The 72089-nt window shown below is 41.6% G+C and overlaps 2 protein-coding genes across 5 annotated transcripts; both read right to left on the bottom strand.

Moving 5' to 3' along the window:
* Positions 1 to 27738: 27738 nt before the first annotated feature.
* LOC148022144 (SPFH/Band 7/PHB domain-containing membrane-associated protein family) lies at positions 27739 to 66892 on the bottom strand. Of its 4 annotated transcripts, none has more exons than XM_087697776.1 (9): positions 66607 to 66892; positions 53085 to 53202; positions 52908 to 52978; positions 52756 to 52815; positions 52478 to 52636; positions 28970 to 29116; positions 28685 to 28899; positions 28465 to 28573; positions 27739 to 28076 (listed from the first exon to the last, which is right to left on the bottom strand). In XM_087697776.1, exons 1-9 carry the CDS (start codon positions 66703 to 66705, stop codon positions 28008 to 28010), a joined length of 1047 nt encoding a protein of 348 aa, XP_087553902.1. In that variant the 5' UTR covers positions 66706 to 66892; the 3' UTR covers positions 27739 to 28007. The 4 variants fall into 4 exon arrangements, with proteins under 4 accessions (XP_087553902.1, XP_087553903.1, XP_087553904.1 ...); XM_087697777.1 differs by having other exon boundaries at positions 52911 to 52978; positions 66607 to 66890; XM_087697778.1 differs by lacking the exon at positions 52478 to 52636.
* Positions 29127 to 33747, bottom strand: LOC148022145 (uncharacterized). Its single transcript, XM_087697780.1, has 2 exons — positions 32748 to 33747; positions 29127 to 32659 (listed from the first exon to the last, which is right to left on the bottom strand). The coding sequence occupies exons 1-2, from the start codon at positions 32790 to 32792 to the stop codon at positions 32309 to 32311; spliced, it is 396 nt and encodes a 131-aa protein (XP_087553906.1). The 5' UTR covers positions 32793 to 33747; the 3' UTR covers positions 29127 to 32308.
* Positions 66893 to 72089: the final 5197 nt, after the last annotated feature.

Raw genomic sequence — 72089 nt, 5'->3', positions numbered from 1 at the left:
GTGCTACAACAACCTAACAAACAATAATAAAGCAATAACCTAAAGATTTTTTTGATCTAGAGTGGCAAGAAAGCTTAGACCTTCATCAAGGGAATGATTAACCTAAAAATAGACATAAAGATCAACAAATAATGATACAATTACATTAAAGTTGTATAAGAATATGATGAAGATGTAGATGCAATTCTATATTGTTCTTTTGCAAGTTTTCTTCAATTATCTTGTATATGTATTTGGTGATACAATGTCTTATTTGAGATCAACTTTGTGTGGTGGTACATTGCCATATATTTCTTATGATGTCGATACTAGAATATTATCGCTATATTTCTTAATTGTTGATGTGGTTGCTCTTTGCCATTAGAGTAGTGGTTTACTTACCCAATCATGGTTCCATATATTTATTCTCTATGATTTTTAATGGATGTCATTGTACATGATGGGTTCCTAGCCATGGCATGTTGCCTTAAAAATGGTTACATTGTATTTCACTTTTGATTAATGGATATGTGGATTCAAGTCATGGCTACCATCATGCACTTCAAGTCATGGCTACCATCATGCGCCCATCCACCTACATGTGCAAAGTGTTAGTGCTTGAAATACACTATTAGGATTTACCATATATTTGGCATAGGCATGTACTCTTAGAGGGTTTTATCTTCGATTTAGCCTAAGTTTTGAAGGGGCACATTATTGCATGCATATTGAGGGAAGTTAAGTTGTGGAGTTCTCTTGGGAAAGGAAGTTCATGAACGTTATTTTGGGGGTTCATGAACTAGATGAGTACTAAACAAGATGTACAAAGGCTTCAAATTTTTCGTAAACTTAAGGAAAAATTAAAGATTGATGTCTCTTAGGATCTATGTACATTTCCCAGAACACTTCTATGTTTTAGAATTTCCCACTCCGAATCTAGAGAATGAATTAGTAAAACCATCACATTGTTTTCTCTAACTTGCATTTTTTGCAAATTTCAGATTCGTTTAATTTGGGAATAGTATGTATCCTTTTTCAACCTTTGAAAAAATCAATTGACCTATTCAATGACACATGTGAAAAATTGGTCAAAGGATGTGTTTAGTTGCAAATTGCATAAAGAGTATTCATACAAATACTACCCTCTTTGTATATTCATTCCTGATTTCTCCCATATACAACAAAGTTGGCTTACTATTACTCAAGAATAACAATGATCTCATAACCTTGATGGAGCAAAGGTTATATTACCTTGCTTTAAAAATTGATTTGGGTTAATTTTTAAATTTCTTTATATTTTGGATTTTGTTTAATTTCTCAATGGCTAAATGAAGTAAGTCAATTGAACGTATTGATACAAGGAGTTGAGGTTAATATGTTTAGGTTTAGACATCACACTATTTACATACTCAATTTTATTATGATTATGATAAATAGTAAATACTTGAATAAATAATAAGTACGTGACTATCATGTGTTTGCTATATGGATTGAGCACATTTCTGAGCTCTTCTTTTACAATGTTCTTTTGTTTTCTTTCTCTTCCATCTTGTGTTCAATAGTTTATTTGAGCAATTGTTTATGCTTCCATTACTACACCACTTCTAACATGGTATTAGATTGCAAGATCTAGGTTTTTATTGCTAGTTTTTCTACTGATTTTAGGCCTTAATCTTCTTTGTTGATCCGGACACTACATGTTTGTTGCATGTCCTTCTGCATTTGCTCCATTTACTACAGTGTTAGCTAATTTTAGCCCTCCCAAGATCTGTGTTTTTAGACTACAACCCTCAAGCAATATCTAGCGGCTTCTATATTGATATCACCTCCTATGTTTAGCCCAAATTTTCTGTGTTTTCAGACTCTAATACTTCTCCACTACTTGATGACATCTTCCAACTGTTTTCTTGCATATTTTAGTATTGATAGCATTGTGTTTTTGTGATCAACCTATGAATATTGTGTGTGAACTCTCTTATTGTGTAATCTTGCTACTTTTTTGGTCACCTTCTCTCTCTATCTACCTTCTATCTTCTCTTTTTATCCTCTCCATATGGCATGGTGCACTTCTATTGATGATAAGTCACATGAACTTGACTATCTTACACTGAGTGCTATCACAAAATCATGGTTTGTGTAGAAGTGGTTATGGTACATTGTTTATGGAGCTATTCTCTATCCTCAATGTCCTTTTTCACTTCCTAAATATTTTGATGAGGATAACCTTCTTCGATGCATTTCTAAAGAAGTTATATTAGCAGTTACCTCTTGCAACAAGAAATCTACCGAAGTATGGTTAAAGCTTAGATGTTGTAGGAGAGGCACCTTCCACCATGCATGCAGTGACCCTTTATGGACACCTTCAGTAGATGAAGTTTGAGTCTAAGGACACCATTCAGTCATTTTTGCTTTGTGTTACATAGGTACATGACTAGCTTTGACACATACATCCTGCCCTTCTTGAGGCACATCTCATAGGGATAGTACTCTACAAGCTCCCTCCAAAGTCTGATGGATTGGTGAATGCTTTGAGGGTGCAGATATCAACTACACCTATGAGCTTCACACATATGTTCTCAATGCTACTTGAGCGTGAGGCATCTTTGCATTTACAAGGGAGGCTTCCATCTCATTATGGAGGTTCTAATGAGGCCTTTGCAACTTTAGAGAGGGGTAATAGGAAGAAGAAGTCAAAGGCCCAATGTTAACACTGTCGTAAGAGGTGCCACTTATGGAATGATTGCAAGGATTTAGCAGCCTCATGAAGGAAGGAGTTGAAGAAGTAGGATGTGAACTCCTTCAACGAGTCACCCTCTTTCTTAGACTTTGAATCCAATCCTCCAACCAAGGAGAAGTCCAATGCACGGATGAGATCCACTTCTTTAGATCGATGGAAGGGCTTGGTGGCCCCTTCCTCTACTACATTCTATTCCAAGTGATGTGATCATGCCTCATGACTCTCCAGTGCCAAAGAGGGAGTGTGAGAGGGTGGTGAGATGGGGTAGCCAAACCTCATCTATATAGGTATATAGGTGCACAAGTTCCAAAGAGAAACATCCCTAATGTATCAACCAACATCTGCCAGGTTCCCCTTGGAGCTAAGATTGTGTAATAAAGCAAAACTCTTACCTTTAGTTTAGAGAACTGGCTTACTTTATGCTGGAGTATAAAAGGCAGGAGGGTGCCAATGTAACATATCTTTTACTCATTTGTTAATTTTCTCAATTTTCTTAGAGCTTGAGGGTTTCTAACTTCCCCACCAAAATGGAGGGTGAATACTCAATGCCCACCATTGCAAGAGGTGGATTTCTTACAGCAACCTCACCATGATTCTTGTTGTTCCTTTGATTCAATCTAGCTATGGCCATAGGTGTATGGTGCAAGCCCATGGTCATGTTTGGCAAAAAATGGCATAAACAAGGTAATTATAGGTTTATACAAGTTGTTTTCATAGTTTGGACAGTCACAAAGAATTAATTGTAAAATTAAATATCTTAGTTTTGACACAAGTTACTTGTACTCCATTCAAAGAGGATCAAGTTTCCTTTGATTCTAGACAAAAATTTTGGCAAACAGAGTTGTGGAGCAAAATATATGGCCATTTTATGGATAGGTGGTCAATGTACACAACTCTTTGACAATTAGGCAAGGTTTACTATTTTGATCTCAAAATATCCCTTACTTAGCTCCAACTTGGTATTTCAATAAACCTTCCTTACCCTCGCATACTAAGCTTCATTTGAAGCCTATAATCACAAGGATTGGGGGAGTACAACTCAAGATATCACCCACTTACTAACAAGCAATCCTTTTCTACTACAACTATTCTAATGGGTAAAAACAAGAGGAAAGAGCAAGTGCTTGAGAATATGATTTAAGACTTAGCTGAACATCAAGCAGAGATTAACTCATCCATGAGGGCAACTAATCAAGGGCTAAATATTGTTGGCAATAGCAACACAGATGATGAGTCACATTGGACAAAGAAATCATCAAGATGTGGAACCTTTGGCTTAAGTAAATATATCTCATGATTCAAATGAATACCAAATAACTCTCATAAAGGATTGACAGCATGAATGAATGTATCATTCAATTGGATCATACAATAGATGACGAGTTTGGTCAAATGATCATCCATTTTGAGAAGTTTGGACCTAGCAACCTTGACACAACTTCAATAGTGAAGAACAGCCCATAGGAGAAGGAGAAATAGGGCTGAGGTGAAGGTTACACTCAAGACTACAATACCACCACATTACCCAAGGGAAAGCAAGTCATGGATGCAGCTGTGGAAACATCTACTCCTAAGACAAAAAAAAAGGGAGTGCTAAGATTGGGGAGTATCTCGAACCGAGGCACCAATTAGAACTAGTAAATAAGGTCAAGGAGTGGGTGAGAGAAGGCCAAGAGCACCTAAAGGATGTTGAACCCATCATTGAAGACGAGATTGATGAGCTCTCTAGTATGAGCACACCAGTCTCACCTACACAGGTAAGATTGAGAGACGCATCCGCGCCCCATGTAGCACCATATAGACAAAGCCTAGTTGCCACAGGCGGGTAGATCACCTGAAATCACTAGCAAAAGAGCGTAGAGCCTAATGAAAAGCAAGCAGTTGGAAATCTGCTCATGACATTGACATCAGCCCATGTGACTCTACCTCTAGGAGATCTACGTATGCAAAATCCAACACTATGGCAAGTGTTGAAGCAATGGGTAGAAGGACCTAATGAGCTTGGACCGATCAACTTGCCTAACCATGACGCAGCAATGCAATTATCGAGCTTCACCCTAAACTCAGTGTCTAAGTTCTTGCATGTAAAAACTTTTTGGGAAGGCACAGAAATGCACGCAGTCTTACCTATCATAGCATTAGGAGACGCCGTGAGAAAGGGAATTGTAGATACAACAACAAGAGTCAGTGTGCTCAGTCATACAGTCCTGCAGGCGTGGAGTAGCCCACCTGTGGAGGTTGCAAAGTTTAATGTCATGTTAGCTAACAGAATGAAGGTTAGACCATTTGCAGTACTAAAAGATTGGCCCTTGAAGATAGCAAGAGTTCAGTTCACAGTGAACTTCACAGTCATGAAGGAAGTGGACTATGGCATCCTACTAGGCCAACCTTAGATATGAAACGCATGAGTGATAGAGGATTGGGGTAATGGTCTAATATCCTTAGGCAACTAATCGAAAGCTGTAAGAGTCAAGATGGACACCCGAAAGACCACGCCCGTTGACCTAGATGCCATCTCCACCATCTTGAAGAAGACTCACAAGTCATAAATTCCTACGGGCCACTAACAAAGTATATCCCTTGCCCCATGATGAGCGGGATTGGATGCATGTGCTAGCCAACATTGATCTACCGTTCTCAGATGACAAGGAGGATTACAAGTAAAAGGTGAGGACAACCAATGAGTCCCACAAAGCCACACCATCTCAACTACCAATGAGTAGGACCACACCACCAAGATGACGAGGAGGGTTATAAGTAGAAGGTGAGGACAGCCAACAAGTCCCACAAAGCCACATCATCTCAACTGCCAAAGAGCAGGACCACACTACCAATGCCACTCTACATGATGGTCAGGAGCTCTAGCAATCGACCAACACTTGTCCCTTTTCACCTGTTGAGATATCGAGCTCCACTCGTGATACGCCAGGGTGACCGTTGTGTATTTATGTCACCGACTTGTCAGTTGCAGACGCGGTTGGTACACCGCCCATGAATAATAGCTACATGATAGCTATCCTTATCTACTCTAGTTCGTGGCTCAGTTAGTATGCCACCTTAGTTAGTTGAGTTTGGTTTGAGACCCATATATAGGGTTCTTCTATTTCTTTGTATGAGAGTTCTTTTGGCTTACAAACTAAGAAGAGGAAAACTATTTTCAGCCTCCACCCTTGTGTGTATTCCCCCATTGTGCAAGCAAGAAAGCTACAAGTGAGACTCCTTCCTTCTCTCCCACAATCTTGACATGGTATCAGAGCCTTGTTCGTGGTAAGGAGCTCAAGAAAGCAAGCCAAGCTCGCGGTGTTCTGGTAAGAGGAGCAGTGTTGCTTTCATTTTCTGTTTTTAGGAGCAGATCTCTGCAGGTAGCACAGCCGGAAATTGCAGGAGTGCATTGCCTCAGGTTGAGACGCCCTTCGCGCTGAAGCAAGAGGGCAGTATATGCTGCGGGATAGGGCTTTAGCCCTTGGCGACCTTGTTTTTTTGATTTGAGGCCATTTCGGGGCCTGTTTTGAAGGCGGAAGTTTTCTGCACGCACTCAAGAAAAGACCCTATTTTATGCTGTGCGACCACTGTTCTACAGGTCGGTGAAAAGTTACTGTAGAAATTGCATCGTATGCTTGTGCGCAGAGACATTGGGAGTTTCAGAATCATCATTGGTTCCTGTTTATGCAAAATCGTCACTAGAAAGTGACTGTGTGGTCAAATACCACTTTCGCCAATTTTGCAGATTTGCCCTTGTGAGGGTGAAGCTGTGTTTTTTGCAGTGACAGAATTTTTTGCAGTATTCTGTAATGGCATCTGATTCTCTTTCACAGATTGTCACTGAAAAGCTTGACAAGAACAACTTCCAGGCATGGAAGTTTAGAATGATGAATTTCCTTATGGGAAAAGGATATTGGGAATTTGTTGCAGGAAATGAAGAAGAACCAGTTCTTCCTGATGTTCCCAATCAACAGCAAATGCAGGCATTCAAAGCATGGCATGAGAGAGCCAGGAAAGTTATGTACTGGCTGTCTATCAGCATTTCAGACTCTATGATTGTGCATATTCAGGATGCAAGTACGCCAAAGGAGGCATGGGATACTCTGTCAAAGATGTATAGCACAAATACGCAAGCCAGGAAAATGCAGCTCAAGCAAGAGTTGCATAATGTGCAAAGAGAAAGTATGAGCATCAATGACTACCACATGAAGGTGAAGAAGATTGCAGATGCACTTGCTTCCATTGGGTCGCCAGTGGAAGATGATGATTTAGTTTCTGTGACCTTGAATGGTCTAGGAAAGGATTATGCACAGTTTCGGACATCCATTTCAGTTCGTGAAAGATTTCTGATTTTGAGGAGTTGATTGCTCTTCTAATTTCTGAGGAACAGAGAAATGGTGGTGCATCTTCTTCAGGAGGAACTTCAAAAGAAGCTGTCTTCTACTCAAATGCTGGAAGAGGTAGAGGCAGAGGTAGAGGAGGCCGTTTTGGAGGCCGTGGTAGAAATCAGAATATGCAGCAAACTCAAGAAAACCAGTCCTATGGAGGAGGACGTGGTAACTCTAGAGGCAGGGGGAGCCAAAGAGGTCGTGGTGGATGGCAAAGAGGTCAAAATGCAAACAGTAATGTTGAATGCTACTACTGTGGTAAAATGGGTCATATGGCTAAAGACTGCTATAAAAAGCAGAATGACATCATGAATGGAAAACTGCAACAAGGGAATTATGCATCTTCTAGCAGACAGGGTGATGACAGAAATGAGCATTTGTTCATGGTGCAGCACATGAACAATTCTGTGACAAGTGCAGAAGAAAGCAATGATGTATGGTATGTTGACTCAGGTGCATCAAACCACATGACAGGTCATGCAGAATGGATGGAGGATGCAAGGAAACTGGAAAAACCAGGATTTGTGGAGACTGGTGATGATACTGCACATCCTATTGTGCAGATTGGAAAAATTCCCTTGTCTATGCAGGATGGGAAAAAGAAATACCTGTCCGATGTATTTCATGTCCCGAATATCACCAAGAATCTGGTTTCTGTCGGTCAAATGGTTGAGCAGGGCTTGCAGGTCAGATTTAATCCTCATGGATGCTTTGTTGAGGATATGAAAAATAAAGGTCGCTTGATAGCAAAAGGAAAGAAGAAGGGCAGAATGTTTACGTTGGATGCAGACATGTCTGAATTGAGTGCAGCAATGTTTGCACATGGGACCGGTGTAGTTGCAGATATTGATATCTGGCATAAACGCATTGGTCATGTTAATGTACAGCGGCTTAAATCAATGCAGGCCCAAAATATTGTTGCAGGATTGCCAAAATTCAAGGTTGCAGAAATGCATAAGGTATGTGAAGCCTGTCAGTTTGGAAAACAGGCAAGGAAACCATTTCCTAGACATGTTCAAGAGAGTGAGAAGCCATTGGAATTAATCCACTCTGATGTGTGGACTACTAAAGCTGCATCTCTTGGAGGCTGTCATTATTTTGTCACTTTTATTGATGACTATAGCAGAAAAATTTGGGTGTATTTTATGAAAAAGAAAAGTGAAGTTTTTGGGTATTTCAAAACCCTTAAAGCTATGGCTGAAAAAGAAACAGGTCTGCAAATAAAATGCCTGAGGTCAGATGGAGGGGGAGAGTACCTCTCAAATGAGTTTGCAAAGTTCTTGCAGGAGCATGGCATAAAGCAGCAATATTCATGCAGTTATACCCCACAACAAAATGGAATTGCAGAAAGGAAAAACAGGCATATTGGAGAGGTATCTCGTGCCATGCTCAATGAAAAAAACTTGCCAGATTTTTATTGGGCTGAAGCAGTTGCTACAGCAGTCTACATAATGAACAGGACTCCCACTGCAGCAATACATGGAATGACTCCAGAGGAGAGGTATACTGGTAGGAAACCAGATATTTCTCATTTGAAAATTTTTGGTTGCATTGCCTATGTACATGTGCCAGATGAGCTGAGATCCAAGTTGGATCCAAAAGCTGAGAAGTGCATCTTTATTGGTTACTCTCTGCAGCAAAAAGGGTATAGATGCTATAACCCTTCTACTCGTAAGTTTACAGTGAGCAGAGATGTTGTTTTTGATGAGATGAGTAGCTGGTATAAACCAGTAAATGTGATTGATGATGTAGATGCACAAAATGGTAATGCTGCACAGAATTCACAGCAGCAGTTACAAAATATTAGTGGACCTGGAGCGTCCTCTAGCAGTGGTTCACATTCTTCGCCATGGACAGGCAGATTGAGATCAGGAGAATCTTCTCAAAGTAATACAGATAGTGGTATGCAGGTATCACGAAAAGGAAAAGAGAAGGTTGATCAGCCCATGTTTGATGTGAATGCAGGCCACTCTTATGTGGATGGTGAATCCAGTGGCTCAGAACAGAGCATTGATGATGAGTTGGGTATTCCTTCTATTGTTACACCTGGAGTAAGGAAGACCAGGGATGTTTTGAGAGCACCTGGGAGTGAACCCACTTTGCGCAGGTCTACCAGAGTTAGGTATCCTGTGGATAGGCTGAAATATGATGGATTTACAGCCATTCACTATGCATATATGATCAAGGTGATACAGGAACCAGAACCCACTTCTTTTGAGCAAGCCATGGGAAAAGAAAAATGGGAGAAAGCCATGGATGAAGAAATGGATGCCTTGGAAGCAAACGCTACATGGGAATTGGTACCTTTGCCTAAAGGTAAGAATGCAATTGGCTGTAAGTGGGTTTATAAGGTGAAGCACAATGCTGATGGTTCTGTGAACAGATACAAGGCAAGATTAGTAGTCAAGGGGTATGCACAAACATATGGCATTGACTATGAAGAAACATTCAGTCCGGTTGCAAGGATGGCAACCGTAAGAGCAGTCATTGCTATGGCTGCATCAAAGGGATGGTCTTTACATCAGATGGATGTAAAGAATGCCTTCTTGCATGGTGATTTGCAAGAAGAGGTCTATATGGAGCAGCCACCAGGTTATGTGCATGCTGTTCATCCTGAGTTTGTTTGCAGGTTGAAGAAAGCCTTGTATGGCTTGAAGCAAGCACCTAGAGCATGGTCTGACAAGATAGGACAGTATCTTGTCACTATTGGCTTTCAGATTTCCAAGGCAGATTTCTCACTTTATGTGAGAAAAACAGAGAAAGGTATTATGCTACTTGTCATTTATGTTGATGATTTGATTATGACAGGTGACAGTGATGAAGATATCCTTCATGTGAAAATTCTATTGAAGCAGAAGTTTGAGATGAAGGATTTGGGAGAGCTGCGTTATTTCTTGGGCATTGAGGTGATTAGATCACCAAGTGGGATACAGCTCTTGCAGAGGCAGTATGGATTGGACATGCTGTCCAAATATGGGATGACAGGCTGTAAGCCTATTTCAGTTCCTTTGGAGCAGAATGTGAAGCTGAGCGGAGATGCAGGTGAGCTTCTGGAAGACCCTACTATGTACAGACGCATAGTAGGAAGCTTGATTTATATGACTATTACCAGGCCAGATTTGAGCTATGCTGTTGGATTGGTAAGTCAGTTTATGCAGGCTCCAAGGAAACCACATTTGGATGCGGCTAGACACATACTCAGGTATGTGAAGTCCACATTGCAGTATGGACTATTTTATGAGACTGGGGTTCAGATACAGTTGCATGGATACACTGATGCTGATTGGGCTGGTAGTATTTCTGATAGACGATCTACCAGTGGATATGTGTTCTCTTTTGGGAGTGCTGCAGTCACTTGGAGCAGCAAGAAACGGCCTACAGTTGCCTTGTCGAGCACAGAGGCTGAGTACAGGGGTGCAGCAATGGCTGCATGTGAGGTAGCTTGGTTGCATAAGCTACTTTATGATATGCATCAGTCTACAGATGGGCCAGTTGTCATTTATTGTGACAACATGAGTAGTATACACTTGGCAAATAACCCAGTCTATCATGCTAGAACAAAGCACATTGAGGTGCATTATCACTATGTGCGAGAGAGGGTTTTACTAGGTCTTATTGATCTAGTTTATGTCAGCACAGAGGATCAGGTAGCTGACATATTCATGAAGGCATTGGGCGCAGAGAAGCTGCGCAAGTTCAGAGACCTACTTGGTGTGCAGGAATTGGGATTGAGCTCGAGGGGGAGTGTTGAGATATCGAGCTCCACTCGTGATACGCCAGGGTGACCGTTGTGTATTTATGTCACCGACTTGTCAGTTGCAGACGCGGTTGGTACACCGCCCATGAATAATAGCTACATGATAGCTATCCTTATCTACTCTAGTTCGTGGCTCAGTTAGTATGCCACCTTAGTTAGTTGAGTTTGGTTTGAGACCCATATATAGGGTTCTTCTATTTCTTTGTATGAGAGTTCTTTTGGCTTACACAACTAAGAAGAGGAAAACTATTTTCAGCCTCCACCCTTGTGTGTATTCCCCCATTGTGCAAGCAAGAAAGCTACAAGTGAGACTCCTTCCTTCTCTCCCACAATCTTGACATCACCTTCCATCCAACAAGTCCAAAACACTTGATTAGAGAGCTAACTGGTAACCCAACTACCAATCTGAAACCCCTCAAGGACCTCATAGAGGATCCGAAGTGGCAATGGACCGAAGTGCATGACTTGAACCTATTGTACAATTGGGCACTAATCACGAATGAAAAGAAGACTAAGAGTGGAAGCCTAGGAAATGATGAGCAGTCAAAATATGATGATTCGGAGAGCGAGTACGAAGACTATTACTCTACAAATGAGGAAAGTAAGGAAGAGGACAAGACAATAGAATACGATAACAAATGGTTGAGTGATTGAACAGATATGAGTAGACTCCAAGCCACAAAAAGCCAGCGTCTTTAAGATTGAAAGAGGAGTCATCAGGATGGAATGTGACCATACTTGGTTGGACCACCTAGATGTAATAGACTATGGGCAAGCTGGATTAGTTCAACCGAGTACTACATCACTCTTTGGAACTAAATTGGCCTCAAAGTTACGACCACCAAGGGAAACTCCTTCTTCTAAAAAAGGTTGTGAGTTTAACTCTGAGTTGAAAGTGATCTTCAAAAGCGATCCGGACCAAAAGGGGACATGTCAGTCCCCACCTAAGGTACAAGTGGTTGAAGGAGGAAAAGAGGAGGTAGCCAAAGGGGTCAGAAAAGCTGAAGAGAAAAGGAAGCACTAGGATCTACCAAGGCGCTTCATGAAGTTCAAAAAGGGTGACAGGATGTTGATCTTGGTGGGAGCTAAGAGGCAAGGACAAGCAAGTGAACCAATAGAAAGGCCTATTAAGGTCAAGGAAGTTAACTTAGCACGGAAAGGGGAAAAGCCTCGACCTGTATTCATAGCAAATGACCTGATTGAGAAAGAGGAGGCTGATCTCATCGCTCTCCTACCAAAGTACATGGATGTGTTTGCTTGCTCCTTAGATGAACTAAAAGGAGTAGATCCGAGGGTCATGACTCATAACATCCCTATGACTCCCAATGCAACACCACAGTTAAGCAGTGACCATACCCACTGAATCCAAAGCACGCAATGCCCTTAAAGAGGAGATAGATAAGCTATTGAAGGTCAAATTCATCTAAGAAATCGAGCACATAGATTGGGTGTCATCTATAGTAATTATGTTGAAGAAGAACAGAAAGTTTCGAGTGTGTGTGAATTATAAAAAGGTCAATGCTGTGACTAAGAGAGATAACTATCCACTACCCTATACAGAGCACATGCTTGAAAGAGTAGCGGGAAAAGAATCCTATAGTTTCCTAGATGGCTTCTCAAGCTACAACCAAGTGTAGGTGCACCCTGTTGATAGACATAAGATAGCATTTGCAAGTGAATGGGTTGTATTTGCCTACATAGTCATTCCATTTGGGCTGATGAATGCACCAACTACCTTTTAGCACCTCATGTGTGTCATCTTCAAAGACATGCTTAGGCAAGAATTGGAATTGTTTATTGATGATCTATGTGTCCATTCCAATTGGAGGAGGAAACACCTAGATAAACTCCATGCAGTCTTTGAGTGGTGTAGACTATATAATCTCTCCTTGAACACCCTGAAGTGGTAGTTTGAAGTAAAATATGGATGTATCCTAGTGCACGTGGTGTCTAAGAATGGCATTGCTACAAGCTTCTCCAAAGTCAAAGGCATTGTCAATTTACCACCACCCACAAACTATAAGGGAGTTTAATGCTTTCTGGGACACACATGGTACTATTGGTGATTCGTTCTAAACTATGCATTAATCACTAGACCCCTTCACAAATTCTTGATTGTGTTTAGGACCAAGGAATGCCAATGCGCCTATGAGGAACTAAAGAAGGCTCTTACGATTGCACCGATCCTATGAGCCCCAAATTGGAACATAACATTCCACATGCACATTGATGCATCAAAGTTCACTATTGGAACTATTTTGTGCTAACTTGGTGAACATAATCTCAATTATCCTGTGAGCTTTGCTAGCAAACAACTCATGGATGCGAAGATGAATTACTCCACAATAGAAAGGGAAGGCCTAGCTATGGTGTTCATTATAAAGAAGTTTTATCATTATCTTTTAGCTATGTCCTTTACCTTTTTCATTGACCATCAAACTTTGCTTTATTTGGTGAAAAAACCTTGCACTACAAGATGCATACCTAGATGGTTACTTTTGCTTCAAGGATTTAACTTCTCCATGGTTGTACGCAAGGGTAAGCAGCATTATGTGGGAAACCATATGTCCCACATACCCATAGGAGAAGATGCTAAACAAGGCATCGTAGACGACTTACCTGATGCACACCTTTTCAGCATGTCCAGTGAACGAGACATGTCTAGGGCCGAGATCTACCATCGTGTTGTGGGCAAATGACATAGTCCAAATCCTAGAGCATGGATTGCTTGAAAGACCTATAAAGAATGCTAGACTAAAGCGCCTTATCCTTAAGATTCATCCATATCAATTAATAGCCGGCCAGTTCTATAGGCTAGGATAGAATAGTTTATTGCAAAGATGTGTGTGTGAGCATGAGATGCATGATGTACTTACTGGAGTGCATGGTGGAATTGTTGGAGGACACTTCAGCAAAGACACTATAGCATGCAAGAAGGTGCTATAATCTCAACTGTGGTGGCCCACTCTCTTCCGCAATGCAGCTAAGTTCGTGAAGCATTGCAACAAGTGTCAAAGAACCAAAATCCCCATCCGTAGGACAAGATGGAGTTGACCCCAATAATAGCATGACAACCCTTTGAAAAATGGAGAATCAACTTCATTGGGTTGATCAGTCCCATAGTGCAGTACTCACAAAATGGGCAGAAGCACGGGCCATTAGGAAGAATGATGCTAGGGCCACAACTAAGTTTCTTTGGAAGCAGGTGATCACACCATTCAGCTACCCCATCAAACTAGTTAGTGATCAAGGTACGCACTTCAGTAATGAAGTGATTGCCCACTTACTATCCACCTTCTTGATCATCCATAGGAAATATTGACCATACTACCCTCAAGCTAATGATTAGGTGGAATCGACGAATAAGATCCTAGTAAATGTCTTGACTAAGGTAGCATCCACCTCGTGCACTGACTCAAGCAATAAGCTCATAGCAGCACTATGGGCCTATAGGACAGTTTATAAGACAGGCAAACACCATTCAAATTGACCTATGGCATTGAAACAATCCTGCCAATGGAGTTCTTCGTTCCAATCTTGAGAGTGGCAGTCCAAGAGAGATGGGATGGAGAGAAAGCATGGATGGAATCCCTGGTAGATTTAGAACGTCCGACTCCTACCAACCCATGCACTAATCTACAAGAAGGCAAGATGCAAAAGCTAGTTTGACAAACATGTCAAACAACGCGACTTCAAGCAAGGCGACCTAGTGCTCTTGTACTTTGTAAAAGGCCATAAGTAGAAGATGAAGTTCAAATGATTGGGACCTTTCAAGGTCTGCAACATTAGTTGAATGAGCAATGTAGAGCTTCAGACTCTAGAGGGAGAGGGCATAGGCTTATTTAATGGCAGTCGCCTCAAGAAGAACTATCCTCCAATGCATCTGTTGCATGAGCCTCCAATGTTGGAACCACCAGTGAACATAAGAGTTGCCATCATGCACTGAGATAGAGGATGAGGATGAGGAAGCAGTAGCACATGCCTACCTGCGCATATCAGTCACTACCCAGAAGACACATGCCTTTGATGCACTCATTGACAAGGGAGCTGACTTTAATATTCTTACACATTACCATTGCACCCTCATTGGTTAGCCTTGGTTGCAGCCTATTAACACTAAACTTAGCTTGTTTGGGGGGCAATTTTACTCGCTCTTGGGAAAGTGAAAAGCAGTGGTCTCTATCAAGACTAAAAGCCTACCAATGATCTTCTACATGTTGCCTAACACTAAAGTTGCTAGTAAGGAAATGCTCCTAGGACGTGCATTCAAGAAACAAGCACACTACAATGTCGATTACAACTCATAGCATATTCATCTTGCCATTGGCAATGTTCGAATAATGACCACTTTCAACAAGGGAAGTGCGGCTCCATCTAAGCCCGCCCTAAATGACAATCGCCACTAGCTAGGAGCCAATCCACACAAACTCTTACTCCCAGAATCTAATGCCCTAGGCCTAGGAGACAAAGTTGATGCTACAAAAGCAGACAAACTGTCAAGTCATGATGGGTTCCCAAAGCCTTATTGTGTGCCCAAGGCTACTACAAAGGCAAAAAATGGATTTGGTTGCCCAAGGCCACAAGTGGCACGTGTGTCCCTCAAACACCGCCTTCCAGCTCATCTCCATAAGACAATAAGCTAACTAGGAATGAGTAACACCTAACACTTCTAGTGTCCCAACTATTCCACAAGCAGAAAACAATGCACCAACTAAGCCGCAAGACCAACCCATCGCACAAGTGGCCAACAGACACCCTACTCACTAGTCCACAAAGCAGGCATCAGTTTTGCGAAGTTATCCAATCCAATCAAAACCCAACCTTTTGCAAGCCTTAGACCCTCCTGTGAGTGGAGGTCTATCCTTACTTTGGCCTCAGATCTAGCCACGAATACATGGGATGACCTGGTCATCTACATCAAATACTTGGATGCCACCTTCACAGTGTTTGCTAAAAGCTATGAACAATTGGATTTAGGCCTCCTAGATGAGCCATTAGCAATGGATATATGCTCCTTTCCATGCACCTAGGAAGAATATGTCAAGATCCACATGGTAGCTGAGGAATTGATTGCCAACAAGATTTCTCAAGAGCAAGCTCTCAGACAGCGGCGGCTGATCACCTCCTTTAGCAAGAGCAAAGTCTCTCAACAAACTAGGAGCTAGAAGAGCTAAAAAAGCTAGTCGACTCTTACTCTTCATGTGAAAACAGTATACTCTCCATCTCCAATGGGAACAAGAGGGCCACTAAAGTATGACCAATGCTAACCAGAGATGCACAATCAAAACCTCTGAGTACGACCCAACCTATGTGGCCCCTACCTTGTTCAGGGTCTTGGCCATCACTTGCAATGGACCATTTAGAAGATCATGTTATGGCCCACCCTTAGAGTTGAATCCTTATTGAGGAAGAACTACACATCACTAGAGCAGAATGAACTCTAGTGACTTCCTAACTAATGTCATGACCTACATTACATGCGTAGGCATTAGGCCATATGACATGGACCAACACACCCACTTAGAGTATAACCTATAGTTTTGCAATTGGCTTATGAAGAACAAAGCCCAGCCAACCGGCGCTTAGTGCCCTTAACCCTTCATCCTCCAACCTATGAAGAATATTCATCATTCCCAAAGGGGGAGGAGGTATGGTGGACAAGAAAACATGACTTGAACCTCAAACTAGATTTCAAAAGCAATAAATGATGGTTAAAGTATACTTGTACTTGAGGAAAATTTTCATGAAATTCTTATTGGAATGTGTGGACTATTTGAAGCAATTTTTTTCATTCTATAGGTAAACATTTCATGGTTCCATAATATACATTTGTAATCATCTTATCTTTTTGCAAAAAATCATTTCAAGTGAACTAATAGTGAGTTGTTGTGTCATGACAAGAACCCAAGATGGCAGGGCACCACGACAAAGGCAGCAAGCTTCCATTCTCAGAAGAGGAGCAGTCCAATAGACTATTGAAATGAGAGCCTTTAACCAGCTCAAATACATAAGCATTCAAAACCTAGAAGATAGGGTGATAGAGGAGGAGACTGTGAAGCTGATCATTGACCAGTGCAACCTCAACAAGTATCTAGAGAAGGTCAACCAAGCCATCGATTATGGCAAGTTCACAGAGTTCTTGTGATCCTTCGACGCACCAATAGGAACTGTGGCACAATGACGGTGAGGCAGGGAGAGGAGACTCGAAGAGTACAAGTCAAGCTGAGTCATAAACTAGTGGAAAGGGCTCTAGGGCTTGTCAACAAGCGTGAGAAGCAACAAAAGAGAGACATATATGGCATATTGGGAATAGAGAGGGTCAAGGTGTACACAAATGATGGGATCAGTTTAGCTGACATTCCCAGCCCCGATATTAGAATGCAAGAAAAAATGATCCACGCATTGTTCTCTAGCCAGAGGTACAATGCTTTGATGAGTAGGATTAGAGTACCATTGCTCGAGAGCCTTACAGCTAGATCCTTGGATGAAATCAACTGGAACAGCTATGTGTGTAAAATCATTGAGTCTTCAGGAAAAGGGCTAGCCATGGGTCCTAGAGCAATAGGTAAAGAGTATCTAGCTTCCACAACATAGATAGCAAGAAAGGAACCAACGACCAAATCAACCAACATAGGGTTTGGAAGTGTGCTAAATACCATAATCCAGGAAGCTGTGGGAGATGTAGAGAGAAAAGAAGTGGCAAAAGAAACACATGAGTACTCACCACCACGTGGGTCTCCAGTGCATTCACCCATTCATTCACCCATGAAGGAAGAAGCATATAGCGAGCTGTAAAGAAGAAGGAAGCTCATCTCCAAGCCCAGTGACAACACGAGGGTTCGAGGAGAACAAATTGTTAGTGAGTGAGGTGAGGAGGGCTCTATCCCATCGAAACAGGGAGAAAAGGGAAAGATTATGCCAATGCCAATAAATTATGATGAATATATAAAAGAGCTGCTAGCCCAATTGGAAAAGGTGAAGGAAGAGAGGAAGGAAGTGTTGGTAGAGCTAGAGGCAGAAAGAGATGCATTCTTAGCTTATCAACTTGAAAAGACGTGGCAAATAGCTACCTAGCAATAGAGACAAATAAATGGTATGAAGAAGGAGTTGGAAAAGCAAAGAAGGAAGTGGAGGCAAAGAAGGAAGAAGAGAACGCAAAAGAGCCCCATGATACAAAGGTAGGGGAGGAGATAGGGCTGAAGATGGATTTCTCAGTCCTCTTATTATAAAATAAGAACATGGAAGAGCACCTCAAACAAATGAAGAAAATCAGAGGTGAGCTCACCGAGGAGCTGGAAAGAGTGAAGAATCAGGCCTATGCATATCTCTTAAGGAGAAACAGGAAAAGGAACGGTTGCTCAAAGAATTGCACAATGCCAAGGCATAAAAAGATAAGATGTCTGCTAAAAGGCTGGTAGAGGTGGAAAACTGACTCCATGTGACTCTTCAAGAGCAATTGAACCACCACATACAGTATAAGGAGAAGATGCTCAAGATCTGGAAGGAGCAGGAATAGATGGTAATGATGTTTTCTCAATGCCAGTGAGTGTGCCTAGAGAATTTTACGTTCCAAGGCTTCTATTGCCTGTGTGCTTGTGGGTGTTGCTTTGCCTTGAGTTCCTGCTGGGCTCAAAAGAGCAGGCATGAATTCTACTTGACTTTCTGCTGCATTAGTGGACATATCGCCTTGTGCCTGGTTGTCAACGACTTTGGCTAGGGAGTCAGTAGCCAAGTCGGATGTTGCAAGAAGAGAGACAGCCCGTCGGTCCATGTCGGGCAAAGATAGCCCCATCTGCATTTGCGTATGGCTGTCCTTTGTTGTCAACAGTTGTGCTTGCATTGGCTTTAGGTGAGGCTAGGCTGTGAAAGCCATCAAACAGGTGGAGAATAGTCTCAGGTGAGAGATCAAGGGCAGAGGGCTGTGCAGTAGTAGATGGAGGGAGTGGTGGGCATGGTCTGTCGGGGACCGTCCCCGTGCGATGATACCATGTGGTGAAACTAGGAGGTCTTAGAAGGTTGAGAAGGGAAGCCATGACAGATGCACAACAAACTGAAAGAGATAGAGAATTGGGAGCAAGAAACAAGAAGAAGATGGTTATATTAACGAGAGTGTACAATTGTTTCTTGTATTGGATGTTGGCTTTAAATAGCCCATAGGTGGTTACATCTATTGATGGGAATGTGCCTTTGATGATAAGACTTATTTATACCAATAGTTTTATGCTGTTCTTTGGGCCTTCAAGCTTCCAAATAGTGGGGAAAGGCCTCTATCTCATATGCAACCAAACCATTTCAGAGTTTCATCACCATGTCCCATAACCAATGATCCTATTAGATTCACCTAGTAGTAGTTCCTTCCAGGAGAATGATTGAGAATGAAAAGGGAACATGATTCATGTCAGCTATACATAGTAGCCCCGTCTCCTCATTCCCACACACTTCTTCGTGCAGGTTTCAACGCTCCAATCTCTGTCTCCTCTTCGACATTGGTATTGTCATTCATCTCAACCTGATTTGGTGCCCTCACTTATGCTTTGGGATGCCCAACACACAATTCCTTTGGAGGCAAAGCCTCTTCCCAAAAACCCCGCTTTACCCAACCCCAAAAAACCCTACATATCGCGCCATGACATGGCACACCATCCTCCCTCCTTCCCAAAAAACCTCGTTCCACCTAACCACAAGAAACCCCACTCCCCCACCACAACATGGTTCATCATCCCCTCTCCCCCCTTCAAAAACCCGCTTGGCCCAATCCCAAAAAAAACCCACTGCCCAAAGATATAGCACATGCACCTTCTCTCTCAAAAACCATGGCACAACACCTACACCCAGCCTCCACTCTGCCACAACATGGCATATACACACATCCCTCTCTCCTCCCAACTCTCTTTTCTCAAAAACCCCGCTCCACCCAACCCCAAAAAAACCCACTCTCTCACGACATGGCACAACTTCCCTAAGAACCCTGCTCCACCCTGTTAGAAATAGGCTTTTCAACTAGGCTCATGTGAATGCCCCTCTGTTTGGTGGAGAAAGGGAGATGTATTTACACCCATGAGAGAATGTTATGTGAACCTACTTTATGTGTTGTGAGGTCATCAATGAGGTTAGCAAAAGATTCTTGTATCAGCCTATATAAGAGGCTCATTCTCTTTATAACAAGACACACTAGATCAATATGATCTCCACCCAACCCCAAAGAACCCCACACCACACCAAAATATGGCACACCCACCCCCCCTCCTTCACAATAACCCTACTCCATCCAATCACAAAAAACCCCACTTCCCCACCATAACGGCTTTTTGAAGACGGGTGTTTGTTGGCTATAGCTCCCAATCCCAAGTTTATCACTTTTTTGATCCCGTGAAGCAGAATGTCTACACGAGTCGATATGTATGGTTTGTGGAAGTTTTGGCCCTAGAGGGGGGTGAGGAGAACCTTGTACTTGGAGATTCGAGAGAGAGTTGGGCCCTAGAGATAGTTGCTTTGAAGCTAGAGCCTCTTGGAAGAGATTCTTCTTCATATACAGAGTCTTCCCTTCCACCAGCCACCACAGTGGAGCCACCACCAATGGATGTTCCAAATTCTTTAGTTAGATGGAGAGTGACGACCCCGGCCTCCTCCTTGTTGGGCCCTTGATGAATCATAAGGGAATCAGAGGGTGGCAGGAAGAGTACCAATGTCGATGAAGTCTGTCAATGAAGAATGCCAACCAAGGAGCAAGACCCCCTCTCCAAATAAAAACCCAATCCAACGAAAGGCCACCAGAGGCCAAGGAAAATGGAGAGGCATAAAACAGATCACTCCTAAAAACTTCTTTGATTCCCTTATGATTCATGAAGAGACAGTTTTTGGTGCCTTCAATAGTTCCTCGCTATCTAGAGCACACGAAGAGAGAGATTCTTTGTTGGAAGGGATATGGTTGTTATTCTATGCAGCTTTTGTTGGTCGTTATTCTATCCCACTGGGCCTGTAATCGGGCTGATCTGTGTGGACCTGAAGAGAGATTCTTTGTTGAAAGGGATATGGTCATTATTCTATGCAGCTTTTGTTGGAAGGGATATGGTCATTATTATATGCATCTTTTGGTGCCTTCGATAGTTCCTCACTATTCTATGTAGCTTTTGATGCCTTCAATAGTTCCTCGCTATCGTCTCCCAGGTGAGTCAAAGGCTTGGCTCACCCATCCTCGATTGGAGTTTTCAGGAGTGATCTGTTTGACACCTCTCCATTTCCCTTGGCCTCTGGTGGCCTTCCATTGCATCAGGTTTGCATTTGGAGAGGGGGTCTTGGTCCTTGGCTGGCATTCTTCATCGATGGACTTTGTGGACATTTGCACTCTTCCTACCACCCTCGGATCCGCATCTTCTTTGGCCTTCAACCAGATCCATGATCTAGAGGGGGTGTTAGTAGTCATGTGTCTCTTGTGTGATCATCTTGTTAGATAGACATTTCCTGGACAGTTGGTAGACAGCAAGTTCCACGTTAGCAGGTTGGTGGACAACAGGCTCCACGTTAGCAGTACAGCAGTCCACGTCAGCATTACGATAGGGCACTGGTATAGTCGACCAGATTTACTAGTACAGTCGGCTAGATTTACTGCAGCAGCAGACTTAAGCCATATAAAAGATGGAGGAGAAGGCTAAGGCTTGGAAAGAAAAGAGTGATGGAAGGCTCAAAGACCTTGTCAAATGCCTTGCCTTGGCAGAAAGTGAACGAATCACGGCACTAGCAAGGGGACGGAGCAGTGGTGGCAAGTATAGAAGTCTAGTAGCAAGACTTTCTTAATATCATGATGCATGTGACCCAAGCTAAAGGCAAGGACACAATAGAAGGGTTAAAAAGGAAGCTGGAAATTACAATAAGATCCATAAGGTACGGCCTCCAAGAGCGCACCCCCGAAGCCAGCACTAGCCTAAGCACAAAGCAACAACGACAGTACTTGAGGTAGGCTGGACTAGTCAGGGTTCGAAGAATAGGAACAATAGATGCAATGCCCTACTAAAAAGACAAAAGAGCTAGTGCAGGAAGAGGTGCTAGACTTTGAGCAAGGCCAAGATGAGAAAGAGCAACTACGTGATCCTAGCCCACCACGGCAAGAGATGCCATCGGAAGATCCCAAGGGAAGCGCACTTCCAAAAAGGGTGATGGAAGCAAAAAGAAAGAGAAGAGAGATGGTGGAGCAAGCACAATGGAGGCTAAGAAGCCAACCATAGCAAGTTCCTAAAGTCCAGATCCCACAAAGAGAATAATGCTATCCTATGAACTGGGCATAGGAACTAGTTGTCTGGGAGTAGTGGAAGAACAAACGCCAACCTTTTGAGTTCTCCTTTCACTACCCTCACTCCTTAGATAGGGTCATGTCTCTAAGAGTGGTGGAGTAGGTGATCATGCTTGAACAACAACTAGGAAACCAATGGACAGAGGAAAAAGAAAAATACCCTACAAGATGACAAAGAGAGCTTACGAACTACTAGCAAGGCAAGGTTTGGGAGATCCCAAAGACCATCAATGGATACGAAGCCCAATCAAAATGGTGGCAATATGTATGGGACTCCAATATTAATGCTTGGATGGCCTTCTGTAGTACCATAATGGACGAGCGCAACGATCCCATCCACATGCCATACCCACGGAGAATAGGGGTATACTATAATCCAAATGTGCACTTCATTTTCTTTTTCAGGTACATTCGATAACCCATGACCAATCACTGATCTCGGAGGCCTCCATCACCCACTCAATCTCTTCTCAGCCCTCCACAACCTCACATCCATTTTGTTATGCTTCTTCTCCATGGCCAATCCCCCCAAAGCCCAATCATCAATCCACATGGAAAACCTTCAACCACTCAAGCCCTCACCAATAAGTGCCATGGGACTAGCACTCTACTAGGAGGGGGATAATGTTAACCCTGGTGAAAGCAAAAGAAAAACAAAAGATGTAGGGCAAAGTGAAAAAGACAGCCCAACAAAAAAATAGAAGGAAAATGGCCAAAAATATAGAAGCAACTTTAAAAGTCCATGGCGAGTGCAAAAAGGGAGAGGCACATTCTAAATACAAAAGCACGCCCTAAATTTTTGTAAAAGAGTGTCAACCTCCCTTCTACGCAATTTGTGAATCTATACGGGCATGGGTGAATGAACAATGTAAATAGGAAGGGAATAGGGAAAGAGGACCTAGGCTAAAATGGCGAGTCATGTAAAAAAGGGATGGGCGCCCAAGGAAGAGGTAGGGCATGTATAAAAGGAAAAAAGTGAATGAAGAAGCCCATTCTTGTGTGTGGCTAACACTAGCTCTTCTTCCTCTTCTTCCTCTTCTTCTTCTTCTTCTTCTTCTTGCTTTTGCTTGTGCTTTTGCTTCAGAGAAGGAGTGTGAGGGAGTAAGGGAGTGAGTGTGTGAAGGTGAGGGACCATGGTGGAGAAGCTCTCTATCTTCTTCTCTCTTCTTCTTCTTCTCTTCTCTTCTCTTATCTTGTCCGCGGCGATGGATCTTGGAGCTTGGAGCTTGAGGATTAAGCTTGCACCTTGGATCATGGAGCCATCAAAGAGCTCATGGGAGGAGGCAACTCGATTGGGCATGAAGGTAAGCTCACTCCACTTATAGGTGTGAGAGTGTGCATGGCTATGTGAGAGGTAGTCATTGCACTTAGCTTGAAACGCTTGAAACAATAAGCAATCCGTGGGTATTGGCAGTCGAGCGTGAGCTCCCACACAAGGTTGTTAATCACTTCTTGCATGAGTCTATATGGATCTTGCTAATTTAAGTGAGCCTCATCTACATACAGCATCCCATACTATGAAAGGGGCTCTTAGTAACACATAATCACTTCTTGCATGAGTCTATGTGTATCCTACTAATTTAAGTTAGCTTTATCTACATGTGGCATTCCATAGTATGGGAGGGGAAGGTAAGGTTGCTCTTCTTCAATGTAGGGGACATTCGCTTTGAACCCTGTAAATAGGCACAAGATGAAACCAATCGATTTTTAATCCTTGTCAATAAATCGTATTTTATTAAATTATGTGTGGTGTATTGAACTTAGCATTTTTATAGTGCTTATTTGATCATGAATAGAGTAAAATCAATAGTAACAACAAGACAATTTAATGTAGTGTGGCATGTTCAAACACTTGAGTTAGAACATTATTGTTGATAAAGCACTTGTGTTAACCTTAGATAAATATGCAAACACAATTATATTATTTGAATAGACTTAAATCACTTTCAAAGTCTACTAATAGAACACTACACAAAAAGAGTCTGAAGGCCACACACCTATCTGACATGTAAGACTAGCGCACATACACCTATAGATAGTTATTTCTTATGAGACCTAGATGCCACCACCTAGCCCACATGCATAGCTAGAAAGCAGGCACCAAGATACAACTACTTCTTGTGAGACTTAGAGTTTGCAACAGTTATCCCACATGCATAGCTAGGAAACAAGCTCCACTTCCTAACACTGTGAGACTATGCATCTAGTTCATGTGGTGGCTAGGGTGTGGGCTTCAAGATAGTAGGTAAGACTACACACCTAGCCCAACATATGCAGCCAAGGTGTGAATGCCAAGTTAATCTAAAAGTATTTTTAATTTACTAGGTACTTAGTTTTTATTTTTCTTTAGGGTCTCATTTTGAAGCCCACATGCATGGCTAGGATGAGATGACAAACAATTGTTCAAGTTCTCTCTCTCTCTCTCTCTCTCTCTCTCTCTCTCTCTCTCTCTCTCTCTCTCTCTCTCTCTCTCTCTCTCTCTCTCAAAATGTTTATCGTTAATTTAAAGTCTAACACATTAATGCATTTCTCATAGACCAAAATCTCATGGGAATGTGACTTGGAGTTTCATGTGATTACAACTCACAAGGTGATGAACATTATCATCATTTGCAATTGGATTTTCATCAACACTTCTGATCCTTTATAACATTGGACATGTGAGTGAATGTGCCAAGGGGAAAGGCCACCTTCTTCTCATTTGACCCCTTAATTATGAAAACTTGAATATGTAACCACAACGTGCAAGGGCCTCTCTCTAAAGGGTATTGTAAGGAATTGAACGAGCAACCATAGTGAATTAAAAGCAAGGAGTGTTTTCAATACAACCTTTTCCAAATTATTTGCGAACACTTACCAAATGGTTCACTAAGACACGTGTGGTGAAGTTGGATTAACAAACTAGTCAACTCGTATGCTTGATTTGATTAGTTAGACTAAATCTCATGTTTTTCAAAGAAGTCTTGTAGTGCCTTAAGGAATGAGGACAAACCTTATCAAATGGGAGAACAAGGGAACCCATTGGTCTCCAATTCACATGTTGTGAATTTGTAAGAGAGGGGTCTTTTCTTGTATTGATAAAACCATCCGTTGTAGTGTCCATGAAAACTAAGGCATAGCCTTATTATCAATAAAATCAAAAAATTTGGCCAAAACTCTCTCAAAATCTATGGTGAGGAAGTTTTAAAATCACAAAGCTATGATCATTTGAATTATTTACGATGACATATCATTGTAATGTTAAAGGTTCCTCTATCAATTCTCAAAAGATGAACAGTGACCCTTCTAGCTAACTTCTTCCATATTGATGCCTTCGATTACTAGCTTGTGAACCTGCCTAGGCAACTTCTAGCAACACGGTCACTAACTTCATGCACCATTTAATGACACTTGCCGAATGCCTATGATAAGACAACGCAATACTACATCAATGTATAAAGTCACAAGTCCATGGATACTGAGGAAGAATGGCATGATCAAGCAACAAAAGCTAGGGAAAGCCATTGCCTATCATCATCTTGTGAAGCCATTTGTGATAATGAAGTCATCGTTCAACGAGACCCGCAGGATACCTTTGATAGACAATGGCCTTACTAAATTACTATATAAAGTCACAAGTTTGCGAATATTCAAGGAAGAATGGCCGAATAGAGCAACAAAAGGAAGGGATGGGTGTTACCTATCATGACCCTGCAAAGCCATTTGCGAAAATCTGGAAAACATCGTAGTAATAGGAGAAAAGGGAAAGTCTATTACCTACAAATCAAGTAGGTTCCATATTTGTGAAAATAAAACAAAAATGCTTGCATTGCGGTTCTTGAGATGACTTACCCTTGTTGCTATCCTACAGTCTCATATTAGCGATATACCTTACTGTATTGCTCTGCTCGACAGCTATGCTATGATCTCACATAATGTGAAAAGGGACGGTTACATTAACCCGTTACCTAGAGAGTCGGTAGGGCTGTGTATCAGGTGACCGGACCATCTTTTCGAGAAAAGGAGAACAAGAAGAAGATTAACCGATCCTTATGCGCCTGCACGGGATTGTTACATGTTTCGTGAAAAAATTCAGTGTGTCCTGTGCACTAATTAGTGCAGAAGTCCTGATCGTTATTGGTTGTATGATATGCAAAGGTCTAATAGAATATGCATCATGCATCAGAGTACCCGTAGGGAACATGGAAGGGAAGAGAGTTGCTATTAATTTATATGGAGGGCATGATGCCTCAGATGGATCATCGGCATGCATGCGCAGGAGTAGCAACGTGTGTATCAACAGAATGTATGTGTATGTGTGTGTGAAGTAATCACAGAAGAAGCCATAGAAGAGTTGTCGAAATAGGAGAGAATTAAGGTCTTCCTAATTCAGCGGGGCTACTTCCAGTAAGATGAGCATCCTCTTGAGATGTGTGGATAAATCTTTGAGCAATCCTATGCTTGCAAGCCTTTTCCTGTCCTCCCTGAACAATCTGTTGACGAATGTGAAATATCAAGACAGGAAGGCGGAACATGCTGGCACTTGTACCTTTGATACAACTCTCTCATTTGTATTCCCATGAACAATTTTGAAGCGTTTATTTGCTAGCAAAGAACACTCAAATAGGAAGAAAAAGAGCATGGGTTTGGGTTGTCTTCGCTACGCACAGGATTGCTCAAAGAATTGTTTATATTATTGCTGAGCATTAGTATCGAAAACAAGGGATTTGAGAACCATCAAGTCGTCACTGAATCTTTGGGCAATTGTGAGAACAAGAATCTGCTGAATCACGGAAAACTTTCAATGAGGTGGCACCATGCTCATTGCTGGTGATGCAAAAGACCCAATTTTCAAAAATATTATGTTTCATCAACATTTCTCGTCAGAGGCAGGCCTTATATGGCGAGTTGCAACTTCAAGAATCTGATAGTATGCTGCTTACTCATCCAAGAAAAGACTCCAGAGAGAGCACTTTTGCTCGTGTGATCCTCCGGATGTGTCTGCAACCACCTCAGTTTTGTATGAACGTTACATTCCTTATGATGTATTAAATTGTGTGAGCTTTCAGAGTGCACTTCAGTATTAAAGGCACCATGATTTAACTACTTACAATCTCGTATCTTATGTGCATGAATTTGACAAGGACCTTAAAATTCTAATAAAAGATCTTGCAATGAGGCCTATGCAAAATAGTGCCAAGTTGCGCCTTTGATGGTCCAATCCGACTTATAGCTATGTCCATAAACAGTGTAAATTGAATATTCCACTCTAAACCTACGTGAAGTGTAGTTGATTTACAGCTTTAGTAATCCAATCTACCTTACAACGATGTCCATAAGAATGGAATGGGTCGTCTACGTATATATGGTTATCAAATATTTGTCATAAGCCATCATGAAAATGTATGGATTGAAACTAGCGATGATGATACCAAGGATGAACTTCTTGACCCACAGGACCAAAATATTGCAAAATATGGATGCAATAAACCACTTTCACAACTATAGCAGCTTTGGTTATTATCATTGTTTGATGTATGAGCTTAAAACCAAAAACTAAGGCAAAAGAAGTGCCTTCCACACCACACTAAAGTACAAACAACGTTGATTTGTAGCCTCCCCCAGGTAATAGCTTGTTTTAAACATAGATGATTACTGCTTTCAAAAATGTTGTAGAATGAATGGAAAGACTACAATGCAGTTTGTAGTCTCCTCTAGGCAATAGCTTGTTTTTTACTAATGTCCACGTTGAGAAAAGAGGAAGAGGAATGGAAAGACTGTGCAGTGAGTTCTCGAGTGAGTGACACAGACATACTGTGTGTGTGTGTGTGTGTGTGTGTGATCTACAATTGAGCACATGTACTTGGGATCCTTTCTACATAGAAAGAAAGTGACATATCAGATGGTATCCTGATCTCTTCTCAAGTAGTCCCCCAAAATCCTTTGGTCCATGACCATGCTCGGTATCTGCTAAATCAAGCAAGCGCACTTAGACACTATAACGTTGTTTCTATTGCTTTCCTTCACACAGTTTTTGGCATTTTCCCATGCAAAAAGAAGGGCTCTTTTCCCTTATTTTTCCCTATGGTATTCAACATCATGAGCTTTTCTTGGGAGGCACCACATACCTTGCTAGGTACAGTTGGAGGCAAGGGGCCACTGGCACCCACCCTAGGCCAGCAACCCCCTACCTCAATCACATCTAGCTAGGTATGTGATCCCTCCATAGCAAAAGCTCATGATGATGTCATAATTCAGAATATGGGAATGATATTGAGAATTTGTCTGAAACGTCTTGTGCTATACACAGCCACTTTCACTAGAACCTTCAATGTAAGCAATGCAGCAAACAGACCTTTTCCCCAAAGAAAATCTTGGAGTTGTTGGCTATGGCTTCAATGAACTTCAGCTCTAAGAATTGGGGAGTAAGTTTCAGCTGATTAGCTTCTGCCTCTTTTACAACCCTGAAAACCAAACTAAAGTTCGAATCACAATGCCCATACACCATCTGAATCACTAATCAAGAATTCAAATATGCATAATAATTCAAGCAATAAGAAAGGGCAAAACCGCACCTATAAAAATTTGCATCTGCAAAACTCTTCTCTCTTGCCAAGAAGATCTCATTTTCTATCTCCTGCTGTCGTTTAATGCTCTCTTTCTCCATCACACGTTGGCTCATTAAAATCATACTGACCTGCGCCTCTTTCTCAGCCTCTGTCACTGCCTTCTTTTTCTGGGTCTCTGCTTCTTTTTCTACTACTTTTTGCATCTCAGAGGCAATCAACACCTTTTGGGGCAACACGAGTTAGATAAAAGTTTTTCAATGAGGAATGCGATGTAAAATGACTGAAACCCACCTTTGTCCGCTCTTCCTCCATCTGTTCGTAGTTCCGAGCAATTGTTCTTGGGATTGCAGGTTTAGTAACCCGTACACTTATTATCTCGATACCAGGAGCATACCGTGTACAATCACGTTGAATTGCCTCTTTCATTATCTCATCAATCTGAGAGTAAGAAACACCAGCATCATATGATTGTTTTCTAATTTTCAGACAGCTCCAGCTAGACTGTTGAGCACATGTACTTCTTTCTAAAATTCTTCTGAGAAATATGATTAACCACACCTTTTTCTCAGGACAAAAAACACTAGAGTTGAATCCTACACCCCTCCCTTCTCAGAGCAATTTCTTAAAACATGCGTACACAGTCAATAAGAAAGCCAAAACCATCATTGCACAACCAACAAGCTTCCCCAATATTGAAAAATACTCTCTCACACACACTATCGCTCTCCTGAACAAGGCAGCAAGCATATTCTGAAGATACAGAGTGGGCACGAGATTGCACATGAAGGATAAGTGCTGCCTTTGGATGGATCCTCTAAACTCTTTTGTTATGTGCTTTTGGGGAGCAATGTCTTACAGTCTGAGAGCCAAAATGTTGTCCAAGCAAAGAAACAAAGAGCTGAAAGATCAGCAGGCAAAGGTGAAATTGTGAGAGTGTGAAATGGAAGAGAACCATGAACACAAAGAGAAGGAAAGAGAAAGACAACAAGCAAAAGAAGAAAGAAACCTGCACTGACTGAAGACAAATGCTGAATACAATAGAATGGACTGATCAATCCCCACGCACAGCCCAAGGCATCAGTGAGGGCACCAAATCAAGCTGAGAATGATGATGACAGCACTAGAGATGGAGGAGTATGCCCGAGACAGAGTGTGCACCACAACCTACAGAAGAGAATGGATCTGCCCCAGCCCCCAGCCAGCTATAAATAGCTGAGGACAGCTAAATCTAGTCGACCTGCCAAACTTGGCCGACTGCAGCCTTGCAGTCGGCAACAATAAATGCTGCAAAAACAGGCTGCTGATGTGGCAAAAACGCCAGGGTATCTGGACAATGTCTAGCAGATGGAGACAAGCTGGGAAATGCAGAACATACACTAGAAAAGCACACTAATTGTGCACAAACAAAAGAAATGCATGGAAATGCACACTACACTGATAAGACTGCAATGTCTCCGTCAAACTTTGATTGGAGCTCACAACCAGGAGATGAAAGACTGACAAACCCTAAAATAGGTAGGCTAACACCCCCTCTCAGATTCTAGGAGTGTTTGAAGACCCAACAATCTCATGTGATGGAGCATGGAAGACTTAGGCAAAGGCTTTGTGAAGATGTCTGCTGCATTGTCCTCTATGGGAAGTAGGCCACCAATAACTCAAAATTCACGATCCATTCTCGAACATTATGGTACTGAATCTTGATGTGCTTCATGCGAGTATGAAACACGGGGTTCTTAGCTAGTCAAGGCACTTTGGTTGTCTACGTCAAGGTTGCCATATCAGATGGCGTCCAATTAGTACAGTCTGGTGCTAGTATGGTACTAATCAGACTACTAAATCTTGGACCTATGTCTAATGAAAGAAAAAATGCATATAATTTTAAGTCTATGCTTAATGTTTGGACTTAAAAGTTAAAGCATAAACTTCGAGATACAAGTAAAAAGTGTAAAAGAGAGTTGAAACAAGACTCAAGAGTCGAGACTCAAGAGTGTAGCATAAATAATGAAACCCACAACTTTATTATGAGCCAGATATGCAATCTCACACAAAAAGTGTACAAAAATGGATTGAGATAAAAGCCATCATCCATGGTTCAATCCGAATCAAGATACATGATTACTCTAGGTGCTCATATCACTCTCGGCATCGAAGGTGGAAGCATCCTCGTTGTCACTTGAGGAGCCACACCCTCCTCAACAAAATCACCCTCACTAATGACATTGCCCTCATCATCATACTCGGGCTCTCTAAGCTCTACGTGAGAGACAATGATACGTATGTCCTCTTGGGCCGAACTAGGAGTACTTCTCGAGCCACTCCCATGCCTCGTGTAGCATCTAAGGGCCCCATGTGCATCACAGTCAACCGATGCGTCGGTCTATCTCCTCGAGCTCCAAGTAAAGATCCCTAAAGATTTGCTCCTCCTCCAAGTCTCTTTCACGTGTCACACTTTTAAGTGTGCCAGCAGAGAGCTTGGGTGAATCCATATTTATCTATGCATTTAAAAGATAAAAAACTTAGATTAAACAAATGAAACTTCTCTAAATATATTTCAAAATCTATTAATAGAGTTATAAACTAAAAAGTATAAAAAATGAATATACGATACTTGTCTTGCCATAGACATCTCATGCATCTTGCGTAACATGCGTAAATTGGAGCGACAATAAATTAGTCGCTCCAATTGTCGTGTACTAAGCTTATTACAAACTTTGGCGTGCATAAGGAAATAGATGGGACCAATTCCTCTCACATGCACCCAACGAACAATCCTAAACCATGTGAAGAAAAAGTGAGTTTAAACTTTAAACTTACAAGTTGTAACTAGAATTAAATGGAAAAAAAAAGAGATTTTCAAACATATGCAAGAATACGTAAGGCCACTCTTTGGAGGCGGTGCAATTGGTAGCTAAATGACTCCCACCAAAAAAGGGGCTTCACCAACGATTCTCGCTTCCAACAAATGGTAGATACAAAAGCAGTGGCCCTTTGATCGCTATAATTGATGAACTCTTGGAGGAAGGTACCATGGTACTCTTCCACCAAAGCCTTTTAAATAAAGGCATCACAATCGGCAAGGACATTGGCATCTATGAAGAGAGAGGGTTTTTTTAAGTCGAGATGCAAGAGTGCCACAAACCCATATATGGGTCGCTTCATCTACTCTCATCTTTTCTTCATCAAAAAGAGAATATCGTCTCTTTCAGGGATGATATCCAAGATGTCGCTACAATAGGTGTAAGATGATAGAGATTTAGAGGGAGATTTAGAGGCGAAATTTGAAAAAAAAAAAGTGAGATAATATGAATTATAGATTCTAAAACTAAAAAAAAGCATGAATCATTTTTAAAATAAAGAAATAAAAACAGTACCATGAAAAAGAGGCCTTCCCATCCAAGATGGTCAATGATTGTATCTCCTCCATCATATCCACCATAAGATGATAGAAGAGGCCAGTAGTAAGCCCCCCCCATGTCCGCCATATGCGAAGCACCTTGTAGATGGGAGTGACGACATTGACAATGCCTCTCACATCCATCCAAAATTCCTCCTTTAAGCAAAGCCTTTGAATGGCCTTTGCTTCTACTTGGCTTGATGTGGACTCTCCTTCAAGCCACTCCTTAAACTCATCTAACACGACCGTTTTTTGTAGCTTATTGCGAACATTATAGAGATGCTCAGGAAAAGCCACATGACCGCAAACCGAGTCTTCAAGAGCTTCTTCAACTCCAAGTCCAAGTATAAGCGATAAATCACAAGAATTCGGACCTTGAAGTTGACAATGCCAACAATTAAGCAAGCATCCTTGACAATCCTCGCTACCCACTCCAACTTGCCTATATCTTCCATAAGAAGATCTAGACAATATGTAGTGCATGGTGTCCATACTATGGATGGAAAGTCGGCCTCAAGTTTCCGCCCCATAGATACACAATTCAAGGCATTGTCCGTAACAACTTGCACCACATTTTGCGGCCCAACCTACAAGATTATACATGATGAAATTAAAATAAATTTGAGAAGTTAAAAGAAAAGATAGATTACAAAATAATGGATTTAGAAGTATTACCTCAATAATGGCTCGCCGTATGTGCCAATACATGAACAAACCCATGGTTCTCCTTCCCCTTGTACCCACATCCACCGCTCATAGGAAGTATATGCCAAGTGGGCAAGAGACAAGGATGTTGATGGTCCCTCTTTTTTTTTGCGGTCACTCTATCCATCGAATAAGATAGAGCATCCACACTTCGCTCAAACGGCCACACAAGCTCAAGGGACTTGTCAATTTTCTCTCTCTCCTCATTGAGTTTCTTGGTACACATGTCATTGTATGTGACACTGTACCATCCTTCGCATGGACCAATGGCAGTAATGGCTTTTACCATCCGCTTCCATCGATCCACTTTGAGAATATGGAAAGAAAGATTGCACAAGATTGCACTCAATTATGGTACGTGCAATCTCTATTTCCACTTGTCTTTGCCTCTCCTTGAGAAAGGAGAGAGGACCAAAAACTTGCCCCGTTGCTTGGGCAAGAGTGGCTTGTCTCTTGGGCATAGGTACACCACTCAAATAGCTTTTTCTAGATGGGATAGAAGAGGCCCCTCCAACAAAGGAAACCGAGACAATTGGAGAAGGATCATCTTCCGCATTCGAGACCTTGTGATGGGGAGAGATCACCTCCTCACTTGCCCTTGAAAGGCCTTTGCACCGCTTCAATGACAAGTATTTATGATAACAATCTTCATAGACATCGTCGGAAATACCGGGGCATGGTGTGGCCTCCCCTTCTAATTTGCAAAGATGGATGAGAAGCCGAGTGACGGATGAGGTTTGAAGCTTTGGGCAATACTTGCATTGCCGCTTGTAAGTATTGGATTTCTCCTTCACTAGTTTAAAGTAGGCACAATACAAGCGAAAGGCCTCGTGAAGAGAGGATGCCATTGATGATGTATAGAAAGAGCTTAGAGGGTCACGGGTGAAGGGTGAGATGATTGAAAAAAGGAGTGGAAAGGATAGAGAGCTTAAAGAAGTAGAGAGCTTGAGGGTATTGGGAATAAAGGCTCATCGTGCCTTTTTGCCGAGTTTAGGTGTGTAGGTGTGAATGGACCATTCACTTGTCGTACTATATATATATATATATATATATATTCATTCAAAACCTAAAAGTGATACATTAGTTTTTGTACCGAACATCAAGTATCGTGCTCACGCTCTCACTCTATTGCTCTCAACTCTCTGCACATTCACTCTCAGCTCAAAATCCTTACATCAAACTGATATCAAAGCATAGGTTGTCCACGCTTCCCAAAGCTAGTGAAAAGCGTCAGGCTGCATGATAGGCACGCAGCAGCTTCAAGTGTTGCAGGTGTCGCAAGAGTTGTAGACGAGCTTGACAGGTACCAATCGACAGGTCGCAGCCTGCAGGCAAAACATTGCAACTGACCAGGCCCAAGTGACACGCAACCGGGTTCAGCATGAATGTGACGGGCAGACACGGTGACGGGCTACAGACGTGACCGCCAGGATGCGACGACCAAACGCGCCAACAGTCTCACTGGGCGGCAAAGTGGAATGGGCAATCAACGTTTTTTTTAATCTGAAATTTATTTATTTTTTAGTTTCCTCTCCCTTCTCTACTATACGTTCGCGCGTACAAGCACAGAATACAAATCTACGCATATCTACTCTTGGAAAATTCAGGTTTTTTCCAGATTTTGGGACTTTAGTACAAAAGTGGACAATCTGACTCAAAAAGTGTGAATTCAGTGAACATATGCCCGTGAAATTTTAAGGCATTTCACATTTCAATGAAATTTCTTCAATTTCAGTGAAATTTGTGCACACCGGACCCAAGAAATTTGGGGCTTTTGCAGAATTTCATCAATTTGTGCAAGAATTGCCTGATATATGCACTTGGGTACTTGAATTGATGCAATCTGAACAGATTATCCTCTAAAATTTTGGGGCTTTTGATCCAAATTGTCAAATTTGTGCTCGACAATGCCTTTGGAGCAGAAATTGTAGTGAAATTTTCGGAATTTCACATGTAACTTGTGGCTTGGTCTCTAAATGTGTCAGAAATTGCTTGAGGAGTGCAACAAACGACATTTTTTAATCCTGAAAATCTATTTGCAGATCTGAAATTTGTGCACTCTTGGGATTTTCATTGCTGGTCAGTACTCTTGTGTGCTATGGTCACTTGTGTCACATTTGGGCTTGCCTTTGGTGACTGGTTAGTCAATTTGGGACAACAAATTATGGCTGGAAACAGTGATAGCAGTAATCTTTTGCACATTAAGAAGCTTGAGGGTGCACGTAATTTTGCAATTTGGTAAAAACAATGCTACAATGTCTTGGTGCAGAAGAAACATGTAAAGCCCATCAAAACAAAGGGAATCAAACCAACAAACATGGAACAAGACAAGTGGGATGACTTGGATGAGCTTGCTCGCTCTACCATTGAGCTCTCAGTGTCAGACAACTTGCTCTTCAACATTGAGAAGCTAAATTCAGCATATGCAATGTGGCAAAGGCTTGAAGAATTATATGCTCAGAAAAGTGCAGCGTTTATTGGCTGAAAAAACTGATGGATTTTCGCATGGAAGAGGGTACAGCCATGTCTATACATTTGAATGAGTTTAACTCAATTTTCAGTCAGCTAATTGCTTTGGATTTCCATATTGATGAAGAGTTCCAAGCTACTTTCTTGCCATGCACTTTGCCTGAAAGTAGGGATACTTTCAGAACAGCTTTTAGTAATTCGAATCCTCAGCTGTTATACTCTAATGTGGAGAGTTCTTTGCTAATGGAAGAACTCAATAGGCAGAATAACTCAACAAACAAGTCTTCAAATGCATTACACACTAGAGGCAAATTTCAGCATAAGAGCAATTCTAAAAACAGAGCATGCAGCAAATCTCGTGGAAAGAATGTGGAGTGCCATCATTGTGGCAAAAAATGGCACTATAAAAGGAATTGCTTTCAATTGAAAAAAGAGAAGGGCAAAAACAAAAACAATGAAGCCAACAAGGCTGAAAATAAGGATAGCCAGCCTACCAAAAAGAGCAATGTAAAAATAGAAGAGGTTAATGTAGTCACTCATGATAATGACAATGATGGTGATGTACTTCTTGCTTCTTTTTTGGAGGATGATATGCACACTTGGATACTTGATTCAGGTGCGTCCTTTCATGTCACACCACATCATGAGTGGTTCTCTGACTACAATGGTGGTATACGTGCTGTCCTCCACTTGGGAGATAACTATGCATGTAAAATTGCAAGCATTAGCAGTGTGAAACTGGAATTTCAGCATGGCTCTGTGTTTGTTTTGCATAATGTGAGACATGAACCTCAGCTCAAGAAGAGCTTAATAAGCACAGGGCAACTAGATGATGAAGGCTATCACACCACCTTTAGTGATAACAAATGGAAAATATATAAGGACTCCTGCATTGTTGACAAGGGGTCCAAAAAGTGATACTTTGTATCCTTTGCGTGTATCTAGTGTGCTGATCATATTGTCGCTATAACTGAGCAGTCAAGTGTATCCTTTGCATGTATCTAGTGTGCGTGATCATATTGTTGCCATAATTGAGCAGCCAAGTGTTTCTTTGTGGCATAGCCAGTTGGAACACGTGTCAATCTGGAATGAAAGTGCTCTCTCGTTTGGTTTATTCACCCTCTTTGAGGTATACTGATTTTGAACAATGTGATCATTGTACTTATGGTAAACATGCTCGAACATCACACAAAAAATCTCTTTCTCTAAAGTCTTCACCCTTAGAGTTAGTACATTCAGATGTATGTCAAATACCAAGATTATCTTTAGGGGAGAAGAAGTATTTCATTACCTTTGTTGATGATGCCGCACACAAAGTATGGGTTTATCCAATCTGTTGCAAAGACGAGGCCTTGGATGAATTTACAAAATTTCTAGCACTTGCTGAAAATCAGACTAGCAAGACGTTAAAATGCCTTTGCTATGACAATGGTGGGGAATATGTGTCCAAAGCCTTTCAAGACGTTTGTGACAACAAAGGGATTAAAAGGAAGCTTATTGCCCCTCATAATCCGCCGCAAAATGATGTTGCAAAGCATATGAATAGGACCATTCAAGACAAGGTCTGTACAATGCTATAGCATGCTACTTTACCCCATGGTTTTTGGGCACAGACTGTTATGACAGCCGTACACTTGATTAATCACTCACCAAACACGTCTTTTGGGGGGGGGGGGGGGGGGGGGGGGGGGGGAGGGAAGTCCCTCAAGAAGCGTGGTCAAGCAAGCCACCTTCGGATGCACACTTGAAAGTGTTTGGCTGCAAGGCATTTGTGCACATACGCAAGGAAGAACACAGCAAACTTAAGCCAAAGCCCTGTAAATCTATTTTTCTAAAATATAGTGATGAAGGTGAGATGGGGTATAGATTATGGGATCCCGAGAAAAGAAAAGTAGTATGCAGCAATGATGTCATCTTCTGGGAAGATCGCACCACAAACAGCCCAAAAGAACAAAGGAGGTCAAAAGGATTGTATGCCGGGAGGATGTACCAATAGGACACCAAAGAATGCCCTTTAGACAGCAGCAAATACTTGATGTAAATGTCCCTGAAAATGTAGAGAATGATGCTGAAAATGATCAGCAGGATCTTGCCCATGATGTCCCACAAATTCAACAAGAACATGTGCACTTGGAACAACCTAAACCAACTATATAGCATGCTGAACCTGCAAATTAGCAAGCTGTTAATGCAAATTTGCAGACTGGACAGCCAGCAAATTTTGACCATTGGGTCCGTAGGTCAACCACAACGCAAAACAGCCAAATAGATTTGTTCCTGGAGTAAACTATGTGGCTGATTATGTCATATTAACAGATTGTGGTGAACCGTCATGCTTCCAAGAAGCAATGGATAGACAGGTAGTAAGAAATGGCAAAAAGCAATGCTATCAAAAATGGAATCTCTCATGAAGAATGGCACTTGGGATTTGGTACATTTACCAAAAGGACAAAAAGTGCTACCCTACAAATGGGTTTACAAAATGAAAGTCACTTCTGGTTCTTTGCCCAAGTATAAGGCACGCTTGGTTGCTAAAGGGTACAAGCAAGAACATGGAATTCATTTTTATGAAATCTTTTCTTCTGTAGTCAAAATGACTACTTTGCAAAACCATCTTGGGCTTGGTTGCATCTGAGGACATGGAACTCATACAGATGGATATAAAAACCACCTTCTTACATGGATCACTGCATGAGGAAATCTATATGCAACAGCCTGACGGTTTTGTTGCAAAGGGAAAAGAGCACATGGTATGTAAACTCAACAAGAGTCTATATGGGCTCAAGCAGGCACCACGAGAATGGTATCACAAATTCGATACATTCATGCAATCTCAAGGATTTCGTCGTGCTCAAGTTGATCACTGCTTATACACCAAGAACATAGCAAATGGCAGCCTTATTCTCTTGGTTCTGTATATGGATGACATACTAATTGCAGGCAAGGATATTCATGCCTTGGACTCCTTGAAGCAGAGTCTACACAATAGCTTTGATATGAAAGATCTTGGTGAGGCAAATCACATTCTTGCCATGCGTATACTCAGAGACATATCAAAGGGTCTTCTTTATCTATCACAGCAGTAGTATATTACGAAAGTTCTGCAGTGTTTCAATATGAAGAGGGGAATTCTATTAGTATACCATTACCTCCATATGTGAAACTTAGTGTAGATGACAACCCTACATCAGATAATGAAAAGGCTGAAATGGCCAAGCCTATGCTTTAGTTGTTGGTCGCTTGATGTATCCTATGATTGCTACACGTCCTGACATTGCATTTGCAGTGGGAGTGGTTAGCACATACATGGTATATCCTGGCAAAAAGCATTGGAAAGTAGTGAAGGGTATCATGAGATACCTTAAGGGCTTTGGTAAGCAGAAGTCATATGTTGTCGGTTTCACGGATGCAAACTATGCTGGTCATCCTAACTGCAGGAAGTCTACTTCAGAATATGTGTTCATATTCACAAGAAAAGCTGTCTCTTGGATATCTAGGCTGCAAAAGTGTGTTGCATTGTCTACTACAAATTTAAAATATGTGGCTGCCACAGAGGCATGCAAAGAGGCTTTATGGCTTTCACATCTAGTAAGAGAGCTTGGGATTACAAAGGTTCCTATCCTCCACTGTGACAATCAGAGTGCTATCATGCTAGCATGGAATCCTATCTTTCATGCAAAGACAAAGCACATACAGGTATCAAGGATGTACTTGATAGCAATGGCATTGAGCTTGTCAAGATACATACAGATGATAGCCATGCATATCTTCTTACGAAGGGTCTTCCAACCGAGCGGTTTGCTCATTGCCACCAGATGATGGGGGTTGGATAGTATATGTGTCTTTCAACTTTGTACATACATAGACTTAGCTGATTCTTTCCTCTACCTTCAGGCACATTGCCTTTAGGTGGGAGGTTGTTGGAAATAAAGACTCACCGTTTCTTTTTGCCGAGTTTGGGAGTGTGGGTGTGAACACACCCTTCACTTGTTATACTACACACACAAACACACACACACACACACACAAGATTTTGTACCCAACATCAAGTGTCGTGCTCACACTCTCATTCTATTGCTCTCAACTCTCTACACATTTTTTGTTTTGTTTTTTTGTTTTTTAAGCCGGGTGTCTAATCAGACTCAAAGACGGAACCCTATACTACTAGCTTATGATTTCGCTACTTCCTTCAAGACCGAGGTCCTTGGAAGATTCCGCCCATAGGGTGGAATGTGGGTAGGCACCTAGCACCCCAGTACAAGGGCCCAGGTAGTGCTGGACTCTCACCAACTAAAATCGCCAATCCCAACGGATTCCCTTAAAGGGATGCCATACCCCAAGGTTGGGCGTCAGCTCAAAGATGGTGTCCTGTCGCACCCAAGCCAACACTGCCTCTCTCGACAGCGTTCGCTTGCTTGGGCAAGGCGGTGCCATCATTGTACTCTCAACTCAGAAATCCTTACAATCAGAGGGAGTAGAAAGAGGCTAGAGCTTGATGGAGGAGGAGGTTGGAAGGGTTGAGAGGTTAAGGGAGGAGAGAGCTTGAGAGAGTACGAAGGGGTAATTTTTTATAAAAAGAAAGAGTGCTTTGGGTTTTAGGGTTGGGGGAAGAGAGAGAGAGAGAGAGAGAGAGAGAGAGATTCTGAAATTTGAATGGTGGCCCATCATCCATGGAAGAGGATGGTTGCATTGTGCTATTGTGTGTAGAAAAGAGAGTTTTTAAACTTGTTAGTTTAATCTTTAATCTTTTCTCTTGAGTCTATGTGTGAGAGGAAGAAAAGAGAGATAAGAAAGAAAGAAAAGAATAGAGAGAAAGAAAATAAAGAATAGAGAAGATTCAAGAGATAAAGAAGAAAGAAAAGAAAGAAAAAGAAGCAGTAAGAAAAAAAAGAAAAAAAGAAAGCGCTAAAAGAAACAAGGAAAAATCGTCAAAAAAAGTGACTGTTTGTTGGCCACAAGCGTACAGTCCGGACACGGCATAGTCAGCGCAGTCGGGCGGGGATCAAACTAGACAAGTCTAGATGGGACCGGGTGTGGCTGATGAGACTGGATGGGTCGGACGAGTTGACCGGTCCGTCGAACATGGACAACCCTAGTCTATGTGTAGCTGAGTAGATCTCGGCTGTGGAAAGCCAATCTTTGCCAACATCCGACCGAGCCAAACTACCTCCATAGCTATAGAACAAAGGGCACCATACTCTTACCTCTATAGAAGAAAGCGCCATTGTATGTTGCTTCGTACTATTAAAATTTGGCAATTCTGGGCACTGCCCATGTAATTTGCGTCGTATGGACACTTTAGTTAGTGTCACTTTAGTGTGTGTACCTAGTGTCTTCACATTTAAAAGTAGTGACACTAGGGACTAGAGTTAGTTAGCTTAACTCTAGTCAGTCTAGTCAGTGGGCTGGTTAGGTCAAAACTTAGGTTGTACCTTCACTCTATCTTTTCAATTCATCAAGTACACTCTACTCTCTTGCTTCACCTCACTCATTGTCACTGTCTCAGTTATCTCTCCTCCATAGCTAACTTGTTTTCTCACATTTGGTATCAAAGCAACCCCCACGCGGGTTTCAATCAGCCACCGCTGTTGATCCCACTCCACCCACGGTCCTGCCATGATCAGCTATTGGCCTTGTGGGAAAGAGAAGAAGAGGCGAGAGCTCTCGCTATTGTCCGTCACCACCAGCAACTCCATTAGAGTCTCCGTACCACCGTCGAGTGTTCGAGTGGTGCCACACCAATGCCCAGCCCACCAATTCTACTGCCCAGCTACCTTTGCTGTACCCACTCAGCCCTGTTGGCCAGCTTCGCCACTTGTCCATCAGCGCCTTACAAGAAGCGCCGCACATGCAAACACCACCGCCAACACTATAGAAGCAGCCTACCACCTGAGCCTCTTCAACTCCCTATACCTCTACTCACGTGCTGTCCTGCTACCTAATCTCCGCTTGAGCCACCACTCTGGTTGATGCTGCCTGTCCCCCACACACGCTACCTCTCTGTCTACCAATGCCTTTGTCATTTGCGCCTGTACAACCTGCTCCCCTAGCGTTGTTCTGGGGCATCTGAGTTGCCACCCACCTGCATCACAGAGCTTACATCTACTCCATCTACCTCCCATGCAATCCTTGCAACCAACGGCACTCTACAGTACTGCCACCAACTCAACCCAAGGACTTGAACACTATGTGCACATCCCAACATGTCCAAAAACTAGGGCTTTTCATTAAATTGACATCCTATGTGCATCACAGCACTCGAAGTGCCAAGATTGCATAATTTCCTCAAAATTTATGCAAGAAATTTGGGGTTTTTGTTCTTGAGGCTTTGGCACGTATCATGAGGCAGATTCCTGCTGTTGGCACGCATTCCGAGATGACATTTCTACAAAAATTCGAGCTGTAAGATATAAATTTCTTCGATTTCTTTGAAATTTTGTGAAGAAATTTGGGCCTTTTTCCTGACATGCACTCCAAGGCAGGAATGCGGATTGCAGAAAGTCCACTTCTGGATATGTGTTTACCTTCACAAGAGGAGCAATCTCTTGGATCTCTAGGCTACAAAAGTGTGTTGCATTGTCTACTACAAAGGCAGAGTATGTAGCTGCCACTAAGATATGCAAGGAGGCTTTATGGCTTTCAAGTCTGGTGGCAGAGCTTGGCATTACAAAGTTACCTGCTCTCCATTGTGACAGTCAAGAGTGCTATCATGCTAGCACGGAATCCCGTATTTCATGTGAAAACGAAGCACATACAAATGAAGTACCACTTCATTAGAGATGTACTTGACAGCAAGAGCATTGAGCTTGTCAAAGAGTGCTATCATGCTAGCACGGAATCCCGTCTTTCACATGAAGACGAAGCACATACATATGAAGTATCACTTCATTAGAGATGTACTTGACAGCAAGAGCATTGAGCTTGTCAAAGTGCACACAGATGATAATCCTGCAGACCTCCTCACGAAGGGTCTTCCAGCAGAGCGGTTTGCTCATTGCCGAAAGATGATGGGAGTTAGATAGATATATGTATTTCAAGTTTGTACATACCTAGACTTAGTTGATTCTTTTCTCCTCTTAAGGCACATTGTCTTTAGGTGGAAGGTTATTGGGAATAAAGGCCCTTGTGCCTTTTAATGTGCTCAGGTGTGAACACACCCTTAGCACATTTGTACTTTCATATATATATCTATCTAAAAACCCAAAGTGGTACACTCGTCATTGTACCCACAAATCATGCACACTCTCTATTCTGCTCTCTCTCACTCTCTATCTCACAACTGCTAACAAACACTGACTGTCTCGATCTTTGTGCCTCCTGGTCACTACACAATTAAGGATGATTGCAAGATTTCAAGGGGGAGGTCTATCATCACGGGGACATGAAATTTTGAGATGCTTTAATCTTGCTAATAACATTTGATTAAGTTATTTATCAAATGCGCAAGGTCGTTTAAACACATGTGATGCACATGACAGTCATTTCATGGTAATAGGCCAAGGAACGCGAGGATGCAATGGGTGTTAAACGCAAAAATTGTGATAAGTTATGCCATGTAGGCTTTGGGGGTCAATTGGTGTCAACTTTGACCCTAGGACAGTTGGTTAATAAGTGTCAGTGATGACACTAGGGACTAGCATTAATCAATTGATTAATGTCTGTCTAAGGGTCAACAAAGATTGGGGATTACTCCAAGTTGCAAATGGCCTAGCCAATTTAATTACTTTGAGCCCTGGAGCGCGAGGATCGAGACACGTAAAGGTTTCTCACAGCAGAGAGAGAGTGTGTGTGTGTGTGTGTGTGCAAGGTAGAGAGAAGAGTGAGCACGATTTGTGGGTACAATGACACGTGTACCTCTTTAGGTTTTTAGATAGATATATATATGAAAGTACAAATGTGCTAAGGGTGTGTTCACACCCATGCACATATAAAAGGCACGATGGCTCTTTATTCCCAACAACCTCCCACCTAAAGGCAATGTGCCTTAGGAGCAGAAAAGAATCAACTAAGTCTAGGTATGTACAAACTTGAAATACATATATCTATCCAACTTCCATCATCTGTCGGCAATGAGCAAACCGCTCTGCTAGAAGACCCTTCGTGAGAAGATCTACAAGATTATCATCTGTATGCACTTTGACAAGCTCAATGCTCTTGCTGTCAAGTACATCTCTAATGAAGTGATACTTCACTTGTATGTGCTTCGTCTTTGCATGAAAGACAGGATTCCGTGCTAGCATGATAGCGCTCTGACTATCACAATGGAGAACAGGTAACTCTGTAATGTCAAGCTCTCCCACCATAAGTGAAAGCCATAAAGCCTCCTTGCATGCCTCAGTGGTAACCACATACTCTGCCTCTATAGTAGACAATGCAATACACTTTTGTAGCCTGGAGATCCAAGAGACTCCTCCTCCTGTGAAGGTAAGCACATACCCAGAAGTGGACTTTTTGCAATCCGCATGACCAACATAGTCTGCATCCGTAAAGCCAACGACAGATGCCTTCAGCTTTCCAAAGCAGATGCACAAATCCTTTGTGCCTTTGAGGTATCTCATAATACCCTTCATTGCTTCCTAATGCTTTTTACCAGGGTTTGCAATGTATATGCTAACCACTCCCACAGCAAAGGAAATGTCAGGACGTGTAACAACCATAGCATACATCAAACTGCCAACGGCTGAAGCATATGGTATCTTGGCCATTCCAGCCTTCTCATAATCCGATGTAGAGTTGCCCTCTACACTGAGTTTCACATATAGAGGCAATGAAACCCCAATTGTTTTCTCCCCTTCCATATTAAACGCTACAAAACCTTGGAAATATACTCTTGCTGAGATAGATAGAGTAATCCTTTTGACCTATCTCTGAGTATTCGCATGCCAAGAATGTGATTTGTATCACCAAGATCCTTCATGTCAAAGCTATCATAAAGACTTTGCTTCAGTGAGTCCAAGGCATTAGTATCCCTGCCAGCAATCAACATGTCATCAACATACAGAACCAAGATAATCAGGCTACCATCTGCAGCCTTCTTGGTGTACAAGCACTAATCCACTTGACTTCTATGAAAACCTTGAGACTACATAAATGTATCAAACTTATAATACCATTCTCTTGGTACTTGTTTCAACCCATACAAACTCCTTTTGAGTTTACATGCCATCTTCTCTTTCCCTTTTTCCACAAACCCTTCAAGCTGCTGCATATATATATCTTCATGCAGATCACCATGTAATTATGTAGTCTTTACATCCATCTGTATGAGCTCCATATCTTCAACTACAACCAAGCCCAAAATGGTTTTCAATGTAGTCATCTTGACTACAGGAGAGAATATCTCATCAAAGTCAACTCCATGTTCCTACTTATACCCCTTCACAACCAATCTTGCTTTGTACTTTGGCGAGGAACCAGAAGTGACCATCTTGTAAAACCATTTGCATGGAAGCGTTTTCTGCCCTTTAGGCAACTGCACCAAGTCCCAAGTGCCATTTTTCTCAAAAGATTCCATCTCTGACAACATGGCTTTATACCATTTCTTGCTGTCATGTCTATCCATTGCTTCCTTGAAGCAAGACAGTTCACCACAGTCTATCAACATGACATAATCAGCCACATTGTTTGCACCATGAACAAATCTATTAGGTTGTCTAGTAGCCCTAGACAATCTCCTAACCCAACATGGCTTTATCTTGAAGCAAGACGGTTCACCACAGTCTATCAACATGACATAATCAGCCACATTGTTTGCACCATGAACAAATCTATTAGGTTGTCTAGTAGCCCTAGACAATCTCCTAACCCAATGATCATTGTTTGCTAGTTGTTCCTACAAATTTCCATTTTCAGCTTGCTGTCCTTGCATTTCAGCCTGCAAATCAGCATTAACAGCTTGTTATCCTGGCTGTTCCTGCACATTTAATGGTTCATCATTGTGGGCAATAGCTGACTGATCATTTCCAGTATTACTTTTTGCATTTACAGGTTCATTTACAGCAAGTATTTGCTGCTGTACAGCGAGCACATTTTGCTGTCCAAAATGTATTTCTTCTCGGAATACAACCCTACGAACCTCCTCAGTCTTTTTGGGCTATTAATGCATGCGATCTTCCCGGAAGATAACATCATTGTTGCGTACTACTTTCCTTTTCTCGAGATCCCATAATCTATACCCCATTTCACCTTCATCACCATATCCTAGGAAAATACACATAAAGGACTTTGACTCAAGTTTACTGCATTTTTCCTTACGTATGTGCACAAATACTTCGCAGCCAAACACTTTCAAGTGTGCATACGAAGGTGGCTTGCCCGACCACGCTTCTTGGGGAACTCCCCCCCCCCCCACACCAAAAGATCTGTTTGGTGACCGATTAATCAAGTGTACGACTATCATAACAGCCTCTGCTCAAAAACCATGAGGTAAAGCAGCATGAGACAGCATCGTAAGGACCTTATCTTGTATGGTCTGATTCATACGCTCTACAACTCCATTTTGGGGTGGATTATGAGGAGCAGTGAGCTCCCTCTTTATCCCTTTGCTGTCACAAAATGCCTGAAAGGCCTTAGACACATATTCTCCACCATTGTCAGAGCAAAGACACTTACTTAAGTGTCTTATCAATCTGATTTTCAACCAATGCCAAGAATTTTTTAAACTTGTCAAGCACTTCATCCTTGCTACGAATAGGGTAAACCCATACCTTCCGTGTAGCATCATCGACAAAGGTGACAAAATATTTCTTTCCCCCTAAAGATAACTTTGGCATCTAACATACATCGGAATGTACTAACTCTAGAGGAGAAGATTTCAGTAAAAGAGACTTCTTACGAGACGTCTGTGCATATTTACCATAAACACAATGATCACAATGCTCAAAATCAACATAACGAAGATAAGGCAAGTAACCCAAACGAGAAAGCACTTTCATTCCAGTTTGACTCATGTGGCCCAACCGGCCATACCACAAAGAACACTTGGCTGCTCGGTCACAGCAACAACATGATCACTCACACTAGATACATGGAGGGGATACAAGGTATCACTTTTACAACCTCTAGCAAATCCCTTACAGATCTTCCATTTCCCATCACCAAAGGTAGTATGAAATCCATCGTCATCTAGCTGCCCTATGCTAATCAAGCTCTTCTTGAGCTGAGGTACATGCCGTACATGCTGAAGTCTGAAGACAGAACCATGCTGGAACTGCAACTGCACACTGCCAATACCTGCAATGTCACATGCATAGTTGTCCCCAAGATGGACAACACCATGTCGACCCCCTGTATAGTCAAAAAACCACTCACGATAAGGGGTGATGTGAAAGGAAGCACCTAAATCTAGAATCCAAGTATGTATGTCATCATCCGTATATGCAAGTAAAGCATAGGTACTAAAGTGTGAAGAGACAAAGAGAACGTCATTCCCACTGTCACTGTCATAAGTGAATATATTCACCTCTTCAATTTTGACACTGCTCTTCTTAGGCTGACTCTCTTTCTTCTCTTCCTTGCTATCATCTGACTTATTGCCCTTTCCTTTCTTTTTTTCCCATTTGTAGCACTCACATTTAAAGTGACCCTTCTTACCACAATGATGGCATTCAACATCCTTACCACGTGATTTACTGCCTCCCTTGCTATTAAAACTGCCTTTCTGTTGTGATTTGTCTCTAGTATGCAAAGCACTGGAAGACTTATTGGATGCATTGTTTTGCCGATTCATTTCTTCCATGAGTAGAGCACTCTCTACATCAAGATACAAAAGGATCGCATTAGAATTGGTCACAACAGTCCTGAATGTATCCCAACTCTCTAGCAGAGTGCAAAGCAAGAATGTAGCCTTAAATTCTTCATCAATCATGAACTTCAAGGCAACCAGCTGGCTGAAAATGGAGTTCAACTCACTCGAGTGAGTAGACATAGTTGTACCCTCTTTCATATGCAAATCCATAAGCTTTTTCAGCCAATAAACTTTGCTTGCGGCACTCTTCTGTGCATACAGTTCTTCCAGTCGAGTCCAAATAGCATAGGCAGAATCCAAACCTTCAATGTTAAACAACAAGGCATCAAAGATCGATAGCTCAACGGTTAAGCATGCAAGCTCATTTAACTCATCCCAATCTTCATGTTCCATGTCTATGGGCATCAAAGATCAATAGCTCAACGGTTGAGTGTGCAAGCTCATTTAACTCATCCCAATCTTCCTGTTCCATGTCTGTGGGCTTTGCCCCTTTGGTCTTAATCGGCTTTGCCTGCTTCTTCTACAACAGGATATTATAGCACTGTTTTGCTAAACTGCAAAGTTATGTGCTCCTTCAAGCTTCTTAATGTGCATGAGATTACTGTTGTCACTACTGCCAGCCGTGATTTTCAGCCCAAATGTGACCGAAAATTCAACAAATGCAAGCCCAACCTGCGCACAAGTGACCAAGGTACAAACAAGTACCAACCAGCGATAAATAACCATGTCCTGCCTCATCGCCCTGTGCCATGATGCCCTATCGTACCCAGCTACTGTTGTCGTCTACTCGCCAACAGTGAGCCTGATCCGTTGTGCAGTCACACTTGACTTGCCTTGTCGCCTGCTCCTCAACAGCGTTATGCCTGCACAAGGTGTTAACACAACTACCGCTTGTTGGTCCAATGATGACGACTGTGCTATCAGTAGTGATTGCCGGTCATCACGACTGCATACTTGTGTGAACCATTGGCTCACTCTTGACGTCTCAAGAAGCGTGCACTCCTTGCCTGCTCTGATACCAGTTTGTTGAGCCCGAGAGCACGAGAATCGAGACATGTAATGGTTTCTCACAAGAGAGAGAGAGAAAGAGAGAGAGAAAGAGAGTGCAAAGTAGAGAGGAGAGTGAGCACGACTTGTGGGTACAATGACGAGTGTACCTCTTCAGGTTTTTAGATAGATATATATATAAAAGTACAAATGTGCTAAGGGTGTGTTCACACTCATGCACATGTAAAGGCACAATGGCCCTTTATTCCCAACAACTTGTGGATTATTTAATTCTGAAAATTAATTAAATGGCTGGATAATGCTGAAAAATGGGTTTAGAAGGCTACCAGTTGGCAAAAATCCCCATGCAAACTGAGAAAACGTTTTTGGGGGCTAGGGCTTAGCCATTCAGTCAATTTATAGCTTGGGAGGGGGAGAGAGAGAGCTGTTGGTCCATTTCCCAACAAAGAACCACAATTTGCTGCAAAAGGCAGCCATCTGGGGGCCTCAACAAGCATGTGACAGCAAGGAGTCGCCTTCCAAGGGCTCGCAACAGCATTGTTGATTAGGTGATAGCCTTTTGGAGGTGCATGGCAATAGGTAACTGCATTAAATGTAGGTTGGAGTAGGCAGCAAGTAAAATTTAGGGTTTTCTCATTAAGAAAATCTCATTTCTCTCTCACCTTGGCTTTCTCTCACCTTCTCCAACCCATTCTCATGATATCTCAGCATTTCTCAACCATTTTGAGCACATCTCAATCGAATTTGGTGGACAACAAAGAGATCTCTAGTATAAACCCTAAATTTCTGTAGAAATTAGGATTTAGCAACCACCTTGGGACCCATGCCAATAGGAGAAGGCATCGTACACTGAGATCAACAACTGGAATTTGTGGAATTGATTGGGATTTCAAATGCTACGCCATCCATTGCAAATTGGAGTAACATTTGGCCAATTGGTGGTTTAATTTGAGCAATTTCTGGGTGAAAATCAAAGGACAATTGGCCCAATTGCTTGGTAATTGTATGTACAACAAGGGGCTTTTGGATTAGCAAAAAAGATTGCGGAATCTCAACTTATACTCAATCCATTAGCAATTAAAGTTAAAGAAATACCGAAAGGAAGGTCAGTTTTGGAGCCAACCGAGTGTCTATTGTCCAAGATTATTAAGGTAAATTGCACATTTCAATTTATGTTTATTTCCTGATTGCTGTAATTAAGTGCTTAAACAAGGAATTACCACTCTTTCTAAGAAGGAAGGCTAGTTTCAACTACCCACCATTCAGCTTCGTCCTTTTGGTGCAAGTTCACTCCTCTGCTACGTTTAGACTCTCCATTAGCCAAGCAGCAAGTGGCAGCCCTCCCTCGTCATCAGGTGTTAGCCCTGCAGTCTGCATTCAGGCTTTTCTCCCCCAGGTGGTAGTTGGTGACCATCATCTACCTGTTGGTATCCATCTTCTCCCTACTAGCAACCATCCTACAGCTGTGTTGCAACTTCTTGCTACCGCCTACTGCTCCAAGCATCATCCCTGTTGTTGCCTCTATCTTCTGACTACTTGGTGATCAATGTTTGGTGTCTTTTTCAGGTCTTCCGCACTCCAATTGGTGGTCACAACACTTGGGATCCATCTTCAGTGGCCGTCACTCTTCAACACTCCATTGTGTGCCCTTGGGTATTCTATACACTCTCACATTCATTTACAACATTCATTCACTTCAAAGTTCCTTCTCTCTATGTTTGAGTTTGAGTTTTGCATTTGTGTTTTGCGTTTAGGGTTTGAGCTTTGCATATCGCTCTCTGAGCCTTTGTGTTTCAATATTGGTCATACATGATGTGTTTCCTCAATGCAAACGCTAGCATATCTTCACAATTAGATGGCACATGGCATTTTTATTTCCCAATACAAGTACATCTTCGAGTTACATTCGAAGTTTGGCATGGCCAAGTGTTGGCCTATTTCTTGCCCCATGGACCTCAAGTCCAAGGTATTGGCAATAGGTGATCCCCTTCCCAATGCTACCCGCTAAAGGTGCCTTATTGGCCCTTTGATCTAGCTAATCCACACTTGATCAGGCATCTCTTTTGTGGTGGATTGCTGTCTTCTTTTTTTGAAGACCCCTACACAAGCTCACTAGATAGCCACTTTGCATGTTCTGCACTATCTACAAGGAACTCTACCCTACAGAATCTTATATGGAGAGAGGACCACTCTTTCTAGATGGAGTGACTCTGATTGGGCAAGTGATATGGATTCAAGGTGATCCACTATAGGTTTTGCTTTCACCCTTGGTTCGGGAGCTATCTCATGGAGCAATAAGCAACAGCCTACTGTGGTGCTTTCTTCTCTAAAGGAAGAGTATTGCACTCTTTGTTTGACTACTATGGAGGCAGTATGGCTCCGTCGAATGTTGGCGAAGATTGGTTTTCCCCAAACACAACTACACTGACAGTACCCGCCACTACACACTCCAGGTGGCAGGCGCCTGTCACAGTCACTTATTCTTTATTCTTTTAGTGACAGTTTGAATAAAGGAAGGCCACACATTGTGGTTGTTGGAGTTCCCATTTCCTTTCTCTCTCTTTCTTGCTCTTGCTCTCTCGTCATAGCTCTCGCGTGCAAGCTTCAATCCTTCTCACCTTTCAACTGGTATCAAAAGAGGTCCTTCACGAGCACTTCCCGGCCTTCCTCAGCATCTACATGATTTCTTACCCTTTAGGATGATGCATAGTTCATGTCTTGGTTCCCTCCGATACTTATGAGCTAACTCTTTGACTTGGGTCCCTTTCCTTGTGAGTTGACACCTACTTGTGTCAAATCTTGGTAGTGCAGGCACACTTTGCTCTGTTGATTGGGGAGTGTGCCTACTCACTGGCAGATATTTCATGACATGTTCAAATGTTGGATTCATGCTTATCGACTGTCATATGCTTATGTTATGCCCACATGATGCTGGTTATGGTCTTGGTAGTATATGATTGACTTGGGATCCGCTTCTGGCATAGTTAGCTCTCATTTACTAAAATCTATCATTTATTAGAGCAAGCTGAAATCTGCAGATTTTGAGCACTTCTCTGAGGGTAATCCTTACTATTTTATGTTATCTTGGTCATATTTGGATGGTACCAACTATGGGTATTGGAAGTTCCAAATATGACAGCTATAGAAGTTGTAGATTAAACCCTTGCGTTTCAGGGGTGTTAAACCTGAGCATATGGATGATGATGTTTGGATGGAAGTTGATGAGCTATGCAAGTCTACCATTATTTTGCCACTCTCAGAAGAGGTCCATCATAATGTTGTTGAAGATGAAAATCAGAGTGCATGGGATTTATGGGAGAAGATTCAGGAGCTCTATGCGCAGAAGAGTCCTACGTTACAGATGTATTGGCTGAAGCAGTTAATGGATCTTCTCATGAAGGAGGGGACCTCCCTTTCATCTCATTTCAGTTAGTTTCATGCTATCATGAAGAGCCTGTTGTCATAGGGTATTGAGTTCAAAGACAACTTGCACCCATTGTTTCTGCTTGGCACCTTGCTTGAATCATGGGATGTCTTTTGTATTGCCATATGCACGAATAAGCTTGATGGGCTGAAAATCAAAGATGTTGAGAGTGCTTTATTGACTGAGGAAATCAATAGGAGAAACAATGATGCTTCCCACTCTTCACATGCATTGACCATTAGAGGTGGCAGACATGGCAGGCATGATAATGATCATAAGGGCAAGGACTCTAAGAAGTCCAAGTCCAAGTCACGTTGTTTTTTCAGCAGGTCAGCCAGATTTTGTGCCATTTATGGCAGGTTGACCAGATTTGGAGATCTACAGCTATTTATAGCCGTCCACTCCTCACTTTGGCACCCATCTTCTGCAGGTTACTCCTCCAACTCCGCATACTCCTCCATCTTCGTTGCTGCTGCTGCCATCATCATTCTCGGCCTGATCTGGTGCCCTCACTAACGCTTCTGGCTGTGTGCAGAGATTGATCAGTCCACACTGTTGTATTCAGCATTCATTTTCAGTCAGTGAAGATATCTTTCTTTCTTCTTCTTCCTGCTATCTCTTTCTCTCTCCATGTTTGTGTCCTTCTTCCATTTCCAATGTCATTTGCTGGTCATTCATTTGTCTCAAAGAGAGGAAGCAACCTTGCACTACCAAAAATTTCCCCAAGTAAAACTCCTATAATAGATTGCTGAATAAATTTCATTTGTGTAAATGGAAACTTGGTTTTCTAGATGTATCACAAGTTTCCAATCCACCAATTTTGAGGAATGTTCATGTGACAACTAAGTGGTATGAGCTTCTATCCAAGGAGGTAAAATCAGCATCCTATAGACATCGCTTGCAATAAAGTGCCACTATAGAGAAATTTCCTGTTGGAGACTATGTATCAATCAATCAATCTATTCTCTCATTTAAACAATGAACCGCAAACACCCAGTCCCCCCAAACACACAAAAATACCAAAATGCCTGAACTCATGGAATTACAACATACCTGATCAAATTTGTCAATGTAGACCTCTTGCAAACTATGAGCACTGCAAAATTGGTTGATCTCATGATGAATTTTGTCATAAATCCACGTCTTATCATAGTGCACTCCATAGTTTAAAATTGTTTCATACACAAACTCCTTGTTCAACCGATTTACAACCTGAAAGCCATGTATTAAGTTTATGTGCATTCTTGAAATTTTTGGAATTGCTTCACACCTTTGGTAAATTATACCCAAAAAGTAGACCACATTCTTGCATGCAGTAATTGCTTTCCTACCTCAATTTTATCAAATTCAATCATCACACCGCCTTTGGTGCCACAAGGAATATGTTTCACCTAAAATGAAGTGACACAATTAGTATGTCCATGTGCAATATTATCACAGAAGTGTGTTAAGAGCTGAACTGAGAACCGAAATACATTCGCACCACCTCATCTGTTTGAATTGTGACTTGTATCGGTTCATATCTCGTTATGTAAGGTATCATCAAATGAAAGCCTGTGACATGATACAAAAGTTTTGAAAGGTTTGAAATTCTGTGTATCAATTAAATCACTCCATTACAAGTCAAATATATCACGTTCACACTTCAAGACATACACACCAGGTCCAGATATTGTTTTCAATAGTGCACCTCCCCTCCAATAAACACCAACATGGCCCTCTGGAATTTGATGCAGAATATTCAGCCCTGAGCTAGCCAACACAACAGGTACAAGTACCTGCAATACCATAGAGATCATCAAAAATTTCAGGTGCTAAGTCTACCTAAAGCTACAGATACTAAGAAAAGAAAAAAGGCCAAAGGTTTGATTGATCTATTCTGCTGAGTATCAAAAGAATTGAGAAAACCTAGTTGCACTGCAAAAAGACTCAACAATTGTAAACCTAGTTCTATTTGGAACGAAGAGGGCCAATTCTTGTATGCTAAGTGTATCTTAACACACGTAAAGGTGGATATAAGAAGAATTGGGTACATCTTCTTGCAACTTTCCTTCTTTAAGTTTTGTTGCTTCTAGTCAGTTCTTCATTTCCATCTTCATCATCATTTCAATTTCAATCACTCAATTCACCACCATCCTTGCAAATCCCATCCATCACACCCTTTTCTCCCATTGCATCCTCATCAACATTCACACCTTCATTCACTTCACCTTTCACTATTCCACTTATTTCACTACACACCGCACTAGGGGGAATCTTTAAACATCAGCACTTCACTTCCTTATAGGCCCTTAGCTTTTGCTTACTCGGGTGGTGAAGGTGCACTAATGGAACTGAACACTTGGGGGATTTTTTTCACATGGGTTACCTACCCATGCATTCCCCCTCTTGAGTGTTGACCACTTGGTGCCCCAAGTTGCCAACATGGCAATGCCTAGTGGCCCATTTTGTTATATTCATGGATCAGCCAACAGTTGAGCAAGGATTTTAGGTTCCAGTGCCTCATCCCATGGCACCTTATGGAAACCTATATCCTGTTCTAGCCTATCCATCCTTCCCCTCTTACCCTTCTTTCCCGAACTAAGAATGCATACACTAACAAGAGTCGCTTTAACAGATCTAACTACACTTCATCAAATCTAATGATGCATGTCTTAGACTCACAAAACCTATGAGACTAAGTGTAAGGTTTGAAACCCAAACCAAACCCTCACTTTGCTCCACCAAAGGTTGTCCGCTCTTGGAAAGCACGCAATGCTTCAGCCATAGTTTAGTTAATGCAAGAATTATTACTAGAATTCCACTCACAACTTCAGCACTTTGACCTTGCAGCTAAGTGGTGGGAAGACTTGAGTGACTGCTATGTAGCTCAAGATTGGACCCATCGTATCAATCTTGACCATGAGCTCCAAGCTCTCAAACCGAGATGACTTGCAAGTCAAATTAGTGGAATAATTGCGTTGACTCGATAAGTTTGTCACTACTAAGACTCCTAAGTCCCTTGATGACCAAGTCACGTTGTTCTTGAACAAGCTTCTCAAGAAATAGTTCAATTTTGTTCAGCAAGTTCTCACCGCTAGTTATGCCTACCTTTCAAGAGTTTGAGTGTCAGCTATTGCATAATACTCAATTGTTTGACCAATTCTATAAAACAAGCGCTCTTTCACCTACAAAGGGAGCTCTTGTTACCACTTCCTAGGAGAGGCAACTAGGGAAATGTAAGAAAGCACAAAACCAAAACCAAAATCAAAACCAAAATACTGAGTCACAAGGGAACACCTAGTCACAACTTAAACCTAGATGGCGAAATGTAACCAAGAAAAACAGAGACTACCAAAACTGTCAAAGCTAGGCCATTTTGATGATGAGTGTCACTCAAAGGTTTAAGGCATACAACCCAAACACATTCAAAATCGGACCCCTATCCCTCAGTCTCAAGACAACCCCCAATAGAGGATGCATGTGTTAGCCTACCATTTTATTTTGTCAATCTAACATCTCTTGGTTGTAAGCTCCATCAAAGTCTGAAAGAGAAATTGGAGCTCTAACTACCTTTTCCACTCAATTTTGTGTACATTTCTTTCTCAATCAATGTAATGTGTGTTCATATCACATGGGCAGCACCAGTTTTCCTTGCTTTGTTAGAGACTATGAAGTCTTAGATGATTGCGACCTGCCCACCAGCATATGCCATGTCAACATTTTCATTGGCAAACTAGATTGGTCAGCCAGCTCAGGAGCTGGCCAACTGCAAATTTTTGTGGCTGTTTGCTGGTCTGCCAAATTTGGGGGCAGTTGTTGGCTATACATAGCCCACACTTGTCATGAGACAAAGTATCTTCTTTTGTATTTTGCAAGTTGCACACTCCATCTCCAGTGCTGCCATCATCGTCAGCTTGATCTAGAACCCTCACTAACCCTTGTGTACAGGGACTGATCAGTCCATCATTAAATTCAGCTTTCTTTCCAGATTCAATGTAGATTTCTCTTCCATTCCTACTATTTTTCTCTTCTCCTTTTCTTTCCATGTTCATGTTCCTCTTCTGTTGCACGCTCACATGGTATCATTGCCCAAGTGAGGACATGTAGAGGTTGCCTTTTGAGAAGACCATCCTATTGCTGAAAACGCAAATTTGCAGCCTGCTGTTTTCTGCAAAAAACACAGATTTTCTGCATTCTACATGTGATTTCAACAAAGGCAAGACATCTACAACTTATTTCTTGCAAGTATAGTTGATTATTCACAGTGTTCATGCTCTTCTACAGCAAAATGCAACAAATTTTACTGTGTTTACAGGTCTGGAGACGTGGAATTCCACCACTTCCAAGGTCTTGATGACTCAAATGAGGAGTCTATTCATACTCCCTCTAATAGGTTGGCATGATCATCGTGAAGATGGAAGGCCAGAATCCTGTTCTGCACAAGAACCCTCACTTGAGAGGTCACAAAAATCAGAGTAGCCCTCTCCTCCCTCTCTTCAAGTCTCCCATAGGGCCCATCCTTCTAGCGTTAGAAGGCCTACAATAGCACCTTCTACACAAGTGCTCGTTCTTCCTTCTCTACCCAAAGAAGATTGTTTGGAAGGATAAAACTATTCACTTTGGTCCTACAAAGTGGAGTGCATTCTTGATACATTTGATTTTGGGCTTTTGTCACTACCCTATATTGAGCTAAAAATGCATTTCAAACTGATTAGCTCTTTAAAACAGCCCCAAAACATGTAAATTACCAAAAGTTTCATTAAACGGTATGCAGTCCTAAAGAGTTTCTGTGTCCCATAAGCAAAACCCTAATTTGAGAGAATCCGTCTACATCTATAAATAGACAAGCTGCCTCCCATTCAATCCATCCTTGTCTTGCAAGTTTCGGCTATTAGCTCTCTTCCACTAGTTGTCAAGCCCCATTAACTACTGCTACATGGTCTCCAACTATCACCCAGCCTCCCATTATTGCCGATGATCAGCTATCATCATCTTTGAATGGTTACATTGCTGCATTTACCAATTTCAGCCCCAAAGACTGCTGCATACTAGGTTCCAAACTGTTGCCCTTCCATTTCTAGCATCAGCATGATTTTTGTTTGCATCTACACTAGGTCGTTTTTGTGTTTTCAACACTTCTTTTCATCAACCTCTACCGATTGGTAGTTATTGCACTCAAGATCCATCTCCTGTGGACAATACACCTTGACACCTCCCTCAACCTGCTCCCATGAAAGCTGGAGTTAGTTTAACTCTAGAAGTAGTTAATAAGCTGTAGTTAGTTTAACTCTAGAAGTAGTTAAACTAACTGGAGTTAATAAGCAGTGTCACTACTTCTAGAGTTAGTTTAACTCCAGTTGAGTTAAGGATAGGTCTAACTTACTTAAGACCTATTGTACTTTCATTCTATCATTCTAATATGTGCATGCATCTTTTGAGTGTGGAACTACTGCCCACTCTTGCTCACTATCTTATGTTCCCTCTCTCTTCCTCCATTTCCAACAATTGGTATCAAAGCTAGACACGTGAGTTCCATCTCACCACAACTCAACCAGTGCTACCCATGCAAACTCCACTCAGTCAACAAAGGAAAAGGAGCTATTGTTTTGGAGGGAGGAGCTGTTGAGCTAACATAAGCATTACATGCTAAATTAGACACTTAAACGGCCTCAAAAATGCTTAATTAATAAAAACCCTAAAATGGTATGAGGTTCGAGAGAGTTTTAAAACAATGTGCAATGAGAGATCCTGAAACTATCAACAGATTAGCTACACTCCAATCTCATTTTTGCACATTTCCAAGCCCTCTAGTTTTATTGCCTACACCCTATTTACGAAGAACATCTCAACTGAAGTTGCCTATTGCTATCTACATCCATCAAGTGTCTATTTCTAGCCTCCATCACATAGTGTATATCGATTTCTGATATATTTGCTAATCAACCACATCGTCTACAATTGGTGATCTACTAAACTACTACATTTGTGATTTGCGGCCGTTATTCGGACTACCACATCATCATACCTGCGTTTTTACTACCGTCAACCTACCACGTCATCATACATGCGTTTTTACTACCGCCAGCTTGCCACATCATCATCAGCTTGATGCATTTGCAATTTTCTCTCTCCTTTGCCTATCGAATCCGATACTAGACATTGTTTGCTACTATCCAACATTTGGAGGTTGCCTTGTTACGTTTTAGGATCCGTTCAGAGTATGACAATTTCTCGCTCAACACCTATGCCTCAATCTTCGAGATGTTAAGCTAAAAATGCATTAGCTTCACTTAAACAGCCCCAAAACATGCTTAATTAAGAAAGAAACCTTGTTTATTTAAAAAGAAATACGTTCACCCACGGACCGCTTATTGTTCAAGCGTTCCAAGCGAGCACTAATGGCTACCTCTCACATAGTCGATGCACTGTCCCTCTCTGTGAGTGTAGTGAGCTTACCTTGATGCTCGATTGAGTTGCTTCCTCTCTTAAGAACTCCGATAACTCCACGATTCTTGATGCAAGCTCAAGCATCCTCAAGCCTCCACCTCCAAGCTCCATCCTCCATAGCCACGCAAGAAACAAAAGAAGAGAGGAGAGAGTCTTTGCATCTCATAAGCACAAACCCACTTGGAAGGGCCCAAACTTTCTATAAATAGGTATGTTGCCCTCCATTCAGTCTTAATCTTGTTTCGGCAAATTTCAGGTATTTCAACTTGCTGCCCATACCCTGAACACAAAGGACATCGTGGTCCAAGGCTGGCCATTGCTAGATCCATTGTATACCTTGGTAGAGAGAGGAGCTAGTGCTACTGCTGTCATGAGGACATGTATTTTTGAAACCTCACTTAACATGTGGATTAATTTTTCATTACATGATTAAGTAAATAACGCACATGTGAGGTGCAACTGGAGTTAAAGTAAATTTACGAGCTCGAGATGCGAAGAAATCACAGGATGTCAAAGGCAAAAGTTGTTATAAGCTATGCCGCACAAGTACTTGGTGGTATCTGGTGCCAGTTGTTGGCCTAGGTCATCCATTTGGCCATAAGTGTCAGTTGGTAACACTAGAGAAGTGGCATTTAATAGTACCTAACGCCAATCTGATGGTCAAAGATGACGCAGAGACACTCGGAAATGAAAGTTGCCTAGCCAATTTAATTATTGGCCAGTCAATTTATTTTTCAGGACATCGAAATAATTATTAGATTAATTTTCAGTATTTTAGGTTGAAAATTAATATTTAATTATAAAAATGCTGAAAAAACCATTTGAGAAGGCTGCCACTTGTGAAAAATGCCTATGCAAGACTGAAAAACGTCTTTAGAGGCTAGAGAGAGGCATTTCTATAAATTCAGCTTGCAAGAGAGAGAGAGAGGAGGTTGATGGTCTGATTTGCAGCCATTGGAGGACCTTCTGAGGCAGCCAGGAGCAAAAGAAGACCAATCAACAACAGGAGACAGCATCTACAGGCTATTGAGGCAGGGCAGCAACAGTAAATGACTGATTTTCTTCAATTCTTTGCATCTACATGCTATTGTGGCAGGGCAACAGCTGCACTTGACTCATTTTCAGTCATTCTTCGCAACAAAACTCTGAATTTTCTCTCTCTACAGCTTTTCCTCTCATCTCCCAACCATTTCACAGCCTTGCTCCGAAGATCTCAGCATTAGGACCCTTAGAGGCTGAGAAATTGCAAATTTCTATGCTGTAAACCCTAATTTACAACAGAAATTAGGGTTTAGCAGCAACCTTGGGAAGCGTGCTAGAAATTGGAAGCTCCAAGACTTGGATTCAACAAGGTTGAAGATGAATTTCAGCATAATTCAAGTGGAGGACTAGCCAGCCATTGAATTTGGGGCATTTCCATCATCTATGAAGTGAATGAAGGCCAATTGAGTGCTCGAATCAAGGGGCAAAATAGATTGAAGACTTGCGGGTTATTTTGGACAACAAGGGGAGTTGAAATATTGAAAGGGATTGGAAGAATCCCATTGTAAATCAACTTTTTCTTCAATAAAGCTAAAGAAATACCAGAAGGGGCGCCAATTTTGGGGCCAATTGGGTGTGCATTGTCCAAGATCAGTAGGTAAATTTATATTTTCAGATTTGCAACTGCCCACATAGCCAGTGACTCAACGGAAGGTGATTGATTGGTGTAAAGTGGGTCTTTAGGACCAAGTATCTGGCTAACGAATCCTTCAACAAACACAAAGCTAGGCTTGTTGCTAAGGGTTTTACACAATGTGCAAATATGGATTATTCGAAGACTTTCACTCCTATAGCCCGTATGTCTACTATTCGGCCTATTTTAACTCTTGTAGCCCATCACATTGTTAGCCTATCTTTCAAATGGACGTGAAGTTTGCCTTTTTGAATGACAACAACCTACCATAGCCTTATCTTCTATGGAGGTTGAGTATTATGCACTTTGTTCTTCACCTCAAGAGACAATTTGGCTCCATCAATTGTTGGTGGAGACTAGCTTTCCACAAGTAGGACCCACACAACTGCACGTGGATAACCAGAGTACCTTGGCTCTAGCAAAAAACCATGTGGTTCATGCTTTCACAAAGCACATAGAGGTTCAATACCACTTTGTTCGAAAGCAAATCATGAATTCCGAATTAGCGGTAGCCTACTATTCCACAAAGGACAATGTAGCGGATTTCTTCCGAAAGCTTTTTCCACAAGCTTCTATGCTTCATCATATGAGATTGTTGGATCTTCAAACACTCCTGTAACGTATCCACCTGTCTTCTTCAGCATGCCTTAGCAATCCATCGAAAAGGAGATCTAGAAAGCTCCGCCCAGCACTCCCATGGAATGTTACGGGGTTTGCGATCCAGGACTTTCCGCGTCTGCCACGTAGCGGAAGTATTCTGGCCGTTCCCACTTAGGACCGACCTGAATCAGGGTTTCCCCTACTAGTCATTTCCTAAACGGCAACTAGCGTCGAACCCCAAGCGAATACTTTACACAGAACCGACAAGGCCGAAGCGGATTCACGCTACACTTGGTTCAAGGAGAATGGGAAACGAGAGGAATGCAAAGCTTGACCTCTCTGCCATAAGGCATAGCCCCATTCCGTTCCCCTAAAACAGCGTAAATCAGAATTATTATAACCTAGACTCTAGGTCAGCGCTCTTGCTATTCATTTCCTTTGAAACGATCTTCTTGTTGTCCATTATGATTGAGAAAAGTTTCCGGCCAACCGGGACCACCCATCCGTAGGACGGGACCCATGGCCACATCCACTGCACTTTCCTCAGGTTGTTTTAGTTGTCTAATTACCTACCACATTTAGTTGGACATGCATCAAGCAGCTTCCTTAATTAGCCCGTTAGGCACTAGTTCCTTCGCGTAATCTTAGCACTTGACATAGAAAAATAGTGTCAAACAAGTTCCTTTTCAACAGGTTATCATATTTATCTTTGGAATACATTTATAAAGTCCAGCCTGTAGGCTTATTCATAATCCACCCAAAGGCTATCCAGCAATCCACAGGGATTACTAATCCAAGATTCCGCCCGTAGATTAGTATGCGGGCCTCGAGATCCAATCCCGAGTCACGTTGGCCTCTTGTGCAAAGCCCAGAAGGTAAGGGATTTACGACCACAGCCCCCCCTGGCACCCAAGCGTCCTCCTGCTCCAAGTAGCGCTCAACAGAGAGACCTCTCACGGCGAGTTCGGTCCACCTTCCCGGCGCGGTTAACAACCCCCTTGGTTAGGGTCAGGCAGACAGTCGGGGATAACTGAGGCTGCCTCTCCCTTCAGGCCTTCAACCTAAAGCATTAGATATATTTTCATCCTTTAATTCCTTGAGCAAACAAAGCAAACAGTGCTCTTTAAACTGTTACAAGCACAATCATTTCCAGTGGTTGTTATTTGGCCAACTGCTAAGGAGTGAATCCTTCTCTCCAAATGTACCCAACATTCGATCCGGGATCAATTGCGACTTGGCAAGATCCCCAAGGGTTTATTTCTTAACCCTTATGTCCTTAGGTTAGGGCTGTACCCTATTAACCCAACTTAACCAATACCGTAAGTTCTATTAGCAGTAACTATGTTATTCCAAATTATTGATTGGTCTTTTGCTTCCAAGCAATTATCTAATCCCCTTATCTTGGTCACCTTTTCCAAGAAATGTACTATATCAGGATGACTACTCATTCTCTTGCAAGATAAACTTGCACGAGAATCTGCCAATCTCATTCCGAGGAATTGGCCATTCCCTTGTGGTCAACCCACAAGATCATGCAACTCTACAACTTGTTGCACAAGTGTCGCATCTAATCCATGGGACTATTTTACCCATCGAACAGTGTCTTCTAATCATGGAATCATGATTAGATAGGAAACAGAGTTAAGGTGTCTTCATATCCAATCCGTTCCTGATTGCACTAGGCCGACATTGTCGGTCCTAAGGTTCCAATTCAAACCGAGTTTCATCTTTTTAACGAGCGATCCTTAGGGTAGAAACCCTAGATCGTTTCTCGCAAGTATGTCCTATTGTCCCTACATTCCGTGAATATGGACAAGTTTTTAGGGTATGAGAGTTTCAACTTGGCAATAAGTGTGATTAGGTCACGTCCTCAACGTGCTAAATCCTAGTTAGCACTTGGGATATGTTGCATCGATTTAACCATTCCTAAGCAAGTCCTTCGCGGTTTAGGAGTTTAGGGTAAACCATTTTACTTGTCTATTCATGAAGATATTGTCTTGATCAAAGAGGGAAAAAACTAGTTGCATTTCGATACCATTGTCGTAAGCACGCGATTCATTGCTTACATATGATTAGATTTACATACCCTAGCTTTTCTAGTTAAGATCAAAGTGTATGTTTAAGTCACGGCATAATTTCTATTGATCCTTCTAGAACATGCATTCAAGATTTTCGCTACTAAGCTTTAGAGTTTTATGTTTAAAACGAACCATGCAGCCTTTTCTAACAACTACGCAGTTGAACAAGATTTATGCCAAATGCCTAGAGTTTAATCTACTTCATGCAGCCCTAGAATCATTTTCATGCCTTGCAATTTCCTACGGTTGTTAGCAACCTTCTTTAATGAATCATTGCGAAGAAGAGATGTCGAATAATACGACATGTAATTTAATCTTTCCATGCATAATCGAAGTGTACTACAATAATTTCGACTTTGAAATGATGGTCATTAGTTGATCTAAATTCGTTACTTTGCAATGCATAAAAACAATTTGCTAAGAATGCATAGACGTCTTATGTTCTTCTTTCGTTCGTTTCTTTGAGAAATACAAATGACCGATTCTTCAATTGTGAGTTATTTTCCTTAATATAGTCAAAGTATTTCAATCGTAAAAGTGCATCCTAATTCCATAATTGATCCATGCACAATTGTAATATTTTGTGGGTTCGGTGAAATGTCCACATGAATGTTAGGAGATGATCCTCCTGCGGTTGCACCTTGTGCCTTTTTAGGGGCCATCGAGTATTCGACCTTCTTACCTTGGCCGCAGACTTATGATCTTGGCCCGTCTCCCTCGCACGCGCAATTCCCTTTGAGAATCGGCTTCCTTGACCGATGCTTCGTCTTGTGGAATTGGGCTTTGGAAGACCTTATAGGCTTCCTCCTCGAAGCTTATGGGAGGAAAGAAATTTGGGCTTTCGGAGGGTTCAAAAGGGAAGGGCCTTTTTAATTCGATTAGAAAAATAGGCTTGTGGGAGTTGCAATAGGAAAGATGGTTTTTGAATCTGGCGGTTAGAGTGAACTTAAGGAGAACCAACGGAAAAGAGGATTTAAAACCTACTAATATGGCTTGTGTAGGAATGCAATGGAAGGCTTTAAAAGGAAATGGGGTTAAAAGCCTTGTGGAAATGCTATGGAAAGGGGCTTAAAAACCCAGCTAGTGTGAGCTTTATGGGGAATGCAAGGGGGGGAAAGGGCTTAATTCCCGAGGATGCAAGGAAAAAGGGATTTTTGAAGAAACCGGGGGTAAATGGCCCAAAAGGGACTTGTATGGGAAATTCCACGGGAAGGGGTGCTTAAATCCCGAGGAGGGGGGGAGGGGGAGAAGGGTATTATAAAAACCACTTGGAAAGGGGCTTATGAAAAGGGGCTTAGAGAGCCCCCCCCCCCCCCCTTAGAAGCTTCTAAGGCTTCAGTTACAGAAGTAAGTGGCGTGGAGGGAAGGGGATAGGAGCTTGATGGCGGCCACGATCTTCAGGCGGTAGCAAATGGAGACGACGCTCGTGGCATACTCGGCGGCGGCAGCTGGCTCAGCACGTACTCCTCACCTCCCTCCTTGAGCCTTACGACTCCCTCCTCATGCAGAGATTTCCTAAGCTTTTCCTCCTCTCTGACAGCCTCTCGACTACCTTCAGCCTCACGACTACACATCTCCTTCCCACTCCACCCCTTTGAGGGTGGTATTTATAGGCAGGGAGGGTAAGGCCTCCCTCCCCCACGTGGTGGCCTTCATGGCTCCTCTTCTTCCACCTCTACTATTTCCCATCATAGCCCCATCCTCTTCCCTCAGCCACGCTTCGGCTGGGGGGAAGAGGATTTTTAAAAAAAAAATCAATAATTATATAATTATCCTCTTGACCTCCTCCCAAGAGAAGGTTCGTATAAAGATATACGGGTTTCTTAGTCCTTAGTCTCGATTGGCCAGTGGAGAGCGTACTATTTAAAGACCGCACCGTCCGTAACCACAATGCCGGCATTGTCATTTGCCTGAGACTCACACGGGCTCGTAATATTTTTCAGCAGAAATATTACAACTCCCAAGATTAAGAGGGGATGTTAGTCTACCATTTTACTTTGGTCAATCTATCATCTGCATTTATTTCTCAATCAAAGTAATTGTATTCACAAAATATAAACAACCATTTTTCCTTGCTCTATCAAAGGTTATGCACTCTCAAATGATTGTGATCTACCCGGTATATGCCATGCCAACATTTCGGTTGCCAAACTGGACTTATCAATTAGTTTTCAAGCTAGCCAGCTACATATTTTTGCAGAAGTTTGTTGGTCGGCTGGATTTAGGGATAGTTCGCTATATAGAGCCCACACTTGGCATAAGATAGACTATCTTCTTCTACCTTTTCCAAGTTGTACACTCTATCTCCATCTCTTGTACGGCCATCATCCTCCACCTGATCCAGTGTCCTCACTCAGACTTTAAGCTAAGTGCAAGGATTGATCTATCCATCATTATATTCAACTTTCTTTTCAGATTCAGTGCAAATTTCTCTCCATTCATGCTATCTTTCTCTTCTTCTATCACACATGAATTGGTTAATTTGCTAACAAGGGCATACCTTACCTTGAGCAATCACAAAAACACTCTGAGCATCAATTACCTTAATTTTGATCGTTGTGAAGGAGATTGCTTGCCTCAATCAGCAAAGCTGGTGGATGAATAAAAGATTCACTTGAAGCTGGGGGGACATAATAGGCATCATCCAACGAAGAGAGATCGAGGTAAAACTTGATGTGATTGAGACCATGGATCTTGGTTGAGGAGTTATTCCCACATGTGACATTCATGACTATAAGTGCTCGAGAAAAGTATAGATCATCTAATGAGTGCATGTGATGTGTAGCTCCATTGTCCACAACCCAAGCAACTGAATAGGACTTGGTTGAATAGGTTGGGCCTCCATGATCATCTCATTAAGGAGACAACTCACGTATATGGACCAAGCTCACAACCTCAGATATCTCTACAAAGATGAGGTGGACCTGAGGATTAAAGTTCATAAATGGTCCAACCGAGGTGCTAGACATGTGCTCTAGAGTTGAGAATGGTGTCGATTGTAATGGCTATTCAGTGACATTGTGATTTTAAGATCTGTGCATGTTCTAGTAGACTAGGTATTTCCTATCAATAATGATAAGGTTTGTCTAATTGAGACACCTAATTATTTTATTCATTTCTAGTTGGCCGATTGCATTTATAGCTGGCCAATCTATGATTTTGAGCCACAAAATGTTGGCTAACCTATTATGATTTTAGCCTATTTATAGACACTCCCTCCTCCATGGTCTTACCATTGAGCATCCACCTATATGCAAATTCTGGAGGAGAGAGGAAGCCCATGCTAGTGCCCACACAATCAACGGCTCACGTTGCTTTTGTATTGTCTCATGTCTTGGTATATAGATTCCATTTCTCAAGCATCTCTCCTTCTAAGTTCTTTGTGCAATATTCTTCTTTTCTTCGCAGTGTTTCTCTTTCCTCTCCTCTCTTGTGTTACATAGTCTATTACAACAATTTTCTACACTTCCATTGCTGCATCTACTTATGACATGGTACCAAATTTTAGGTCAGGGTCCTAATCCCACCTGGTATCAACCATTTGAGGTGTGCTGGTGCTCTTTTTCTGTTGTTGCAGGTCTGTGTTTTCTCTGATATTGCTGATTGGACCTGTCTTGACTCTTGCGCCTGATTTACAGGCCAAACTGGGTGTACCAGCTTGTGTTTCATAGCCTACCCTCCTCGTTTTCTGCTCTTGGGATTGTTTCAAGGCTGGGGACCTATTATTGCCCGTTGAGTGTCTACTTTTTCTTGGGTTGCATCTGTGTTTTGATTCACTACCCTTCAACTAGCCAGCGACAGTGTTTTCAGGCTGCACAAGGGTTGCATTTTCTGTGTTTTTATATTTTCTGGCTGTGCTTTGAAGTTGCAGCAGTCTGTTGTTGTGTTCTTTTCACTACACTCTGGTTACCATTGATCCTTTCTCTATGTGCTTTCTTTACTGCTTGAACTCTTGAAACTGTTGTGAGTCTATCTTGTTGGCAAATCTATGTCTTGAGATCCCTTGCCTCTGATCCTCTTCTTTGTATGTCCCTCTTCATGGCTCCTCTGACTTCTCCTACTGTTGCTGTCATTATTTACCCATCTCCGAGTGTTATGTTGGAGACTTGCTATCATTTTGATAGCTCATGTGGTTCTATTTTAGCAGCCATTGTGGAGGGAAATGAAGTGGTCATATGTAAACTCCTCAAAACTAGCTGGAGCTTGGCAAGTGCAAGTTAACTGGATCTGTAATGGTGAAGAGTGTAATGCGCGAAATGCACTTGATGTGAGCAATCCATAAAAATGGCGCCATTCTTAGGTTCTTCTGACAGAACTTTTTTCAAAGGACATCGTGCTTGTAGATAGTGTCTTTTGCAAAGCTTTGGTAAGGAAAGAGCGAAGAGAGAGGGAGAACTCACCGCGATGGCAGCCACGATGACGAACAAAACAGGAGGAGTCATGGCGTTGGGAGGTTCTCTTGCAGGACCAGGCGGAGCCTGAGGTTGTTGAGGACGCATTGTCTGTCAGCGTCTTGTATAGTGCAATGATGATGAGAGAGAGAGAGAGAGAGAGAGAGAGAAAGCGCGGACACAAGCACGGTTCAAGTCAATGGACCTTGCTGCACTTGACCATTCTTTCCGTCTGTTCTGTGTTTATCCCGAGTCAAGACGGAATATATAAATACGCCAAGGCAGCAGCTCATGCAACTTGCCTGATTGTAATTTGTATATTTCTCTCCATTAGAGCTGGTCATTGACTTACCGGGCCAAAAGAAGCTACCTAGTAAAACCTTCTTGCGCTGGTGTCAAGCCTATTAGATCTTTTGAGAGCTGTCACGTGCAAGTGAAAACGGTTGAGGTGAGTTCATAAAGTCCAAGCTATGTGTGTGTAACCATGATGTTTTACTTTGACCCTAGAAAAATAGGAACTTGGTGTAGATACTCCATGAACCTGAGGAAGTAAACTTGATGTGGTGGATGGCTATTGATAGATATCTTCATTCTCTCTTCTATTACACCTTCTCTCTACTTTCTCTTTACTTAAATTTAGTTTCCCCCGTCTTTTTCTAGTACCTCTTCAAGGCAGCTCACTATGCGCCTCTCCACTTCGCTACTTGCATGAGGACACAATGTTGCACGCTCACAAGTTCCACACCCCAAGTCCATGGACTTGTGTGTGTCACAACTCTGAGTTGATCAAAAAGAACATGAGAAATATGGCTGGTAGGTGCTAGAGGTTGAAGGGAGCCATCTTTAGTAAGTGGCCTTTAAGGCTCATTACTACATTGCCACATCTCGGACTCCTTATATGTGTGGCATGCAAGAGGACTCCACCACAAACACCCTACTAACACTACAAGAGGCAATGAGGATAGTGATAGCAAGATGCTAAAGCATGGAGAGAAAATGAATATGGACTTTGCCTCTACATTGTGTGTGGATATTGATCATGTGAGCTAGAGTAGTTGTTTAGCATAGATCAAAGGAGATTCAATGAGAAGAAGAAAGAAGCAATTCTTAGAGATAAACAAATCCTTCGAGCACCTATTGCCCTCTCCTTATTGAGCATCAAACAAATATGTATTGCTAACTTTTCCATCATGACTCTATATGTACTTAATGGACCTTCAATGGAAGAGGATTTCTCAAAATGGTTATGGCACACTTTCAAATCAAAGGCATCGTTATTTAATTCAACTTTGTGGAGCAAGGGTTTTCTTTTTTGTGTGATGATGGGCTCACAGTTTAAAAGAAATCAAATTCTTAGTTGAGCAATATGGTTTGAGGGGAACTTGGTCTACACCATGCTATTTTTGGAATTAGGTTTCAAGAAATTCATACAAAGCTTAAGAGGAAGAAGAGAGCACACAACATGATGTGTACTAAGACATATCAATATAGAATATTTATGAGTCTAAGTATGCCCCAAAGTGAATGGGTGTATATATAAGGCGTGAGGAAGGGGGGGTGTTTTACCAAGGGAGAAATTTGCCCTAGGAATCCTAAATGTGTTCACACACATCACTAACAACATATGGTAACAAATCCGCTGAGAATGATGCAGTGGACAAGATTTGGCGCTCATGTATAGGGAAGTGCTAAGCCCGATGGACTATGATCAATCCAAAAAGGGAGTAAACCAAAATCTTTATGAAAAGTGTTAAACTTCCCACAAGGCAAAATCTTTATCGAAAGATCAACAAGGTTATCCTATGTTGGCATTTAGGTCAAGCTAATCTCTCTTGTAGAGAGTCTCTCCTTAACATAATGATAATGTATCTCAATGAGCTCAATACAAGCATGGAATGATAGATTCAATGTAGTTGCCAATGCACTTTGACTATTAGTGAAGATGGTGGTGGCAAATACACTTCAACACCCAATTTGGCCAAAATGTATCTAAGCCAAGCACACTAGACCGTAGCTATGAAAGTTGCTTTTGCCCTCTACATAGCTTTACAACTCGAAGTGGCCACAATGGGTTGCTTTTTGTTCAACCATGATATGCATGAGTTGCCAACCATGAAGTAAAGACCACTTGTGGATATACAAGTGTCATAACAACTAATGCAATTAGAATATTAAAAAGCATGTAAAATTGGTGGTAATTATCCAAAAAGGCATGTAAAAATGGTGGAAAAATTTAGAATCCAAAAAAGCATGTAAAATAGTAAAAGATGCCCTTTGTTTCCTCCCAATGCTTGGTACCTAGCCAATGTATAAATATGCTCATTTGCGAGACTACAAATTGAATGTCAAATCTCATAATGCAATGTTAAATCAAACATCCAACAACCTATTGATAAAGAAGAATATCAAAGCAATCTTTGGCATCGTGAAGGTTTGACTTCAATCCTATATCTCCATAGGAATAGTAATTGTCTTGTAATCCTCAAGATTAAATCTTTGAAATAATATCTCAACATGCTTTGTTTGGCACAAAGTAATACTCCCATCACACTGCTTGAATTGAATGCCCAAATATTGATGCAATAGTCCCAAATTTATTATGCCAAAAACCAAATTTTAGTTCAGCCTCTATAAATCAACAATACGTGTCTTATTATGACTAATGAATAGCATATCATTGACACAAGGCACAATGAGTAATGGCATATTACCCTTGTGTCTTGATATATAAGAGGTGCTCCTAATTGGACTATTTTGAAAACCACATGTAGCCAAGTATGCATGTATTTTATCGTACCGAGCCCCATGCCCTCACTCTTGACCATTCAATGCATTCTTTAATTTGCTCATTTTGTTTTATTGCTCCTTTTAAAAACAACTACAATGCTAAAAGGCATATATATGTTTGCATGCAAATCACCATCGAGAGAAACAAATTTAATGTCCAACTCATGTATATTCCAACCATTATGGATTGTGCAAGTTGGAATAAGGGTCCCATCAAAGTTAATGCCTTATGTGGAGCATTACCCTTTGCCGCAAGTCTAGTTTTAGGGTGATCAGATGCTACCATCTAGCTTGCACTTTAACATATAGACCCACTTAGTACTAAAGGCCTTTTTGCTAGGAGGCAAGTCACACAAAGACCATGTGCCATTTTATAATAGCATTGTACTTATATTTCCAAGAAAACATCCAATTTTTTGAATTTTATGACTCTTCAAAGGAAATAGGTTCATCCTCATCACACATTCTGGAAACAATCAATCATAACAATTTGATGCATAAGAGGTACTACGAGAGCCAAAATAAGCATGACTAGACAAAGGTACAAAGACATGTCTATCTAATGAATCCTTGATTGTATGATTTTGGTAGTCCATCAAGAGAAGTACCGAGCCATCTACATTCGAAAATCCTACGAAATATTTGAACTTTGTGGCCTAGGGTCACTTGACTCTACCCTTGCAGAGGAAGCTCCACTCCATTCCCAATAGGGTCAACTTTCAACAAAGGTTTCTAATTGACTCTAAGGTCTCTTAACAAGTTATTCTAACATCACTTATGGGTAGTTGCTTATGCTAGATAACTCAAATTAAAGTAACCCCTTCTTGCACTTGGTTCAAAGAGAGTGAGAAATGACAGGGAGCTAAACATATCGACCTACCTGTAGGGTAAAGTCTCACTTTAGCTTGTTAAAACAACACCAAGTTGGGATTTAAGATGACACTCTAAGACAGTTAGTGTTCAGCTCATCCTAAAAGTTTCTAATCTAAATGCATCTTTATGAGAAAATCTCTCGACTAACCAAGACCACTGTACCATAGGATGAATCTAGGACTCGCCCTCTTACTTCCCATCCTTGATGAGGTGTACTTAGTTTCTAATTATGTACCACATTAGTTTAATAGTAAAAATAGCTTTCTTAATTAGCATGTTAAACAAGGTTTGTTCACATAATTTAATCATTTTCACAAACATGAAAATAGTAGAAAACAATCCTTTTGAAAAAACATATTATTTATTCCAAATATGGATAACCATTGTCTTATTACATGAATTTTCGATCTAGCTATAGGACTCCACTCGAATGCAAGAACCACCAATCTACTCTCGACTAACATCTAGGCCTTTCAGGAGACTTATCTCGAGCTCATAGAGGGTTAGACCACCCCTAGCATGCCTAAGGAATTATGGGCAGAGTTCCTATGCTCCTTGGCATCTCCTAGTTAACACCTAGTCCCTATAGAGAGACCTCTCGCACCCGATGCTAGTTCTAGCATCCAGAGTAGATAAACAACTCCTTGCTAAAGAGTTACACGACTACCCTTTGGGGAGGCCTAGCATGCATCTCCAAAAGATTAACCTATGTTGGTGTAACCTTAGGATAGAATACACTATTATCCAAATAGCAATTTCTAATGCACCAAGTGAAACACAATTTATGCAACATTGGAATCCATTCTAGGTGTCATTCCCTTTAGCATGAGGTTTTGCTTGGCTTGACTAAGTCATCATGAGCTTGTCCTAAGCAGCAGCCTGTTATTTTGAAAGGAAGGCTCAACCTTGGCTATTTGTGGCCTCTCTAATAGAATCTAACTCCCCCCTTAACACTTTCATTTCCTCCTAGTTTTAATCTTATAACTTATAGGGATCTTATGGTTTTCTTGAACCATAAGATCCCTATTTGAATAGAATCTAACTCCCTCCTTAACACTTTCATTTCCTCCTAGTTTTAATCTTATAAATTATAGGGATCTTATGGTTTTCTTGAACCATAAACTCTTCCATACATTATAAGAGCCTTAGTCACATGACTTGTCCAAAAGTCAAGAGGAGGCCTTCTTTGCAAAGGTCTATGTAGGCTCCTAATCTCTCTCCAAATTAACCTATCTTAACTTATCGTTGTCTTTAAGCTTCATAGTAAGGGTGGTGCCTTACTAGTTCAAATTAATGATGCTCCTTACTCAAAATATGCTTGTCCTCCTTGGCAAATTTATTTCTATGGATAAGGTATAAATGAGATTAATTTCAAAACAACATCAACATTGTCCAACCTTGTCAAAATTAGCTACCCTTTTTATACTGACATAGAATAGTTGTTACCACCTAATTTATTGTATTTTATTCTCAAGAATAACCAACTATTGAACCAAGCTTTTCTTTGAGTCTAACTCCCTTAAGGAAAAATTAACCTAAAGTATCATTGAGTGTAACTTAGGGTATGAAAAAGTAAGTATTTAATCTATCTTTCATAGGAGTGAAGCTTTGACTATAGGTTCTTTTCTCTATTCAATAATTGTTTTATACTAGAGAAATATTGTTAACTATTGTAAGATAGCACACTACACAAGGACTAGTCATGTAATGGGAGGGCATGCTCCTTTTGAAATTTTCCTTTTAAGTGACTAAACTATAGTCCATCTACTAGAGTTTCAAGACACCATAAGGATGTGCAAAACCAAAGTTGTTACAATGTACATTATCTTAAC

Source organism: Lygodium microphyllum, chromosome 17 (assembly GCF_053477565.2).
Source record: "Lygodium microphyllum isolate KBCC chromosome 17, Lygodium_microphyllum_v1.1.10, whole genome shotgun sequence".
NCBI classification, from domain to species: domain Eukaryota; kingdom Viridiplantae; phylum Streptophyta; class Polypodiopsida; order Schizaeales; family Lygodiaceae; genus Lygodium; species Lygodium microphyllum.
Note: the sequence above shows the minus strand (reverse complement) of the source record. Positions and strands in the feature narration are given on the sequence as shown.

Coding starts and splice junctions, on each gene's coding strand:
- LOC148022145 (XM_087697780.1), bottom strand. CDS start 32,792: ATGGGTTTGTTCATGTATTGGCACATACGGCGAGCCATTATTGAG. Junction 32,660..32,747: donor TACGGCGAGCCATTATTGAG/GTAATACTTCTA, acceptor ATAATCTTGTAG/GTTGGGCCGCAAAATGTGGT.
- LOC148022144 (XM_087697776.1), bottom strand. CDS start 66,705: ATGCGTCCTCAACAACCTCAGGCTCCGCCTGGTCCTGCAAGAGAACCT. Junction 52,637..52,755: donor TTGAATTTGATAAAATTGAG/GTAGGAAAGCAA, acceptor CATGGCTTTCAG/GTTGTAAATCGGTTGAACAA. Junction 29,117..52,477: donor ACATTGACAAATTTGATCAG/GTATGTTGTAAT, acceptor TCTTACTCTCAG/ATTGATGAGATAATGAAAGA.